This window comes from Helianthus annuus, chromosome 13, assembly GCF_002127325.2.
Source record: "Helianthus annuus cultivar XRQ/B chromosome 13, HanXRQr2.0-SUNRISE, whole genome shotgun sequence".
In the NCBI taxonomy this organism is placed as follows: domain Eukaryota; kingdom Viridiplantae; phylum Streptophyta; class Magnoliopsida; order Asterales; family Asteraceae; genus Helianthus; species Helianthus annuus.
The window spans coordinates 89019090-89091178 of record NC_035445.2 but is presented as its reverse complement, the minus strand read 5'-3'; the positions used below and the strand labels follow the sequence as shown (position 1 = coordinate 89091178).

At 37.3% G+C, this 72089-nt stretch overlaps 3 protein-coding genes across 3 annotated transcripts; 2 read left to right on the top strand and 1 right to left on the bottom strand.

Annotated features, from left to right (window-relative positions):
- Nucleotides 1-1445: 1445 nt before the first annotated feature.
- On the bottom strand, nt 1446-3057 carry LOC110898540 (glutathione S-transferase T3-like). Its single transcript, XM_022145332.2, has 2 exons — nt 2427-3057; nt 1446-2257 (listed from the first exon to the last, which is right to left on the bottom strand). The coding sequence occupies exons 1-2, from the start codon at nt 2827-2829 to the stop codon at nt 1509-1511; spliced, it is 1152 nt and encodes a 383-aa protein (XP_022001024.1). The 5' UTR covers nt 2830-3057; the 3' UTR covers nt 1446-1508.
- A 31127-nt stretch (nt 3058-34184) lies between these two features.
- LOC110901236 (probable polygalacturonase At3g15720) lies at nt 34185-35968 on the top strand. Its single transcript, XM_035982270.1, has 6 exons — nt 34185-34190; nt 34269-34476; nt 34560-34641; nt 35178-35286; nt 35400-35504; nt 35615-35968. The coding sequence occupies exons 1-6, from the start codon at nt 34185-34187 to the stop codon at nt 35831-35833; spliced, it is 729 nt and encodes a 242-aa protein (XP_035838163.1). The 3' UTR covers nt 35834-35968.
- A 21155-nt stretch (nt 35969-57123) lies between these two features.
- LOC110901235 (probable polygalacturonase At3g15720) lies at nt 57124-59235 on the top strand. The gene is made up of 11 exons (XM_022148074.1): nt 57124-57205; nt 57280-57291; nt 57338-57405; nt 57479-57616; nt 57711-57869; nt 57963-57995; nt 58086-58293; nt 58376-58457; nt 58632-58740; nt 58839-58943; nt 59020-59235. The coding sequence occupies exons 1-11, from the start codon at nt 57124-57126 to the stop codon at nt 59233-59235; spliced, it is 1212 nt and encodes a 403-aa protein (XP_022003766.1).
- The last annotated feature ends 12854 nt before the right edge of the window (nt 59236-72089 follow it).

Genomic DNA, 72089 nt, shown 5'->3' with positions numbered 1-72089 from the left:
ATGATAAGAATAACAACAAATTAAAACGTAACAACATTTTATCCTTTTGATATTAAATAATAAATTAAACTGAAAAAATAAGATGTTGGATATACTTAAGTCAAATATTATACCTTGAAAATTAAATAAACAATGCTCGATTTTTTTAACTATCAATATGGATTGTCTAAGTTATCATATCCTTTAAATTTTATCCTTTAAATCTTATTCGGAAAACAATGTATAATTTATTAACTTTCTATAAAGGTAATATATTACATAAAATTATCTTCAAATTATTTAAATAAATTCATTTTATTATCGATATTCGCGATACATCAAAATGGTTAATTTATCTATAACGTTCTATAAATTAGTCTTTTTGTATTTCGATAGATCAAAATGGTTAATTTATATATAACGTTCTAAAAATTAGTCTGTATGTATACTTTTCACCGTAATTAATATTTACATATAAGATTCCTGCATATTTTTGTGTGTTCTTTTAGCTAAGAAACATCTAAATGATCATGTATTTATTTACTTATATGCGTATTAAATTAGATTAGATTATACAGGATAAAGGATTATACAGTTATTATACCAATAAGCTACAATATGTATATTATTAGATGATATATAATATATCCTCATAATAAATATAAATGGATCGTTTTGTCATATAGTAGAATCAATATATATTGTTGATTATAACGGGTTATTTATTAATATCAATTTCTATGATTATTAATATACAATTATTTTCATTTTCCTCTTATCTCTTATTTATTTAATTTTCTTTTCTGAACTATTTTTTTTTTGTTTTTACTTATCAATAACTATTTAGTATTTCATTGATTCGGCTACGTATAACACTCAAGTTTCTAACCTATTAATAAATAAAAAAAAATAATGTAAAATGTTATAACTTATGTAATACACAAGTTTCTAACCTAATAATAAATAAATAAACAAAGTAAAATATAATAAAAATTATATAGCACATCAAAGTTCATTTTCCAAAAACATATATTGACGACTATGTGTGTTAACCGATTACATTATATGTATTCAAGCCGTGTAATACACGCGTTTATTAAATCTGTGCAACGCACGTGTTTTTAAAGATGTAACTTTTTTATTACTTAGTATATAAAATTAACATTTATTTAACCCGTGTAATACATGGGGTTCTAACCTAGTAATATTATAAATGAGAAGGAGATTAAACTAAATAAGACCACCCGTAGTGGTAAACAAGAATAATGCCCCCAACATGGGGCATTATGCGCCACGTGTCAGCCTAGTCACACTTTGGGCATTATAGAAAAATAGGTGTAGTGGGGCATTATCCCAATAATGCCCACTCAATCATTTGACAATTATTTTTTTTTTTAAAATATAAAAGATAAAGTCTTCATTAATTTAAAATATAAATTACAATACTTGAAAAAAAATACAAAAAAAAAAAACAGAAAATTAAAAAAACCGAAAAAAAAACAGAAAAAAAAATAAAAAAACTAGATGATCTAAAGTCCATATTTTTCTCGTATTTTTTGGCGACGCATTTGTGCCAAGATCAACGCGTCGCCTTGGAGGTGGTCGATCGGTTTGGACAAAAACTCAATGTCCTTTTCCATTTGTCGCGCCTCTTGCAACTCGTTGAACTTTTTGGTTTCAACTACTCGGTCTTTCATAATCTCCCAACGTTTGTGGCCGAGGTCGCGAATATCTTGGAGACGACGGTTCATCTCCTCGAAATCATCCTTTAGGTCGAGATCGGAAGACGACTCGACCGTTTTTTTCCCGGTTCCCTTTCTTCTACCGGTGGGTCGGACCAACTCTTCTTGAATTTGCTCGTCAACGTCCAACGTTTCATTTAAATCAACATTACGGGCATCGGATGTCGGAGTTGACGGGTCGGCGGAGGATGATGTTTTTGACCTTTTAGCCCGGCGTCTACTACTTGACGTCATTGGATTAACAAGCGCCCACTTTGGACTTTTTCGTAGTAGCTCCCAACACTTATAGTACGTGAAAGGGCTTTTCGTCCTATCGAACTCCTCCAAAGTCTTTGTTAAAACCCCGACGTCACATTCACCGCTCGGGCGATTATCGTAGTTACGTTGGTAAACTTCTTGAAACGCGTGACATTTGTTGTTGATGTCGGTCCATTTGCTAGAAATTGAATCCTTGTCCCGATGTTCGCCTTGACCCCACGAGCTAAAAAAGAGTGCACGCACCCTATCCCAAAAAACGGGGCCCGTTTGAAAGTTTGCTACAAATTTAAAAACAAAAAATAAAAATATAAGTTGAAATTTAAAATATAAAAAACAGAAAAAAAAAAAACAGAATATAAAAAACAGAAAAAAAAACAGAAAAAAAAACAGAATATAAAAAAACAGAAAAAAAAAGAATAAAAATCTGAAAAAAAAAAAATAACTTACCGGTATCTTCGTCCTCCGAAATATCGAGCCACGCCCGAGTCAACGTGTATTCCTCGTCCTTCGTCCATTTAATGGTTGTTTTTGCACGTCGAGGTTCATCCTTTTCCTTCTTCTTATGCGACCTTCTGCCGCGTTTCGATTTGTCTTGCACCGGTTCGGGTTGCGACTCCGGCACGACCTCGACATCGGGTTCGGATTCGGGTTCGGGTTGTGACGGTTGCGACCCGCCGGCTTGACCAAAGCCGTAGGTGGGAGGAACAAAAGGAGGGGCGCCACTCAAGTAAGCCGCGTAACTTAAAAAGCTCGGGTCCATGTCTTGTAGGTTGTACGGGGTTTGCGGTTGGGTTGTGTTCGGGTTCGTGGGTCTTGCGGGGCCACCAAACGGGGGTCGGTATGGATGCATGCTTGTAAAAAAATAGGAGAAAGTGGATGTTTTTTTATAAAGTAATAGAAGAGAGTGGGTGAGAAAGTAGTAGAAATTTTATAAAAAATTGGAGAAAATGGATTGATATATATATAGTGGGTAAAGTTTAGAATTAAAAAAAAAAATAAATAACTTTTTGACCGTTGCCAACGGTCGAATTTGGCCCTTCTTTCCAATTCACAGCGTTTTTAAAACCACGCCAGCACCAATTTTTTTCAAAAAAAACGCCCGGAAACGCCCCATGTAGTGGGGGTTCCGGCGTTATCCGGCGTTTTTTTGCAATTTTTTTTTAAAAAAAACGCCCCGTTACGGGCAGACTAATAATTATCCATAAGAAATTAAACTAAATAATATTTAGTAGGAGGATTATATATAATTAATTAAAAAAGATTAAACTAAAATAATACTTATCTATAAAAATAGCCTAATATGATGACAAGTGTCTCAAAAATGGTTATTATATTCTTTTCCATGAACGTGATTTTTTAAAAGAAGCAAGATGATTATATTATGATACTTCAATGCACATTCAAATACATTTAGTTTATCAAATATTCAAATTATTTAGGTTACTAAAACTAAAGTAAATGAACATTTTTTATTTATTTACTATATTATTTTCTAAAAAAAATATAGAGTGTTTCATAAATCAAGATAGAGGTACAAGTATATAAATAAAATATTCTGGTTGTTACAACTAACGCGTGGATTAATACATCAAAAGGCGGTTGATATGTAAAAATATATAAAGTTTAAACTTTTTAATATATATATATATATATATATCCCTATATATATATATATATATATATATATATATTAAGCTTGTTAATGGATAAATTTTATTATATTTTTAAAATAAAGGAAACAACCAAACCGACGATGGTTTTTGGAAGGTAATACTAGCAAAAATTCCTTGCGATTATGGAATAAGGTCCGTATCGAGATCTCGATTCTGTCGCTTCCAAGTGGCGAAAGATGCAATCTACTATCAACCGTCTTTGTTGGGTATTATAACAATTTATATACTAATCGTCCAAGTAGGTGGAGTGACGAAAGCGTTTTTAAAGAGGCGATGCGTAGATACGAAGATGAGTCTAGGCAGGTTTTCCCACACGTCCGGGCATGGGAAGTTGTGAAGAACAATAAGAAGTGGGCGTTGGTTCCAAACAAGGTTGCAATCACTAAATGGACTAAAACTCGGAGACTGGAAGTTATAGTGCGGGGGGCTCGGACGCACGATGTCAGATAAGGCGAGCCTGAATTTGATGAGGAAGAGAATGTAGTTCGAGAGGAGGTACGTCCCACTGGAAGAGACAAAGCCAAAAAGGCAGCGGCTGCAAAAAAAAAAAAAAAAAAAAAACAAGCCTCATTAGTGGGCAGTTCGAAAATGGACAAGTTGATGACCCAGTTCAAAGCATACACCCAGGTCACAACTAAAAAGGTAAAACTGAAGCAACGTTAGGTAGACGAACGGGTAAGGTTGAAGCATGAGGTGGCATAAATAGAGGAATGGAAGATAATGACAACCGATATTAACACGTATCCGGAAGAAGACCGTCACATTTTGCGTAAAATGAAAAAAAATGGAATTCTTAGGTTTTTAATTTTTAGCAATCTAGTGGTTTTTTTAGGTTATTTTTTTTTTTAAAGTTATGTAGTGTTTTTTTTTAAGTGATGTAATGTTCTTTTTAAGTTATGTAATGTTTTTATTTTATAAGTTATGTAATGTTTAAAAAAATGTTAAATTTTTATATAAAAAATTAAATAAAGGGTGGAGGGCCATCCTCCACACCCTTGGTTCATTCTTGGAGGACCATCCTTCTTGGGTGGTGATGTGGCGAGTGACGTGGGGGACCATTCTCAAAGGATGGGGCTCCTCCACATTCCATAGCCTAAGAAACGCCTTTCAAAAAAATTGTTGTCTCGGGAATAAGAAATGATTTTATGAGTTTAGGCTACTCGGTACGAGGACGGCCTTGCCCCGTCTAACCCCGGCGCCGGTCCCCAACACCGTTTCCCTTGCCCATCGTCGTCCTCTCTGTCTTGGCCAAGACGTTGCAGCCGACCCTCCACCTCACCACTTTAATGCCGTTCAACGGCTACTTAAAAAAAAATCAATATTAACCTAAAAATAACAAAATCACTACAACCAGAGCTTCGTAAACAGAATTACCTAAAAATTTCGATGAACTACGGCAAACTGAAGATCCTCCGAGCACGATATGAATGAGATCGGTGAAAAACTCCGACGAAATGAAGAGTCGGGAAGTGTGTGTGTGTGAAAAACTCCGGCGAAATGAACGGGATCGGTGAAGAGTCTGGAAAACAACAAAAAGTGTGTGTGTGTGAAACAGAGGATGTGTAGAATAGAGGATGTGTGTGTGTGTGAAACAGAGGATGTGTAGAGAATAGTCTGGAATAGTTAAAATGATTTGAAGGTTTGTGAGGCATCCTCCTTGAATTTTGGCATAACGATGACGTGGAGTAACATCCTTCAAGGACTTGTCTCCTACACACCCGAGTAGTCTTAGCTACTAGAAAGAACAAAGGGTTTTGACTTTCGTAAAACAGAATAAAAAAGACACAATCTAATTGGGCGTTCGTGATTTAAAGATGTGTGGGCCTCATTGGATTAATTCAAAGAATTGGGTTGCTATTCTTAACTGAATAGGTTTACTGTTGTGCTAGTATGTTTAGTGAAGTTATGGGCCAGTCAAGGTTGTTAAACAAAGTGATTGGACCGAAAGTTACAATAATAAATAGTGGGCTTTGAAATCGAAATTTTAAACGATAGTAGGGCCTGTTCTACAAATTCTTTGTGTGCCATAACTACATAAGTGTGTAGCTATTAAATTCGGGCCGGTTCGTAATAGTTTTTAAGTGGGCTGATAAGTTTTAAGAGACAAAGAGGGTCGGGTCTATCAAATCTAGTATTTTCAGCCGATTCTTACTTGATTTCAATCGAGGGTCAAGAATTTTTCTAGTGTGAGACGAAACTTTTTCAAGTTGGCGCATTAAGATTAATTTTCTAGTGTTTTACTTGTAAATACCGGTACCGAAAAACGGGGAAAGTGGATACCGGTACCGAATATACCCGATACCAATGCTCATCCCTATTGAGGATTTAAACAATTTGGATCAAGCAAATCTTAAAGAAGATGAAAACTTTTATAAAGAAAGAATTGAAGCTTTAACAAAAGATGCATCTGAATTAAAAAATTACAGTTTTAGACAAAAAAGATGCAATTAACAATTACTTGGCTGAAATTGATAAAAGTTAAAAAGATTATGCTAACGTTCAGTGTGAATTTTCAAGTTTAAAAAGAAAACTTGAAAGCTACACAAATTTATCTTTTGTTATGGATCTCATCGTTTCCAAAAAATCAACCAAGGGTTCAGTTAAGGGTATAGGATATCACACTGTTCCTCCACCTTGACATCACGAGGATCATAGGATACTTCCACACCACACAACAACTGACATCGTCCAAAAGTGAACCTGTTCCTCAGATAAGAAGATACCGAGTTAGAATCTTCCTCCTACATCTTTTGAAGCACTCGTGATTGAGAGATTGAGAAACGATAAAATTTTGGAAGCATCATCATGGGAGGAGTTCGTTGATACATCTTAGAGGCTGACGTTCCAACATGAAGAAGTGATATCGAGACTAATCAATACCGAAGATAGAAAATCTCCATCTATTAACAACGAGGAGTCTGTTGGTGCATAAATAGTGTCAGTAGCTGGGAGATCTCATTTAGACAATGTTATCAGTATTGAGTCTTGTTTGTATCACGTGTTTGTCATTGGATTAGAGTTTGATTATAGGTTTTGTAAGAGTATGGTCCCATATGCTAAATAGAATTTAGCATATGGAGCTTTTAGCAAATGAGGGCTTTTAGAAAAATGAGAACTTCTAGCAAATGGGAGCTTTTAGCAAATGGGAAGTCAATGAACAAACTTTATAAATAGGTTTTTCCCCATTTGCTAAACACAATAACCTCAGCCATACATTCATTCTCTGATCATCATCTTGTATCTAAACTCTGTTGAACCAAATATTAATAAGTTTATTTAGCTTGTTATGTACATTCGGTAAATCTATTAGTGGATTCCGCACACTCATCGATTTGTAATTGGTTGAATATACTCAGTTGTTCGTGTTCTTGAAGAACAAGATCTAAAATGGGAACTTCATCCATTAATTCATCAGTTAAGCTATCAAATGATTCATAGCTTAAATTCTCACCAGCTATAACATCTTCACTAGCATAACCATCATGGTTACCTACATTTTCATAATTAAGGTTACAACAATCTCTTCATCATTATCAACATAATCATTGAAGTCCCTCATATCAACCTCCATCCCTTCCATAACACTATCCTTGCCAAACAAGTAAGCACTATCATGAGAATAATCACCCTCATCCTCAAACAAGTAATTGGTTGAATAATCACTATCTTTCTCATTATCTTCTAAATCATGCTCATTATCTACTTCATCACTATTCTCAGCCTCATGCCCATTGTTCCCCATACATTCATTGTCCTCATTATCAACCTGATTGGCGTTGACATCTGGTGTGAATACTCTGGAGAATTCAATGTCATCAAAACTAAAACCATCAACAAAATAAGCCTCATTAACAGGCTCATTTAGATTCCAATGGATGGTATTATGAACAACCTTATATTTTACATTGTCACCAACATTTTTATTAACAACAACTTCATTTGCAAAGCCACCCTCATTTGCATTCCCACCCTTATTTGCATTCAAACCATCATCTGCATTCAAACTCTTATTTGAATTCAAACCTGCATTTTTGTTAACACTTAGTTGTAAGTTCACCACATTACGTTCACACCGATTGACTACTTGTCCTAACTCTGTGAGTTTTGTGGTTTGTTGGTTGATTATGTTGTTGTAGATGTGGAAAGTTTGAAAAATCATTTGAAATGAACTTTGACCAATATAACTTCCCGACATGTACGCTACACAAATGCACTTCTTGCCGATCATCCCACACGTGAAATTGGGGAATGACTGAAACCCTCTAAACCATCTAGAATAGCTATGTAAGACAGACAATAGTGTGAGTTTCTGTAAAACTGACTGATTCTTCTCATTGATAGAAACCGGTATAAATAATTACAATGATGTACATACAAAAGGAAACTAAATAAGCTATACAAAAGAAGATATACAGCGGTTAAATGGAGAAGATATGGTGGGTCGAATATATGGTAAACATATATTCGCTAACAGACCCCCGCAATTTGAGCCGTAGCCTGACGAAGGCACAAACTGGATCGAAAACGAGTGAACAATTGCTTGGAGAGGCCTTTGGTGAAGATGTCAGCATACTGGTAATCAACAGGGACATGAAGAACGCGAACATCACCAATACGGACTTTTTCACGAAAAAAATAAATGTCTAACTCCACGTGTTTAGTGCGCTGATGCTGTACCGGATTCTGTGAGAGATAGACAGATGAAATGTTATCGCAATATACGACTGTTGCTTGGGTCACCTGTACGCCCAGCTCCAATAGCAAATTTCGAATCCAACTAGTTTCCGCCACAACATTAGCAACCCCCCTATATTCAGCCTCGGCACTAGAGCGCGCAATGGTCGGCTGGCGCTTCGAACTCCAGGAGATAAGATTGTCCCCCAAATAAACACAAAATCCTGAAGTATACCATCGCGAGTCTGGACAACCATCCCAGTCAGCGTCCGAATAGGCAGTAAGAGTGGTAGGTCGAGACGGAGAAAGTTGTAGACCAAAGTCAAGTGTTCCACGGACATAACGGAGGATGCGTTTCAAGAACTGTAGGTGAGGCTCACGCGGGTCATGCATAAAGAGGCAAACCTGCTGCACCACATAAGCTATGTCCGGACGAGTGATGGTCAAGTACTGGAGCGCACCAGCAATGCTGTGATAGAAGGTACCATCAACTGTAGGGGACGTAGAATCCGCACTGAGCTTTGAACCTGTCTCAACGGGCGTGGAACATGGTTTGCAGGTTGTCATGTTGGCTCGGGCAAGAATGTCAGAGGCATACGATGATTGAGACAAGAAGAGGCCCCCTGCTTTGTTGTCAACCTTTATTCCCAAAAAATGATGTAAAGCCCCAAGGCCCGTCATAGCAAACTCGGCCTTCAAAGATGCAATTATGCGGTTCAGGAGAGAAGGGTCAGATGCTGTAAGAATAATGTCATCCACATACAGCAGTAAGTATGCCCGATGATGTCCCTTCTGATAAACAAATAGAGAAGTGTCACAGATACTGCTCTTGAAACCGCAGTTGGTAATGAAGGTAGAAAACCGTTGATACCATGCCCGAGGAGCCTGTTTTAACCCATACAACGATTTATTCAACTTGCAAATGAAACCCGGTTTTTTCCTGATCCACAAAGCCTGGAGGCTGATGCATATAAACTGTTTCTTTTAGATGGCCATTCAAAAAAGCATTTTTTACATCGAGTTGATGGACAGGCCATTACCGAGAAACTGCCAGGCTCAAAACAGTCCGAATGGTAGTCAGTTTGACTACAGGACTAAAGGTCTCATCACAATCAACCCCAACTGTCTGAATCTTACCATTCACAACCAGACGTGCTTTATAGCGTTCGAATTTACCCGAGGCATGAAACTTATGTTTAAACAACCACATACATCTAATGACTGGAGCGGACGAATGTCTTGGTACAAGTTCCCAAGTCTTATTATCTAATAAAGCTTTGTACTCGTCGGCCATAGCCGCGTTCCAGTTTGGATCTAGACGGGCAACAAGGTGGGATTTGGGTAAAGGGGAGATGTCGGGTGTGACAGTAGATAGGTTGAATGGAACACGAGGTTTAGTAATACCAGCACGGGATCGGGTGGTCATGGGATGAGAGGGTTGTGGGTGGTCAGCTGTCGGGTGAGGATTAGGTTCGACGGGTGGCTGAGCAGTAGTGGACTGGTCTGATGTGGGAGGTGGGTCCGGGGCCGGGTTGTGCTGTGGACGGGCACAACGCTGGTAAGTGATGGGAGAGGCACCAGGAGGTGCATGGGTGGTGACGAGTGGGTGGGCAGGAGTGGCAGGAAAGCTGGGGGGAGGTTGTAAAATGGTCGGTGAAGGTGGTATGGTGGTCGGGGCAGGTGGGATGGTAACCGAGGGGGGTGTTGGAAGGAAAACCCTGGGGGAGGGTCATCGCAAAAGGAGGGGGATAGCTTAGGATCAATGGAGGCGGCCAAAGGGAAGGCAGTCTCGGCGAAGGTGACATGCCGAGAGAAGATGACTTTTCCCGAGGAGAGCTTAAGACACCGATAACCCCTATAATTTGCTGGATATCCCAAAAAGACACAAAGAGAGGAACGGGTGTGAAGTTTATGAGGGCGAGTTGCAGACTCGTTGGGGTAGCAAGCACACCCGAACACACGAAGGTGTTCATATGATGGAATTCGGTGATCAAGGATGGCACATGGAGTATTATTTTGATGGGTTTTGGTAGGGAGGATATTATGTAGATAACAGGCGGTGTGTATTGCCTCTACCCAAAATTTGGATGGTAAGGAGGCATGGATGAGTAAGGACAACATAATATCATTGAGGCGTCGTATCATACGTTCGGATTTACCGTTTTGTTGGGAGGTGTGTGGGCACGAGAAACGGAATTGTATGCCTTGTTGGTTTGCAAAGTTTAAAAAATTGTGATTGTTGAATTCCCCACCCATGTCACATTGAAATTGTTGAATTTTCAGTTTAAATTGGGTTTGGACAAAAGCATAAAAATGAGTAAACTTGGTAAATGTTTCAGATTTATACTTTAATGGGAAGACCCAGGTGAATTGGGAAAAATCATCAATTAGAACCATGTAGTACTTGTAACCTGCGGTGCTAAGGATCGGGGAGGTCTAAAGATCACAATGAACAATAGCAAAAGGCATAGAAGTACTAGTAGTAGAATCAACAAAAGGTGAACGTGAATGTTTAGATAACTACCAAGCATGACAAACAAAAGTAGAGTCTAATTTTTTACATGACAAAACACGATTAGAACTAAGAAAATCCATAACATGACAACCCGGGTGACCGAGATGGTCATGCCAGGACTGAGGTGAAGAGACGGAAACAAAAGCTTTAGCCAGAGACTTCGGGTTGAAGGAGTAAAGGCCGCTGGAACTGTCATGGCGACTCAGCGGCGTGCCATCCTTGTAGTCCTTCACAGAAAAGCTAAAAGGATCAAACTCAACAGACACATTATTGTCAATAGTGAATTGACGAACAGAGATAAGTTTTTTAATAAAGTTAGGGTTGTAAAGGACATTTTTAAGGTGAAAGGTTTTAGCAGGTGTGTTAATGGTGGTGTGTCCAGATCCAATAACTGGTAAACGCTGACCATTACCAACAAGTACTGACTTTATATTAGAATAAGGGGAAAGTGTAGAAAGTATACCTTGGTCTAGAGTGACATGAGAAGTGGCTCCAGTGTCCATGTCCCAGTTGTCGTCAGCAGGAGATTCCATGGAAATTGCTTGAAAAGCTTGAGCAATCTGAGACGGGTCAAGAGCATCAAGGTCCGTAAAATGTGCCTGGGCCTGGGAAGATGATGACTGATCTGTAGTGGGCTGTTGCGGAGGTGGGTTCTGCTGTGAAACGGGCTGCTGAGCAGGGCTGTAATTGGGCCAAGGGTTGGGCCATTGGGCTGTTGTGGGATACGGGCATGGGGGTGGGGCCCAATAAGGAGGCGAAGCCCAGTAGGGACAGGGTGGAGGTGTCGATGGGTTATATGGTTTGTGGGAGGGTGAACATGTTTGCTGACCCCCGTTCCTGTAGCTTTGGTTTCGGCCTCGGCCGCCACGAGTCTGGGTCGGCGTCGACCGAGGGTCACGAGGGTGAGAGGGTGCAGCAGGGGAAGGGTTAGAAGAGGGAGGTGGTGATGGGTTCGATTGGGCAGCAGCAACAATAGAAGACCCATCCAATACATCACGAGCCGCCCGTCTTTTCTGGTCGTTGAGCAGCATTTCACAAGCCTCCTCCCACGGAGGAAGGGAATTATTAATCAGCGAGCCCATGGTATCGAACTCGGTAGGCAGGCCGCGAACCATCTGCAGGACGAGTCTTTGATCAGTAATCGGGGTATCGACGAGGTCATTCAACTGGTCGGCCAATTCTCGAAGTTTCTGAAGGTATGTCTCCAAGGAGGGCTGGGATTTGAGTGTCAAGTTGACGAATTCATGCTCCAAAGCAGCAATCCGAGCCCCTTTATTGCTGTGGAATTGGTTTTGTAGACGAACCCAGGCTTTGTGAGCCGTGGAGTCCCCATAAGGAAGGATCTTAGCCAAGAGATCATCAGAGAGGGTCCCGTAAATCCATTGGAGAACGATGGAATCGATCTCGAACCAGGACGCATAGTTGGGATCGGTTTTGGCGGGTGGCGGCGTGCCGTCAATATGCTCCATGACACGATAACCACGAGCATGGAGCTGAAATAGACGAACCCAGGAGGTATAAGAGACCTTAACACCATCAAGGATCCGGACTTTCTGCTGAATATTAGTCACAGAATAGACAGGATGAAGGTGCCCGGGTTTGGGGGTTTCTGCTGTTTTAGCGGAAGTGTCATCCGGGTTAGCGGAATTAGGGGTTTCAACCATGGTGGATGGACCGGAACAGGAAGTAGGAAAAGGATAGATACACACAGGGTCTGGTCGAGACCAGAAGCTGTGCGGCGACCGAGGTCAGAAGAAGAAGAAAAACGGATTAGGGTATTGAGCGACTGCGCTCTGATACCATGTGAGTTTCTGTAAAACTGATTGATTCTTCTCATTGATAGAAACCGGTATAAATAATTACAATGATGTACATACAAAAGGAAACTAAATAAGTTATACAATGGTTAAATGGAGAAGATATGGTGGGTCGAATATATGGTAAACATATATTCGCTAACAAATAGTTCCTATCCCCGGGCTCACATTAAAAGCAGTTTGAATTTTCGGTCCTTGAACCATGCTTGAGCTGCTATTCTTTAAATACAGACTTGGATCCTGAGCTATGAATTGAGATTGTATCTTTGACTTTTCCTTTGCTCCAATTCCTGTGCCCTAAGCTTACCAATAAAATCAATAATACTCATGGTTCTCCAACTCATTTGCCCTTTCAACATTATGAGAAAACTTTCCCACTCACTGTCTGTAAAGCATCTGCAAGCTTGATATTCTTCTCAAGATTGGATATATCGATTTTGTACTCATCCAGTTCTGCAGGCGAGTGACAATATCTCCCAATTAAGGCATGTAACGACTCATTTTTAAGACTCATAAGTCATAAAGATCTTAAATTCTTTCTTTGATTAGAGCCTTCTTGCTTTAAATCATGTCTTGATTGCCATAGTACTTGTTGTGTAAAGCTGTCCACAAAGACTTGAAAGTTTTATGATTCTTTAGAAGATGTAGCATGTATCCCTATTTTGGCGTAGTGTGATTATACATTTTCTTTTCACGTTCAAAGTTCTTCTTATTGTCACCTTCAGACTTTGAAATTGGTAAAACTTCAACACCCTTGAAATTTCATCCTCGATAGCTATCCACAAATCAGCATCATATCAAAAAATGTAACCCTCAAACCATTCTTTTCAACCAGGAAACTCTTCCATGCTAATTAGCTTCGGAACTTTATTGTTTGTTCCCATGATGTTGTCTAGATTTAGAGTTTGCACAATGTTCCCACATGAACTATCCATAAACGCTCTAAAGTCTTCCACTGTTAACACTTTAGAAATTTTTCAAAACTCTTCAACCCTAGCATATCACACTATGGAGCATATCACACTTCTGAACGTACCACACTTGAAGCGTATAACAAGCTAAGTATCACCCCTTGACGCGTATCACAAAAACTAACATACCACTATCTAGTGATGCGTGCGTATCTTGTGGTGAACACGCATCATTGATGCGTTTTATCTAGCGTAACACACGAGTTGGAAATTTTTGCCGTAATTTCTACTGTTTTGAGCGTTTTTTAGGTGATTTCTTTGGTGATTATGATAAAAGATGAAAAATAGGACTTGTGAGAAGAAATGGGATGAAATTTGATGGTGAAAATGCTCTAAAACACAAAAAGGCTTAAAAAATCAACGAAATAATATTCATGGGACGGTCTCGTAAACATGATTAGACATCGTAGAACGATAAGAAACCTACTTTAACATGATCAATCATGCAGAATACGTAGAAAGTGAGTGAGAATGACACATAGAAGTAATTAAATTTTTTATATAAATTTCGGCAACACTTTGTTACACGCTGACTCCTTTACAAAGCTAGCATCCAAAGTTATGACACTAGTAGCGCAACACTATCCTATATATAGGAAAATTGCCCCAGCGCACCACTCATGTGCATCACTACTAACGTATCATTGATACGCTACGTACCAATGCCGCTCTGCGCATCACTTGATGCGTAGTGTTTACATTTTCAAATTCAAACAATTACAATTCAAAACTATCTAATGAAAGTGCTACCATATATAAATGCCAAATAAAAAAGACACAAGCATTAGACATTATTTACTAACAAGAAATGAAGCATGTTTAATACCGACGTTACATTAAATTGACACTATATTAAGATGTGTATGATCAAACATAGACTAACAATTGTTATAATATTTGTCATATATTTTCATGCTATTACTAGTGTGCTAATTAAATACACCTAGTAAATATACACATTCACTTTTTGTAAGCAGGGTCAAACTCATAGTTTAACGAAACTAGTCTATTTCTCCTACTCTACTAGAAAAGTGCCTACTTTGTGACAACTAATTTTGTAACAAATTTGTAAGAAATTGGTCTTACCTACAGATTTGCTACAAAAAATTTCGTGCAAAACAAGCTTGTCGAAAATCAAGTTAGCTACAAAACTATGACAAAATTTCTCACAAATTTTCAAAATTTCGACAAAAATCTATCGTCACAAGTGTTGCCACAAAATACCTACAAACCGTTTTTTTTATGTTTTTCCTACAATTCTTCGACAATTATGCCTATTTTTATATTTATTTATGATATTTTACTTTTAAAATTAATAACATTAATAAGAAAAATTATCCATAAATATGAATAATTATTTTTATTTTACGACAAAATTCCTACAAAATTATAAAACTTTCTCTTAACAGTTTGCTACAAAGTTCCTACAAATAAAAAAATATATTTTTATGATAATAATAATATTTTTTTAATAATGATAATATTAATGTTATTATATGTTTTTTAATTTCTGACAAATACCGACAAATAAATTCTAATTTTTCCTACAAATTTTCGACAAATAATTTCTTATTTTTCTTACATATTTCTGACAAATAGATTTTAAATTTTCCTACAAATTTCCAACAAATAAATTCCGATTTTTCCTACAAATTGCCCACAAATATTTTTCTTTAAGTATATATTTTCCAACAACTTTTCGACTATACATTAATTTTCGGTTTCCTACGAATTTCCGACAAATAACAAAAAAAAATCTAAAAACAATAAATAAAAAATAGTTTTTTTTTCAGCTAAAAATGCAGAAAATATCTAATACAATCTTGCTTACAAATTAACCACAGATACAATAACATAAACTCAAGTTATTATATATTACAAAACTAACAATTTTTAAGATATTAATCGAAATAGTACACAAAAAACTACCTTTAGGTACCCGGACAATCTAATTTTCTCATAACGCCTTTCAATTGTTTTTGCATTCGCTACTCCCCTTAATCTCTTTCAACCCGCTCACGTAGCTTTCTTTCTTCACATTTGGTTTTCCAAATCTTGTCAAGCCTCCCATTCTTATTAGATATAAAGAACAAAATGCTACAAGTTTTTATATAAAAAAGACAAAAAGTTAATATTTTTGGTACATGGTGCATTTTTACTTCAAATAAGAAAACAAAAGTTTCATTCCAACTGCTAATGCATCTACATGATACCTAGCTAATGCTATGAAGATGTATGCAAGATTATTGCATTTTAACTCAAATATGATAAAATATACCTAAAACTTTTATATGGGTCATTTTGGATCATTTATAAGATAGTATGGTGGGTTTGCATAAAGTAATTTAAGTCAAAAGGGTCAAACTGGGTTAATTAAAAAATAAAGGTTATCGTCAGGTTCAATCTGGGCTGAGAAGGTGAAAGGAGCGGGTTGTGTAGGGTTTATGAAAAACAACATATCAAACCACGGTTAGGAACATATCGATCCGTCGTCGTACATCAAACATCGAGAAAGAATGAATCCCTTTTCCGATTAACCCCTTGCGAAATCTTCGTTCTGATTAAGTGTCGAGCATCTCTCAGTTGACCCGTTTGAATCCAGTTTGACTTCATTGTTTTCCTGTTTTATATTCTTGGCATTCGCTTGCGCCAGCAGGATCTAACCATAGCTCTCGTTAATGGTGACGACTTGATTATAAAAGTTGAAATAACTATGGTGGTGGGGATATTTGTAATTTACAAGTCACATCTTTCACAGTGAAGTTTAAAATTTAAATCTTGAATTGATATTGACTTTAACGAATCCGATAGCCACATGCTGCTCATTGCTTAATTAGTTTATAGTTTAAATTGGCTTTGGATAAGTTGTTTTATCACCTATATTCTGAGTTGTTCTATATCATATAGCTTTAAACCATTTCTTAAACCAACTCGTTCTGACCTAAAACGCGTTCTAACCCGCACCGGTTTCAATCTGAATCAAAACAAACCTTTCTTTAATCAAACAACGCATTAAATACCTCTTCTTGGATACACGAAAAGAAACTTACACAATGTAGACATGTCCTCCCTAACCACTTAAGCAATCACGGTCAACTGATGATATAAGTGCTTGGGAGATGGTTTCAAACAACTCATCATGATCCTACATACACAATAACAAGTAGAAATTACATATTTATAAAACATTTGGTTGTACAGGTGAGAAAATCAAAACACACATTACTTCTAAAAATTTAAAACTACACGTGGTATCGTACAATATGGTATATAGTAATATAGTGTCATGTTGTATGGTATAGGATCGTATGGCATCGTACAGTATAGTATGGTATATATAGTATATATAGTATAGCATGGCATGACATGGTATGGTATGGTATCATATAGTATAGCATTATTTTTGTTTTACGCGCCCGTAACTCTTCCTCAACAGGGGTCAATTGCTACTGACAAATTTAACATTTTATTTTTTAAAACTATATGATTTTTATAATTGATAATTAATAAATAAAATATTGTTTTTGTAGGAAATCTGTAGCAACTAGTGACAATTTGCTACACATTTCCGTCAAATTTAAGATTTTATTTTTTAAAAATATATGTTTTTCTAAATTTGATAAATAGCAAATAAATTAACTTTCTGTTTGTAGGAAATCTATAGAAATTGTTGTCAATTTCCTACAAATTATCGACAAATGTAAAATTTTATTTTCAAAATTATATGTTTTTTATAATTGATCGAGTTAATTACATAGTTAGTTCCTGTGCTTTGCACAAAGTAACATACTTAGGTACTAATAGTTTAAAATCACATTCTAGGGTATTAGCTTTTCATTTTGTAACGTTTGACGGTATTAACGTTATTTGTAGGTTTAAAATCACATTCCATTAGTACCTAAGTATGTTATTTTGTGCAAACCATAGGTGTCACACCCCCAAAATACCACTTAGGGAGTGTCCCTGATAGGCGTGTGACATACCAACAATGAGCCACTAATTACATGGAACCCACACGTGTTTCTAAAATAAAGTTCTTGATTATTAATAAAACACCATCCAAGTTCAAAAGAAAACCCAAGTATTCAGCGGAAGCAAAATCAAACGAAGTTAAATAGTTTAAAAACCAATATATAGTATCAAGAAATCAATAGCATAAATTCCTCCAATCGACCCATGAGACTCCAGCTACTCCAGATAGCAAGTTCCAATGCAAAACAGCTAACGACCTACAAGCATGCAAACAAGTGTGTCAGATAACGCTGGTGAGTTCAAAGTTTTGTTAGCGAGTTTAGTTACCAGTCACATGTATAAAACAGTTCAACAATTTGATTTGATTTGATGTTGTTATTAACTCGATTACCGAAATGGCTACAAGATGTGTTTGCCCAACCCCAATGTCTCTATCAAAACATTGGTCATGCTTTAAGGAAATTAGTTCAGGCCCGACCTCCCTGGGACGGTGTGAGGGTGCCAAACCTAATAGCGCTATCAACTAATAACCTCGTTGCCTTCCCGGCAACTGTCGGTAGATGTAAGGGGTCTTATATGATAGAAACTGAGTAATAACCAACATCCCAATAACCTGCATTCCTCCCTGGAACGTTACCCAATATCCCTTCCCGGGATGCATGCTTGGAAAAGAGCAGTGAACTCACCTTTGGTTTGCTCGGCAGACAATTTACTTGTTAAAACACTTTAGTCAATCACGTCCTATTATAATAGTCATATCTAATAAGGCGTGTACCAAATAATGTCATGTAGACTCGTATTCAATCATGTAGCACATAAATAGTACGTGTCATGAAACAGATCATGATATTACCACTAAATTTCATAATTAATAACATGAGCTTCCTAATGCTAGTTGTGTGTAGTTGACCCACTAAGCCGACTTGAATCCTTTGTTCGTTTGTGAGTGTACAGTAGTACCATTAAATTACTCATGAGTGTGCAATTTTTATTATAACATAGTCATCACGTTCTCTTGAATCAACAGAAAAGGACAACATCATTTAATACACAATTTCAATTCACATATCATTCAGGATGTACGCTATGCATATGTAGTTGTACACTGCCATTAAAACACATCTTCAATTCGTTTTGATTCACAGTTGTTCATAACAAATCACATAGTGTATTAAGACAAACTTCTATATTCGGAAATCTTCATCATCTTTATTGTTTAAAACATAATTGATCATCCTTATTATTTCACAGATAGGTTTACCCATGCTCATATTATACAAATCAAAGTTCTTGTTATAACCTCCAGGCTATTACAGAATCATGTATACACACAACAATTAGTATAACAAGTTATATTTGAAACATCACACGCTCTCGTCGAGGTCCCTCATGGCGAAAGATCCGGTGACGAAACACTATGTTTCGTGGGACTACATGTGTGGCGAATCACTACGTGTTTCGTCGGAAGTACATGTGACGAAACACTACAGGTTTCGTCGCAATTCCAGTCAACATGCACACCCATAAACCCCAACAGTTTAGCGACTAACATCAATGAAAAATACGAGTTAACAAGACTGCGTTGTGGTTATTCATCATCATCATCGCATAACCCTTCGGTTCATACCAATCAGACAGAATTATAACAATCGATCAAGTATTATTCACATGCAATCATCGTAAATTAACATCAGAGTCAGCAAACATATCATCGATTTTACTTACAACAAGCCCAGATCTATTACCCAGTTTATTATGATCACATAATCACAAGGATTTATTCAACCATACTCACAAAATTACTAACACCAAGAATAACTTATACTCCTAGTTATTGATCATCAGATATTCATGTGATATGTATTACCTAAGGGAACTCAATAATCACAGCAAAACTGTAGGTAATTACTAACCACATAAATTGAATAGATGGGATGGTAGGAAGATCTTGTCTTCTGCCGAAGGGGGAAAGGGGTTCGTCGACCTCAGGAAGAGCACTAGGGTTAATTTGTTGAGCTTTTTGTGTAGGAGACATATTGTTACGTAGTATTAATAATATCAATCAGTTGAGGTCGGTTCCTTCTTAGCCGGTTATACTCATGGGCTCAAGCCCAAGTGCCTATTTAAAGAATCTAGTACGTATATAATTGCAATTGTTTAGTGGGCCGGTCATGATTTAATTTACAAAAATCAAGTGGGCCAAACAATACTCACACACACACTGCACAATGTATTGGGCCAAGATCAAGTCAAAGTTAGTAGGCTGGCCGAGATTTAATTGGAACCAGTGGTGTATTTGGCTCGGATGTGAAGGTGCGGCCCAGTGTCAAAACATTAAGTGTTATTGTACCAATTAATCTAACAAGGTTATATGAATAAATCGTTTCAACATATTAGGAGAAGGTAACGAGAAGTAGGGATCAAAAGATGGAACGTTACCGACCTTTAGAGTTCGGGTTGTCACATCATCCCCAACTTGAAAGAAAATTCGTCCCGAAATTTGATAAGTAAGCACAGAAAAGTGAAGTGATAAATCAAGATTGTTGCGGATTTTCCCCAGGTGCCACATCATCCCCAACTTGAAGAGGAATTTCGTCCCGAAATTCACTAGTTGCATCAGTCGTAGGTTCACCAGGCTTGGACTTGTCCTTTGGGAATAAATGTGGATACTTGAGCTCCATCTGATCCTCGAGCTCCCACGTGAACTCCGGTCCACGCCTTCAGTTCCAACGAACTCTTACTATCGGAATACGGCTGTGCTTACGGACCTTGACTTCCCGATCCATAATTTCTATTGGTTCTTCGACAAACTGCAACTTGTCGTCGATCTTCAGCTCTTGAAATGGCACAACCAGTGTTTCATCAGACAAACACTTCTTCAACTGCGAAATGTGAAAGACATCGTGAACATTACCCAATTCAGCAGGTAACTCGAGGTTGTAAGCCACCTTACCAATCCGCTCCAGGATTTTGAATGGCCCCACGTAACGTGGATTAAGCTTGCCGCGTTTCCCAAAACGCACCACCCCCTTCCAGGGTGAGACCTTCAACATGACACGATCATTAACTTCAAATTCCAAAGGCTTTCTACGTTTGTCTGCGTAGCTTTTCTGACGATCACGCGCTGCTACCATACGATTCCTGATTTGAACAATCATTTCGGAAGTTTCAAGTATCAGCTCAGGACCTGTGATCTGGCTATCACCCACTTCAGCCTAACAGAGAGGAGAACGACATTTCTGCCCGTACAATGCTTCGAACGGAGCTGCCTGAATACTAGTGTGGTAGCTGTTGTTATAGGAGAATTCTATCAACGGCAGATGTTTTTCCCAGCTCTTGCCAAAGTCAATAACACATGCCCGCAGCACGTCCTCAAGCGTATGAATGGTGCGCTCACTCTGACCATCCATCTGTGGGTGATAGGCGGTACTCATATCGAGCTGTGAGCCGAACGACTTATGCATTGACTGCCATAACTCGGAAGTAAAGCGCGGATCCCGATCCGAGATGATGGAAGTTGGCACCCCGTGCCTTGAAACTACCTCCTTAAGATAAACTGCTGCAAGCTGCGAGAACTTATCTGTTTCCTTGATTGCCAGAAAATGCGCTGACTTCGTGAGACGGTCAACAATCACCCATATAGTATCGTTTCCAGCCTGAGTCCTTGGTAACCCTGTAACGAAATCCATGGCGATCTGCTCCCACTTCCACGTGGGTATCTTTGGCTGTTGAAGTAGACCCGCGGGCTTCTGATGCTCCGCTTTGACTTTAGCACAAGTCAAACATTTGCTAACGTAAGTTGCTATGTGAGCTTTCATGCTAGGCCACCAATACGTAGTCTTCAGGTCGTGGTACATCTTATCCGAACCAGGATGTACTGAGTAGCATGACTTATGTGCTTCCTCCATTACAAGTTCTCGTAAATTGCCATAGAATGGGACCCAGATGCGTCCGGTTATGTAGTAGGCGCCGTCTCCCTTTTGTTCTAACCGTTGCCGTGAGCCGCGTAGAGCTTCAGCCCTGACGTTTTCTGGTTTCAACGTTTCTACCTGGGCATCTCGTATCTGGGAAGGAAGACTAGATTGAATGGTGAGTTGTAATGCTCGCACACGCTTAGGTGCAGTATCCTTTCGACTGAGGGCGTCGGCCACAAGATTTGCTTTGCCCGGATGGTACTTGATGGCACACTCATAATCGTTCAAAAGCTCTATCCAACGCCGTTGCCGCATATTCAATTCTTTCTGGTCGAAGATATGCTGATGGCTTCTGTGATCGGTGTAGATGGTGCATTTGGTACCGTACAGATAGTGCCTCCAGATCTTCAACGCGAAAACCACAGCTCCTAACTCCAAGTCATGAGTTGTATAATTCTTCTCGTGCACCTTCAACTGTCGAGAAGCATATGCTATCACTTTGTTGCGCTGCATCAACACGCAACCGAGGCCCTGAATAGAAGCATCACAATAAACCACAAAATCTTCGGTACACTCAGGTAGTGATAAAATCGGCGCGCTGCATAGTTTCTGTTTCAAAAGCTGGAAAGCATCCTCCTGCTTCGTTCCCCAAGAATAAACTACGTTCTTCTGCGTCAAGGAGGTAAGAGGTTGAGCGATTTTTGAGAAATTCTGGATAAACCGACGATAGTACCCTGCAAGACCAAGAAATTGCCGCACCTCCGAAGGATTCTTTGGTGCCGCCCAATTCCTAATAACATCGATCTTAGCAGGATCCACGTGTATCCACTTTTCATTAACAATATGCCCCAGAAAGTGTACCTCCCGAATCCAGAAATCACACTTAGAAAACTTCGCGTAAAGCTGCTCCTTCCTCAGGAGCTCCAAGATAAGACGTAGATGTCGCTCATGGTCCTCCTTGCTCTTGGAGTAGATCAAGATGTCGTCGATGAAAACAATAACGAAGTCGTCGAGATACGGTTTGCACACACGATTCTTGAGATCCATGAAGACCGCTGGTGCGTTAGTCATCCCAAAAGGCATAACCAAAAACTCGCAGTGGCCATACCGCGTTCGAAAAGCTGTCTTTAGTACATCCTCCTCCCTGACTCGTACCTGATGATAGCCCGATCTTAAGTCGATCTTAGAATAAAAACTTGACCCTTGTAACTGGTCAAACAAGTCGTCAATGCGCGGTAAAGGGTAGCGATTCTTGATTGTCACCTTGTTAAGCTCACGATAATCTATGCACATACGAAAGGATCCATCCTTCTTCTTCACAAATAATACTGGGGCTCCCCAAGGCGAAGAGCTAGGTCGGATAAAACCCCTATCCAACAGCTCTTGGAGTTGATTCGACAACTCCTGTAACTCTCCTGGCGCAAGACGATAAGGAGCACGAGCAATCGGGGCTGCTCCTGGCGCGAGTTCGATCTGAAATTCCACCTGACGATGTGGAGGTAAACCAGGGAGTTCTTCAGGAAATACATCGGGAAATTCACGAACCACTGGAAGATTCTCGATCCTTCTCTCATCAGACTGCGAGTCGGAAACAAGAGGTAAAAGAGTAGGGTAGCCCTTACGTAAACACTTCTGAGCCTTCATTGCCGAGATAATACCAACCATAGCACTACTATGATGACCCTGAACCGATAAGGATTCTCCGCTAGGGAGAGGAATACGCACGATTTTCTCATTGCAAAGAATTTCCACCTGGTGCTTGGACAACCAATCCATGCCAACGACTACGTCAAAACTTCCAAGAGTAACAGGGAGTAGGTCAATGTCGAACACTTGACCCAGGAGATCGAGTTTACAACCAAACAGAACATGTGAAGCCTCTATCGAATTAGCATCAGCTAATTCTACTACGTGCTTATTTACAAGAGGTGTGGGAGTCAACCCTAACTGACGACTGAACTCCAAGGACACATAACTCCAATCGGCACCAGAGTCGAATAGAACAGAAGCAAATAAATCATTTATAGAAAACGTACCCATCACCACATTGCCATCATTCCTAGCTTCCCCAGCTCCAATAGTGAACACCCTCCCGGGTGCACCATTTCCTCCATTGCCCCCATTGTTGTTGTTCCTGTTGTTATTGTTCCCAGCATTGTTGTTGTTATTGGCATTCTGATTCAGCTGAGGGCAGTCCCGCTTGAAGTGGCCCTCGTCCCCGCACTGGAAACACCCTTTCTTAACACCCTGATTCTGTTGAGGTTGTTGCCTTTGCTGTCACTGGTGCTGCTGATTTTGCTGTTGTTGCTGTTTTGGCTGTGGGGCTCTACAGTCTTTGGCCTCATGGCCCACCTTCTCGCATCTACGACAAGTCCGGACACACTGCCCATAGTGATGATAGCCACACTTGTTGCACTGTGGCTTCTTTCCAACATAGGAACCCTGATTCTGATTGCTGCCCTGGCCTTGATTAACTGAAGAAGACTGACTGAAACTGCGGTTGTGGTTGTTATCGGACCTTTTCTGAGATTGACCTGCACTGGTTGCTTTATCAGTATCTTGCGTTTATTATCACTAGCAGGTGTGGTGGCTGTAGCAGTCGAAGTAGTAGCAGAAACACGTGGCGGCAAATTGCCATGTTCGACCTCTTGGTCAATAATCTTATGTGCTAAACGGACGACACGGGGCAGATTGTCTAGGTTTGCAGCAGTAACGTACCCCTTAACAGCTGGTGCTAAGCCCTTGAGATACAACTCGATTCGCCGGGGTGGGGGTCGAGACAAGTTAGGGCACAGGGTTGCTAAATCATTGGACCTCCTCGTGTATGCTTCAATCTCGGATCCCTCCATTTTCGGATTATAATACTCGTTCTCTAGTTTCTTAACCTCATCACGAGGACAATACTCCTCCCTCATCAACTCCTTAAAGTCATCCCAAGTGGTGGCATTCGCCATTTCGATACCCAACATCTGAACCTGGGCATTCCACCACGTCAGGGCACCATCCTCGAGCGTGCCCGTAGCATACTTCACTCTGTCCCCAGCAGGACAGTTACACATCACGAATACCGATTCTGATTTCTCAAACCATCGCAAGAGTCCTACAGCCCCTTCAGTCCCACTGAAGGTCTGTGGCTTACAATCCATAAACATCTTGAACGTACAAGCAGGTGGAGCAGGTGGATTGTTTTGATTCGCAGGTTGACCTAAAACGAAAGAACGTACAATGCACAGGTAAGATTCGAGTATACGACACAAGGATAGAAAATAATTGGCACATATCGTACCAGCCTGGTAAGCCGCTAAGGCTTCAGACGAGTGTTGATCAAATTGGTTAATTCGGCCTGCGTCATAGCAATGTGGCAACGTCCACCACCTCGGCCTCCTCCACGTCCACTCATGGTTCTAAATAAGAAAAGGGAACTATCTTAAGGGTCGAAACGAGGTAAAAGTCAAGTTTCACATTAAAATCTATAACTATCAAGTTTACACATAATAGGGCAGGATCCTTCTCACGTTCGTTAAGCCTCACTAGGACTTACATGTACCTCACATTATTATTATGTGTGCACCCATAATGATAAGGCAATTTGCATGCTCATCTCAGTGTCTCTTAACTTGCGCTAAAAGTTTCCCCCCCGCATTCAAATAGCCAAGCAGTGGGTGCTACAGAATCATGATTCACAAAAACCGTAGGGTAGTGCTACACTATCAAACCTAGTATGTCGTTTTCATGTAGGTTGTGAGTGTGTGACTACTAATCAAGTAATGCATAAAGTATCAGAAGACGAACCTTGCAATCTGGAGCTAAGTGTCATGGTCGATTCTCGAAGTTGTTCGGTTATAGTCTGGTTTTATAAAAACGTTTTAAAACCAAGTTCACTATAACCAGTGGCTCTGATACCAAACTGTCACACCCCCAAAATACCACTTAGGGAGTGTCCCTGATAGGCGTGTGACATACCAGCAATGAGCCACTAATTACATGGAACCCACACGTGTTTCTAAAATAAAGTTCTTGATTATTAATAAAACACCATCCAAGTTCAAAAGAAAACCCAAGTATTCAGCGGAAGCAAAATCAAACGAAGTTAAATAGTTTAAAAATCAATATATAGTATCAAGAAATCAATAGCATAAATTCCTCCAATCGACCCATGAGACTCCAGCTACTCCAGATAGCAAGTTCCAATGCAAAACAGCTAACGACCTACAAGCATGCAAACAAGTGTGTCACACAACGCTGGTGAGTTCAAAGTTTTGTTAGCGAGTTTAGTTACCACTCACATGTATAAAACAGTTCAACAATTTGATTTGATTTGATGTTGTTATTAACTCGATTACCGAAATGGCTACAAGATGTGTTTGCCCAACCCCAATGTCTCTATCAAAACATTGGTCATGCTTTAAGGAAATTAGTTCACGCCCGACCTCCCTGGGACGGTGTGAGGGTGCCAAACCTAATAGCGCTATCAACTAATAACCTCGTTGCCTTCCCGGCAACTGTCGGTAGATGTAAGGGGTCTTATATGATAGAAACTGAGTAATAACCAACATCCCAATAACCTGCATTCCTCCCTGGAACGTTACCCAATATCCCTTCCCGGGATGCATGCTTGGAAAAGAGCAGTGAACTCACCTTTGGTTTGCTCGGCAGACAATTTACTTGTTAAAACACTTTAGTCAATCACGTCCTATTATAATAGTCATATCTAATAAGGCGTGTACCAAATAATGTCATGTAGACTCGTATTCAATCATGTAGCACATAAATAGTACGTGTCATGAAACAGATCATGATATTACCACTAAATTTCATAATTAATAACATGAGCTTCCTAATGCTAGTTGTGTGTAGTTGACCCACTAAGCCGACTTGAATCCTTTGTTCGTTTGTGAGTGTACAGTAGTACCATTAAATTACTCATGAGTGTGCAATTTTTATTATAACATAGTCATCACGTTCTCTTGAATCAACAGAAAAGGACAACATCATTTAATACACAATTTCAATTCACATATCATTCAGGATGTACGCTATGCATATGTAGTTGTACACTGCCATTAAAACACATCTTCAATTCGTTTTGATTCACAGTTGTTCATAACAAATCACATAGTGTATTAAGACAAACTTCTATATTCGGAAATCTTCATCATCTTTATTGTTTAAAACATAATTGATCATCCTTATTATTTCACAGATAGGTTTACCCATGCTCATATTATACAAATCAAAGTTCTTGTTATAACCTCTAGGCTATTACAGAATCATGCATACACACAACAATTAGTATAACAAGTTATATTTGAAACATCACACGCTCTCGTCAAGGTCCCTCATGGCGAAAGATCCGGTGACGAAATATGTTTCGTCGGACTACATGTGTGGCGAATCACTACGTGTTTCGTCGGAAGTACATGTGACGAAACACTACAGGTTTCGTCGCAATTCCAGTCAACATGCACACCCATAAACCCCAACAGTTTAGCGACTAACATCAATGCAAAATACGAGTTAACAAGACTGCGTTGTGGTTATTCATCATCATCATCATCATCGCATAACCCTTCGGTTCATACCAATCAGACAAAATTATAACAATCGATCAAGTATTATTCACATGCAATCATCGTAAATTAACATCAGAGTCAGCAAACATATCATCGATTTTACTTACAACAAGCCCAGATCTATTACCCAGTTTATTATGATCACATAATCACAAGGATTTATTCAACCACACTCACAAAATTACTAACACCAAGAATAACTTATACTCCTAGTTATTGATCATCAGATATTCATGTCATATGTATTACCTAAGGGAACTCAATAATCACAGCAAAACTGTAGGTAATTACTAACCACATAAATTGAATAGATGGGATGGTAGGAAGATCTTGTCTTCTGCCGAAGGGGGAAAGGGGTTCGTCGATCTCAGGAAGAGCACTAGGGTTAATTTGTTGAGCTTTTTGTGTAGGAGACATATTGTTACGTAGTATTAATAATATCAATCAGTTGAGGTCGGTTCCTTCTTAGCCGGTTATACTCATGGGCTCAAGCCCAAGTGCCTATTTAAAGAATCTAGTACGTATATAATTGCAATTGTTTAGTGGGCCGGTCATGATTTAATTTACAAAAATCAAGTGGGCCAAACAATACTCACACACACACTGCACAATGTATTGGGCCAAGATCAAGTCAAAGTAAGTAGGCTGGCCGAGATTAAATTGGAACCAGTGGTGTATTTGGCTCGGATGTGAAGGTGCGGCCCAGTGTCAAAACATTAAGTGTTATTGTACCAATTAATCTAACAAGGTTTTACGAATAAATCGTTTTAACATATTAGGAGAAGGTAACGAGAAGTAGGGATCAAAAGATGGAACGGTACCGACCTTTAGAGTTCGGGTTGTCACAATAGGGACTAACTATGTTAATACCCTAGAAGTTAATACCTCCAAACGTTACAAAATGAAAAGTTAATACCCTAGAAGGTGATTTTAAACTATTATTACCGTGTAAACCACAGGGACTGACTATGTAATTAACTCTAATTGATAAATAACAAATAAAAGTATATTTTTTGTAGGAAATCTGTAGCAACTGGTGTTAGTTTGCTACAAATTCCCGACAAATTTAACATTTTATTTTCAAAAAATATATGTTTTTTTATAAAGCTAATTGATAAATTGACAAATAAAATAACTTTTTTGTTGGAAATCTGTAGTAACTAGTGCTAATTTGCTACAAATTTAACATTTTATTTTTAAAAATTATTTACTTTTTTAAAATTGATAAGTAACAAATAAATTAACTCTTTTGTCAAAAATCTATAGCAAGTGGTGTCAGTTTTCTATAAATTTTAGACAAATTTAACGTACTATTTTTTTAAATTATTTATTTTTCTAAAATTGATAAATAACAAATAAAATAACTTTTTTTTTGTAGGAAATCTGTAGTAAATGGTGTTAGTTTGCTACAAATTTTCGACAAATTTGACATTTTATTTTTTAAAATTATTTATTTTTCTAAAATTGATAAATAAAAAATAAAATAAATTTTTTAGGAAATATGTAGTAAATGGTGTTAGTTTGCTACAAATTTTGAAAAATTTGACTTTTTATTTTTTTAAAATTATTTATTTTTCTAAAATATAAATAACAAATAAAATACTTTTTTTTTGTAGGGGATCTGTAGTAAAAGGTGTTAGTTTGCTACACAATTTTGTCAAATTTGACATTTTATTTTAAAATTATTTATTTTTCAAAAAATGAATAATTACAAATAAATTAAGTTTTTTTTTTTTTGTAGAAAATCCGTAGCAACTAATGTCAAATTGCTACCAATTTCCTACAATCTTTTTTTATTAAATTATTTACTTTTCAAAAATTAAGAAATGAATAATAGATTAACTTTTTTTGTCGAAAATATGTAGCACACGTATCAATTTGTTACAACTTTCCGAGAAATTTAGAAATTTTATTTTTTTATTATTTATTTTGTTGTGGTTACAAATTATATAAACTTTTAATTTTTTTTTTGTCTAAATTTTGTCGAAAAGCTAATAAATATTGTGACGAAATTGCTACAAATGGTTGTTGCGTGGAAATTTTGTTGGAAAATTGTAAAATAGTTTTGGTTTTTTTTTTGTTTTCTTTTTTGTTAGAAACCTGTAGAAAACTTGCAACAAAATTTGAGTTGTGAGAAATTTGTGGGAAACTTTTATAGAAAAATATGTAGTTTTCTTGTAGTGCTAGGGCTCCCATAAGAGGACTTGGGGTCTGTTTGGTATGGGGTAATGGAACAGACGAAGGAATGGAATGGACGATGTAATGGAATGAACGAGGGACTGTAATGGATCATTATCATTCCATGTCTTGTTTGGTTACCGTGTGTGAATGGAATGAATTATTATTGTGTATTGTTCGGTAGGCAAGAAAAACGAAATAATAAAATCAGCTGTGAGTGGTGGTGGTCGGTGGTAGTGATTGAGGGTGGTTATAGCCTTATAGATGGCGATGGTGGGTGGCGGCGACGATGGGTGGTGGTGGTGGCGGCGAGTGGCGGTGCGGCGGCGACGATGAGTGGTGGTGGCGGCAAGGCGACCGTTGGTGATGGGTGGTGGCGGAGGTGGCGGTGGGTGGCGGCAGCGGTGACAGTTGGTGGTGGCGTCGACGATGGTGGTGGGCGGCGACAACGAGTGACGTTGGCGAGTGGAACAGGTAGTTGGTCGCGGCTGTGGGTGATAACGGTGGCGGGCAGCGACGGCGGCGACAGTGGCCGTCGGGGTGAGGTGGTGGCGGGTGGCGGCGATGGCGTCGGTGGTGGGTGGTGGTGGTGGTGGTAGTGGGTTGTGGCGAATGTGGTGGGTTGTGGTGTTGTTGATGAATGGTGCAAGAGGGGATGGAATGAAAAAAAAACATGGGGGGTGGATGGAATGATTTTGAGGGAACGGAATGCCTTTTGGAATGGGTGATTCCATTCCATTGACCAACCAAACACCTTTTTCTTCATTCCTTCGTAATCATCCACTCCATTCTGCCTCTCATTCTTGCATACCAAACACTACCTTGAGACCTACAAATTCTAACATAAGGGTTTTTTTTTTTTTAACATATAACTCTATATATTGCAATTTTGTTTACAAAAATGGAAGATCAAGTTATTCAGCCCACTCACTTTCTTAATGTGATTTAATTTTCAAGAAATCTTACCATCTTCAAAGGCAAGCCTTTATTATCATCAAAGTTTATAAAAATGATTAATAACTAACTAATTAAAAGAACATGGTGGCATTATAGTTTAGTGGTATTTGGGGGTGGGATAAGGCTTATGACCATTAGGTTATGGGTTCGATTCCCACAAAGGGGGTTTTCCCAGATTTAGATTTATTGAGTTTCCCCCTGAATTGGTGTATAGGCATTATTGCCTAGTGGAGATGGATATGATCGGGTGGTTCTGCTGGTGATACGATGATACTCCAGTGGTCCGTCAGTCATCCAAATTTGCCGTTCAAAAAAAAAAATAATAATAAAAAATAACATCACGGTGTCAATTATGTTCACAAAATAAGGAGATTGAATCCTATGTCTTAAATCTCCGATTAATTTAGTTTAAAAAAGCAATATATGGAGATTGAATCTTAGGTCTTAAATCTCCGATTAGTTTAGTTTAAAAAAATAATAATGAAATGTTGAAAAAGGCCTCGGTTTTTCTTTTCGCCAAAGACCCAAAATGATTGAGCCAACCTTGTTTGTAAGTACATATAATAGTTATAATCATCCCTAAGGGACATGGGTTGGTGATATAAGAACCTAAGGAGCCTCCTCTCTAATCATGAGGTGAGCTCAAATCCTGAAAGGTCAAATATATGAGTATTTAGAAGTAAGTTGGTTTCTCATTCAAAAAGTATGTATTAGTTATAACTATGATGCAAAATTCAAGACAACTATCCTGTGTAAAACAATAGGTACTAAAAAAAGTTGCCCATAGTAACTACTCTAAATAATGTTACATAATAACTAAATAGATATGGTAATATATAAACATATACACATACACATAATCTAACATGTTCACAACATATATATATATATATATATATATATATATATATATATATATATATATATATATAGGGGAGGGTTTAAATGAGAACGCTAAATATTTGTGAGAACCGTGAGAACAAATGAAAAAACCATGAGAACTTGGTCAAAAACAATTCAAATTCAAATTTTTTTTTTCTACACTTATCATTATTATTCGAATACAATGTTAGAAATTCAATGTACACGTTTAAATTTACGTGAATTCGTAAATAAAAAAAATTTACACATGTGTAAGTTTGCCATTTACACATGTGTAAATCTGCTATATTTACACATGTGTAAAAAATCTAAAAAGAGTGATTTTGAAATGATAAATGAATTATTTGATGTTATTAATTCTTGTTTTGATGATGTATCTTAATTACAATGAGGTTTGTATTAAAAAAATTGGTTTTGATTGCTTTTTTCATTTGTTCTCACGGTTCTCGCAATATTTAGCGTTCTCAAGATAACCCTCCCCTATATATATATATATATATATATATATATATATATATATGCTAGTATATAAGATAGAAGTTCAAATATATGAGTATTTAAAAGTAAGTTGATTTCTCGTACAAAAAATATTTATTAGTGATAACTATGATGCAAAAATCAAAAGAACTATGTAAAACAGTAGGTACGAAAAAAAGTTGTGCCCATAATAATTACTCTAGATAATGTTACACAGTAACCAAGTAGATATCGTAATATGTAGACATATACACATAATCTGATATATGTTCACATTGTATATATACTAGAACCTAAGATATAAGTGCACATATATGAGTATTTAGAAGTAAGTTAGTGTTCGGTTTAAAAAATATGTGTTAGTTATAATTATGGTGCAAAAATTAAAACAACTGTCCTATGAAAGACACTAGGTACGAAAAAAAGTTGTGCCCTTATTAGTTATATTTATGGTGCAAAAATTAAAACAACTGTCCTATGTAAGACACTAGGTACGAAAAAAAGTTGTGCCCATAGTAACTACTCTAAATGATGTTACATAGGAACTAAGTAGATATCATAATATGTAGACATATACGCATAATCTAATATGTTCACATCATATATATCTATACTAGAACATAAGATAAAATTAAAGTGCAAATATATGAGTATCTAGAAGTAAGTTTCTAGTTCAAAAAATATGCATTAGTTTTAATTATGATGCAAAAAGACAAAACAACTATCCTATGTAAAACAGTTGGTACAGAAAAAAGTTGTGCTCATAGTAACTACTCTAAATAATGTTACATAGTAACTAAGTAGATATCATAATATGTAGACATATACACATAATCTAATATGTTCACATCATATATATCTATACTAGAACATAAGATAAAAGTGCAAATATATGAGTATCTAGAAGTATGTTAGTTTCTTGTTCAAAAAATATGCATTAGTTTTAATTATGATGCAAAAAAACAAAACAACTATCCTATGTAAAACAGTAGGTAGGAAAAAAAAGTTGTGCTCATAGTAACTACTCTAAATAATGTTACATAGTAACTAAGTAGATATCATAATATGTAGACATATACACATAATCTAATATGTTCACATCATATATATATCTATACTAGAACATAAGATAAAAGTGCAAATATATGAGTATCTAGAAGTATGTTAGTTTCTTGTTCAAAAAATATGCATTAGTTTTAATTATGATGCAAAAAAACAAAACAATTATCCTATGTAAAACAGTAGGTACGAAAAAAAGTTGTGCTCATAGTAACTACTCTAAATAATGTTACATAGTAACTAAGTAGATATCACACATAATCTGATACGTTCACATCATATATATACTAGAACATAAGATATAAGTGCAAATATATGAGTATTTAGAAGTAAGTTAGTTTCTTGTTTAAAAATATGTTTTAGTTAAACATACGATGCAAAAATCAAACCAACTATCTTATGTAAAACAGTAGGTACAAAAAAAAAGTTGTGCCCATAGTAACTACACTAAATTGTGTTACATAGTAACTAAATAGATATCGTAATACGTAGACATATACACATAATCTAATATGTTCACATCATATATATCTATATATACATACTAGACCATAAGTTACACATAATCTGATATGTTCACATCATATATACACATAATCTGATATGTTCACATCTTATATATATACTAGACCATAAGATAGAAGTGGTAGTACAGATAACTTTGATAGCTTAAAGCTATGGTAAGATATGCTTCCAGCATCAACATATCCATCCAAATTCACTACACTTACAGTATTTCTTCTCCTCTTTGCAGGGTTTCTTGATGGTAATCCTATTGAGTTTTTTTTACATTTTGTTTGAACCAAAAACAGCAAGTGCAGCCACTTTTGATGTAACATCATATGGTGCGATAGGAGATGGGAATACATATGACACTGAGGTACATAAATCATGTCTACAGTTTCAAATCAAAAGAGCAATTTATTTTTTCTAATTATGTTCATAATATACAGGCTTTTGTTAAGGCATGGGGGGATTTATGTGGAGATACTTCAGCAGATCCAACACTGGTCGTACCATCAGGCAAGACGTTTCTAATACAATGTGTGTCTTTCGTCGGTCCATGCAAATCTTCTAGCGTTCACTTTCAGGTACTATCAGACTCAAACCAATGATCATTTGTGATTTTGTGTTCTCTAGTGTGTTATTCTGAACCTTTATTATAGAGTATCAGTAAGGTTATAATTTACTTTAATATGATTTATTACAATCGATACCATATTTTAAATATGTTTTGTGTGTGTAGCTTTTGGGCGACATTACTGCACCAAAGAGTCGAGATGGATGGAAAGGTTGCGATACCAATTATCTTATGTTTTTCGAATCAGTTCAGGGACTCATCATGGATGGACCTGGCCAAATAGATGGCCAGGGCTCCATCTGGTGGCCACAGAGTATTGTTACGGTATTCAGTTTTAACCATGATTTCATTTTATTTCTTTGAATTTAATATATATATACACACACTTATATATGCTATTATTTTACTCGTTTTGTTATTTTTGCAGCCCAACGGTGTAAAATGCGATGATTGCCCAATGGTATGATGGTCTTTGCTTTATAACTTACACCAAATGGTAATTATATTAAACAAAAAAATATCTCACGTTTAAATGGTGATTTTTAGTTGTTACGTTTTCAAAAATGTGACGGGCTACAACTAGAAGGTTCAAGATATACAAACAGTCCAAAGAGCCATGTCCGGATTGAGGGTTGTCAAGGCGTAGATGTCGGAAATCTTCATATTTCAGCACCTGAACACAGCCCCAATACTGATGGAATCGACATCAGTTGGTCGTCACATATTAACATCCATGACTCTGTGATTGAAAGCGGTATGACATCTAGAACTTCCTAGTTTCTCATATGGTAAAACATTTCAATGTATATGTTCTTCCTAAAATTACCTTAAAAACAGGTGACGATTGTGTGGCTATCAATAGTGGCATATCTGACATGAATGTAACCGGTATCACGTGTGGACCTGGTCATGGTATAAGGTAACATCTCATCCTGACGTCAGACTCATAAATTCTTTTGGATGGTGTTAAAAATATAATTATAATATATATAATCTCGAGTTCGGCTCGTTTCAAACTCTATTTAAAATGCGGAGCTGGGATCATTTATTATTTAATAATTAATTTATATGTCATTATAATTAAATTTACATATAATTATAACTCTAACATATAACATTATATCTTATTTAGTTATAAATTATAATTATAATTTTGATAACATAATATATATAATCTTCTCATTTTATCATAATTATATATATATATATATATATAAACTTTTACTCTGTAATACATGTAATAAAATTAAAACGTATAAAATAAATCATGGGATCGTCTAGCTCGAGCTCGAGGTTGTTTTAGCTTGGCTCGATTCAAGATTTTAGCGAATAGATCTTAAGTAGCTCAAGAGCAGCGTGACTTGTTTAGGCCCCCAATAAACTTATAAGGAGTAAAGTCTTGGAGAACCTGTTAGTCCCATGATTTCCATTTGCTCAATTGACTTGTTTTGGCAGCATTGGAAGCCTTGGGGACAATGGTGAAAATTCTACTGTGGAACAAGTACAAGTCCGAAACTGTAACCTCACTGGAACGACAAACGGAGTTCGAATCAAAACTGAACCGGTAAAATTGAATATACATCAAACTTCACTATGGTGATTAAGTTGTTAAACTTTTTAAACAATTACTTATCTTATTTTTATTTGTTTTTTTTTTTTTTTTTTTTTGTGATGTAGAATGGAAAGGGGTACGCTAGATCGATTTTATTTGAGGACATTAATCTCATTAATGTTAAAAATCCAATTATAATTAATCAACACTACTCCAATGAAGTAAGTCTTGTTAATAAAGATCTTAACGTTATTGTATACTAATTTCTGTTAATAAAGATCTTAACATTAGTGTATCCGGGACTAATTTCATATATATATGTACACTTTTTTTGGATTAGGCAACCACATCGGCAGTAAAAGTGAGCGATGTAACGTATAGAAATATACATGGGTCTTCAGCATCAAAGATAGCAATTACCTTCGATTGTGCTGAGGAGGTTAAATGTACCGGAATCATAATGGATGACGTCGGAATCACCGGAGATAATGTTTATGCTGATTGCAAAAATGTTGAGGGAGAGTTTACCGATACTAGCCCTCAGATAACCTGCAGTTAGGTTGTCCGCCCCTCCCTTAACGGAATGGTGTTTGGATAATTGTATTGCAATAAGTGTCTACGTTGCTTTGGATTGGAAACGATGTCTAAGGATTGTTATAGATTCTTGATATAATAAATAAAACCAGTTTACGCATCTAATGATATTATCTCATCTATCATTACTTTCATTCTTCTGGATAAAAAAACAGAGAGAAAATGAGAAAATGAACCTACAAAATGGAAATCATGGAGCGAATTTTAAGAAAGTGGTTCATTTTTATTTGTATTAATATTAATAATAGTTCGTGCAATATCGCATATAAAACGAACATTAAAGAATATAGAACTTAGAAATATGTATGAACATAATGATTCGAACCGTAGTTTTCCATGAGTACTTCAACAATGTTCTGGATTGCAAAATGAGTAAACTAATTGTTGAACGGTTGTCTATGAGGATTGGTGTTCAACATGGCCCCCTTAAAACATATTTCGTGCATTCTCTTGGACGAACACGTCTATCTCTCAATGTACAACAATCGAAGGTGTTTGTAGAGCCGGCAATGGCTCACATGCCCGAGGTTACACCGGGTTAATGTGTTTAAAATTTGTTAAAAAAGAAATGAGGAGGACGTGGCACAAATCAGAGAGTACACATCTCAAATTTTGTTTGGAATAAAGTTCTCTCAGTTGTGTAATCTCCCTATGTATCTTTCAAAATAAACTCTCAAGTTCATTATATAACTAGACCAAGAAAAAACTGATTTTCCAATTTTATTTAGGTCATAAGAGTGACTTTAATTGCAATAAAATGAATTTAAGTGGTCAAATAAAACTATCATTACTCATGACTTCATTTGTAATTCGTAACTGACGGATGCATAGGTTGGCAATTAGTGGTGGATCCAGAAAAAAATTCAGTGGGTTCGGTCTGATATATTCTCACTAATTTTTTTATATCATACATGGTTTTCACTAATTTTTTTTTTCATTTTTTTTCAAACCGAGTGGGTTCATAAGAACCCACAAAATAGGGCTAGATCCGCCACTGTTGGCAATAGGTAACCTGTGTAAGACACATTTGACATGTTTACTGAAAAGTAGATCATATGATTTTCACCTTTGTAAAAATAATTAAATTTAGAAGCTTAGGATCCATCATTTCTCCTTCTTGTTATATAAAACATACAACTGTGTTATAGACATTGAATTTAAAGTAGTTAAACAAGTCGTATTCATGTTTAGAACTTGTGTTGTTCGCGTCGTTAGAGACCTGTTAAACACACTAAGACATGATTTGCTAGTCATGAACTAGGCTCACTAGGTCGCGCTAGTCATGCAAAGGCTTGCCACGTAGCCCATCTGCATGTGTTAGTCAAAGCTGTGCTAGACAACATTTTGTGCCTACACCACGCTTTTTGAGATAGTCACACGCCTATATGACTCGTGCCGACTAGCTCCCACCATACTGAACCTGTTAGTCTGCGAGCATCTGTATAACCCCCGCCACTTGAGTGTGGACTGAACCAATCTTGACATTGACGCGTTTCGACCTCTCATCTGTGATGCTGCCCATGTACCTGATTACATGCATGAGTTCTAAAAATACAATATAAACTCTCAAGCGATTCCCGGTGATGCGAGCGTGCGAGTTAGGATGCTTCGCACCCTTTGGGGTCCTACAAGTGGATAACAAATTAAACTTCACGAAAAAGACCAATAAAGATTATTGAGTTTCAAGAAAGAAAACTAAGAAAGAAGATAATTCCCCTAATGCTGGTCTAGTGGGAAGGTCAGAAAGGACCCGAGAAAACTTGGGAGTTAGAAGAAAAAAAATGAAAGTCAAATTGTAAGGCCTCCTAATCCAAGATCTCACTCAGCTAAAGCCACCAACAGGTGTGCGGAATCCACCTGATGATTAACCACTGCAGATGAAACACTAGAATGCAAAGATTTGTGAGAGAAATCAAGAATACACTGAGTATTCTTGATGAGGAAGATGAATGACGTCACTCACACAAAGTAGCCGCCAGAGAAAACACACACAATGATTAGGGTTAGGTGCACAGAATTTCACACAGAATTGCAGCCTTGTCTATTCCACATAAAGGTATAAATACAAGGCAAACCCCGGACTTTCAAGACAAACTAGAAAGCCCGGACAAACAAACTACACAAAGCAAAACTCGGACTTTTGTCCTAAACAAAACTCAGACAAAAGTCTATCCTAAAACTTGGACAAAATATCCAAGGATAAAGCTAGGACTATCTTTCAATATATGTACAATAAAGACCCTATAAAATGGGAGACATGCACTTATCACCTAAAGTGCATTAACAAACTCCCCCTTGATCAGTGTATGGTCTTCATTGGTCTTGAGATCTTCATACTCTCTTCGAGAAGCTGCTTCCTGCCCAGACCTTGTTCTTCACACAAAACTGGACCACCTTGATGAACTGGTCAGCTAGAACACGATCTTCTTCATTGTATTTCAGAGGCAAGCGCCGAAGCTTCTTCAGATGTGCTTCCCTTAGGTTGGCAAGCCAAATCGGATCCAGAACTTTAGCAATCTCAACCAACACTTTCTTCTCGGAAAACACTGCTTCCCCAGTCTTGAGATGCACGATCCAGACGCACACAGCTTCTCCAAATCTTCCATCTTGAGATGAACGATTCAGACGCACACAACTTCTCCAAATCTTCCATCTTGTGATGAACGATCCAGACCTGAAACACTTAACACCGGATTAAGAATCTTAACCCCGGAGACATCGGCCCAAACCTGGATCCCAAAAATAAATTCCAATACCCCAGAGTAAACAATTGAAATATTAAACAACCAACATTTAATAACTTATTTAAATAATTTTCACAACCCTAGAGTATACTTAATAAAGATAACTCGCACATAGAAACTAGAGAGCAAAATCTTTTTGTGTTTTTTTTTCAATTTTTGACTGAAATGGAGATTAAACCTACGAACGTATTTACACTAATTATCTTTTTGCGAAATCGGAGCAAAGGAATCATATCGGTTTTACTGTCAGTATCCGACACAAGAACTATAGCATTTTAGTTTAATCTTTTAGAATGATATTGACAGTTCAAGACGTTCAACGGTATTGTGGTCCACTTAAGTTTTAGCACGCTTTCGAACACTGTTTTCGAGATATGAAATTAAGTGTATTAATAGCTGACAGTAACTAAGTTTACCCACCTCAGAATATACTCCCGTATCAAGGTATGCACGAGAGATCATCTTACTGGTGAATATACCATTTATCATCTGTTTTTTTTTTTTTACGTATAAGCTGATGTGAGATACTCACTTATTTGGATTGAAAACAAGTCCTTTGTGATAGAATCACTTATTGAGGAGGAACTTTTATTTCAGATGCAAAGGGCACAGGAGCAAGTCCGTGAACAGGTTAGTACCATCGTACAGATAAAGAGACGAACTTGACTCCCGCATAATTTTGTGGGACATGTGATTGTTTATCACTTATTTGGGTCGAATACATCATGTATTAAGGATATTTACACGTATGTATGGTATCATGGAAGATCTAGACTTGCGTCCCCGTTATTTTCGGTAAAAGAAACAACCATGATACCCAGATGATAAACAGCATAAAGACCACGTATCTTAGAACCTCGGCAATCTATCAAACGAAATTACGGTACCAAGACCATATATCCGAGAGATGTGCCACACAAGTTACGTAGTTCATTATGTTTATATACCAAAGATAGGTTCTTATTTACGCGTAAAACCTACCGAAGCAACGTATAATGAAGCTGTCACAGTTAACGGTTAATTGATTATATAACCATAGTCCTGCATTAGATACGACTAACCGATGTACTATCATTTCCCTTATATCTCAACACGACTTCATTTTAAATTTTTCATATGTTTTTGTATTTTTCTGAAATTTATCCTACAACTAAGTAAAATGTTTTTGGAGTTTTTCAATTTTTTCGAAAGCGGTAAGAACTGTACAGAAAAGATAAAATAAAGTTTCTATGCGAGTTTAGAAAGCATTTTACTCTGGGTTGATTATGCCAATCATTCGGACCAGATTTTCAAATCTAGCCCGATCGAATGTTTTTGTAAACAGGTCGGCAAGATTATCCAAGGTGTCTACCCTAACCACTTCTATTAAACCCTTCTCAGCACAGTCGCGAATAAAATGATGCCTAACATCTACGTGCTTAGTGCGTGAGTGATTAACTGGATTGTTTGTTATGGAAATGGCAAAGTTGTTATCGACAAGGATAGGAGTTCGAGTAAAATTCAAAGCGTAGTCCCTCATTTGTTGCTGAATCCATAAAACCTGAGCACAACAGCTTGATGCAGCAATGTACTCGGCCTCGCACGTGGAAAGAGAAACGGCTACCTGCTTTTTGCATTGCCAAGAGACAAGACGATTCCCAAGAAGTTGTGCGCCGCCAGAGGTTGACTTTCTGTTCATCGGGCACCCTCCGAAATCTGCGTCAGCATACGCCATCAAATCCAGACCACCTTCAGCTGGATACCACAATCCAAGCTTAGGCGTCCCTTTCAGATATCTGAAGATACGCTTGACTGCTTTCAAGTGAGACTCCTTCGGAGTTAATTGATACCTAGCACACAAACAAACAGAGAACATAATATCTGGTCGTGAAGCAGTAAGATACATCAGTGAACCTATCATTACTCAATATAAAGTCAGATCCACTTCAGGATCTTTCTCCTTATCGGGTGAGAGCTTGAGATTTGTCGGGAGAGGCGTGTCATAGGGTAAGCTATCTTCCAATCCAAATCTTTTGAGAATCTCGTGGACATACTTTGTCTGATGCACGTACGTCCCGGTTTTTCCTTGACTCACTTGGAGACCTAAAAAGAAGGATAACTCGCCCATCGCGCTCATTTCAAATTTAGACTTCATCATCGCTTCGAACTCATGGCACAATTCTTCATTTGAAGAACCAAAAATTATGTCATCAACGTAAATTTGCACGATCAGAAAATCTCCCCCTTTCTTCAAAATGAACAGTGTGGAGTCAATCGCACCACGCGAGAACCCATGCTCCAATAGATGTTTTGACAACGTCTCGTACCAAGCTCGAGGGGCCTGATGGAGACCGTAGAGAGCCTTGTCCAACAGATAGACTTTGTTGTCTAACCCTGGAGCTTCGAACCCGGTGGTTGGGATACATACGCAGTTTCATGCAATTTCTCGTAAAGGAACACGCTTTTCATATCCAACTGATAGACTTTGAAACACATGTGTGCAACAAAGGCTAGAAACAAACGAATAGCTTCCAGTCTCGCCACTGGTGCATAAACTTCTGTGTAATGAATCCCTTCCTCTTGATTGAAGCCTTGAACAACCAACCGTGCTTTGTTTCTGACAACGACACCCTTATCGTCTTTCTTGCACTTGAAAACCCATTTCGTATTGATTGCATGTTGGCCCTTTGGAAGATCGACCAAATTCCACACCTTTAGCTTGTCGAACTGAGCTAACTCTTCTTGCATCGCCTCACACCAAGAATTATCCATCAGAGCCATTTGATAGTTCTTCGGCTCTATTTGAGAGATAAAACATTCATGCAGGCTAAGATTGTAGATTTCTTCTTTCTTGATAGCAGAGAACAAACATTGCATCTCTGAAATACTCCTTCGTATTTGCACTCCCGCATTTGGATTCCCAATAATATTATCAACAGGATGATGAATATTTGTTCTTGGAACTGGGATTACCGGAGCTTGAAGATTGTTTCCCAAATTCGATTGAATCTCCCCCTCAGCATTTGCATTACTACTAGAAGCTTGATCATTACCAGAAGACGCATTAACATTTGGATATGCTGAAAAGTCAACGTAGAGATCTCCACTTTTAGTTTGAGCAGCTGCATTGGGGATCTGCTCAGCAACAACATCATTTACGGTCGAAGAATCAGCGAGTGGAACATTCGAAGACACATTAGTAGGAATACTTGCTCTCCAGCTCGCATCCACTTCATCTTTGTTCACAAGATGTGTGTATACAACCTCTGAATCTTCTTCTGAAACATCAGGAAGATCAAATGAATCAAATAATTTATCATAATCATAACCGCTTTTGGGACCGAATTCGGACGGTGGAGGATCGAAACTCAAAGGAGTTATATCAAACACGATCTCCACTGTTCTCTTCTTGATGTTATAAATGCGTTTGTTTGGAGTTCCATTGGCATATCCCAAAAGAACCCAACTTCACCAACTTCCCCCATTTTAGGAGTATCTTTGGTGCATTTGATAACACACTTAATCCTAAAAGGTTGAAAACTAGATAAGTTCAGTTTCCTGTTTTCAAGCAATTCATAACACGTTTTATCTTCTCTTTTGACAGTAAGCACATGATTTAACACATAACATGCAGTGTTTACCGCCTCGGCCCAGAAGAAAATTGGCAATTTTGATTCAGAAAGCATAGTGCGGGCCGCCTCAATCAGGGTATGATTCTTCCGTTCTGCAACTCCATTCTGTTGAGGAACATATGGAGCGCTGAACTGATGAACTATTCCCATTTCCCGACATAACTCATCCATATAATGATTTTTAAACTCAGTGCCGTTGTCACTTCGGATTTTCTTAATTGGAAGTGAATAATTTTTCTCAAGTTGTTTGAATAAGTCTCTTAAAATACCAGCAGTTTGATCCTTTGTTTTTAAGAAAAATACCCATGAGTAACGTGAGAAATCGTCAGTGACAACTAAGCAATAAGACATCCCACCAATGCTAGCAACATGGATTGGGCCGAAAAGATCCATGTGAAGCAATTCAAGTGGTTTTTGGATTGAGTTAACTGTTTTCGGTTTATGAGGCTTTCGTTTGATTTTTCCTTTTTCACATGATTCACATTTGTTGTGCATATTGAAACTACGTAAAGGAACCCCCAACACTAATTTTTTTTTCACTAAGTGATTCATTTTTCGCAGATGCACGTGGCCCATTCTCCTATGCCATAGATACGATTGATCTTCAGTCTCCTTTGAAAGTAGACAAGTCACTGGAGCAGACGAGTTGACCAATGGGCGCATGTCCATGACATATGTGTTATTCACCCTTGGAGCCCTCATAACGATCCAATCTTCAGGAACAACAAATCCAGGACGCAAGACGAAGCAAGCTTTATCAGTGAACAACATCGTGTACTTGTTATCACAGATTTGAGAAACCGACATCAAGTTATGCTTCAATTCTTCAACGTAGTTCACTTTATGCAGTGTGATTTTTCCATTTGACACAGAGCCTTCACCGGTGATGTATCCACCCTTTTCACCGGCAAAGTTCACATAACCACCACGAATTTGTTTAAAGTTGTTCAATAACTCTTTATTTCCTGTCATGTGTCTGGAACAGCCACTATCGATATACCAAATATAGATAGCCCTCTTCAGCTGCTCCTACACTCCCCAACAAAAATTTAGTTAGAGTGTGGGACCCAACCCATGATGGTCTTGGGTCGTCCCGATTCGTTAACATAAGAAAACTCTTTGAAATAACCATCATCGCCTCTGTGTCCACCACTTCCATTTCGGAAATTGTTGGAATGAGTCCCCGCAAATCGTGGATTATACGGAGTTGACGATCTGTTGGTATAACCAGAGTTTCCATACCCTCGGCTTCCATTGTTTTGGTAACTGTAATTTTGATTCCTGGGTGGCTCAAAATTCCTACCAAATCTAGGGCATCTTCGTGTCTTGAGAATGATCGTGGATGATTATCCGAATGCGGTCTTTGATTTGGAAATCGGGGGGGGGGGGGTGACGCATTTCGATCATTCACAAATCTGTTCTGTGCATGAGGTATAACATAGTTGTTGTTCGAACCTCCAGAACGTTGGTCATTCTCAACTGCTTGGAATGTAACATGATTTTGTCGTCTGTGAGGGGTTTTCTCACGAGTATCATGTCTTTGAGATGTACTTTCCGATCTGTCCCCACGGTTAATAACAACGGGTTTCTCCTCCTGATCCTAATTTTGTTGTAATTTAACATTTGGTTTGACAACTGGTTTTACTTCTTGTTTAATCACTTTGTTTTTCTCAACCTTCTGATTTTTACCATTTTTCTTTTCAACATTAACTGCTTCATTTTGTGGTTTTTCAACAAAAGGTTTCTTTTGATCAGGATCAACAAGAGATTTACCCCTATCATCTGGACAGTCTGCTGCTAAGTGTCCTTTCCCACGACACTTATAGCATTTGCAAATTTTTGCAGCATTCTTTGGACGTTCCTCATGATTGGTCGAAGATGATGAGGCGTTTGTGGAATTTTTCAAAATTTGGTTCACAAACTGAGAGTTGGAACCTGTTTCGATCTTTACTTCTTCTTTGACAAAATCCTCCCCTTTAACAAACTCAGTTTTAGGGATATTTTTCAAAGCCTTTTTAGTTTTCCCACGTGACTTTGGTTTTGACTTCACATTTTGAACTTGATTAAAAATTTCCAAAATCTTATTGCTTATCAAATTTTCAATGTCTTCAAGATTTACCTCATTTTTCTTTGAAACTCCACTCATCTTCGACTGTTCTGAGTCAGAAGCTTCATTTGGCTCAGATTCTGACTCATTTTGCGGTTAACCGTCAGAGGAGTCTTTGGCACAAAATTTGCCAATTCAGGATCAATGCTTGGCATCGATGTATAGTTATGGTTTACCGGTGGAGGCACCTTACTATAACCAATGCCGAACATTTCTTCCTCAGATTCTTTGAGACGTTGGCTGTTAATACAGAAATTCATCACTTCGGATGAATCCCCGAAGTTTTCAATCTTTCGTTGCAAATCTAAAATCAGATTATCTTTTTCCAAAATGTTTTTGTTCTTTTCCAAAACACAATTTTGATTCATTTCAAGTTCAGATTTTAATTCCTGATTTTTAAGATTTCACTGAGCAACAAGTCTCTCAAATTCAGAGATATCATTTTTCAGCGATTTTATCTTAATTCGGTGTTCTTTATCCGAATTAGACAGAACAGTAATGAGTTCTCTGGATTTTTCTAAATCTGCAATTAAGTTTGTGTAATGAAGTGCATATCTATCAATCTTGGTGACAAACTCAACACATCTAGCACATCGCTTATCTACAGAAGATGATTTTACCTCAATCCCAACCATGAATGCACAAGTTCCATTTTCTACGGAGTTTTCTTCCAATCTTTTAGCTTCTGCATCCGCAAATTGCTGCATTTCAGCTGTGGAGATGTTGAATTCAAAGCGTTCTCCCTGTTCTCCATCTTCTGTCTTGTTAGACTTTTCAACAGTCTCTTCAATCGAGGGATCTTCATTCCCAGCAACATTCCCCGAATCCAACTCTTCCCCAAAAACCTCAGCTACAACCGCAAGCTCCTCAATACTAGTCTCTTCAACAACCTCTTCATACACTTCTTCGTTCACAATTTCAGCTATAAATGCTTGTGACACAATTGCTCCTGAGATGTCTTCCAAAGCATAACCCCAGTCATAAGGCTCAGTCACACTCTGTAGAGGTTGAGCCACCATAGCATTGTTTGTCGAAGGTGTAAGATTTTAAGACCCACTTGAACGAGCACTTGAATTAGAGGTAGCAGCTGATGCATTGTTGTGAGGTCTTGAATTATTTCCTCGAGAGTTGTTGTCTCTATCAGATCTTTCCATTTTCGGCTTTCGACAATCACGTGCGAAATGCCCGTAGATACCGCAGTTGTAACATTTTACTTTTGACATGTCGACTCCCATTCGAGTCTTTGTCTGACCTACTATGAACTTCCTACCCGTTCTCAACAGAAACTTCTTCGCTCTACGGACTAAGAGTGCCATGTTGAGTTGTAGATCAAGTTCTTCCATTTCGTCTTGATCTATCTGATCAAAGTCCTCATCGAGACTTGATGGTTCAACGAGTTTTCCAAGACAAAAGTTCTCGTAGGCTGTCATGAAGGACGCCAAAAGACTCATGTTTTCTTCAGTCAACTTAAAACAGCTTGCATCTATCTTAGGAATGTTCAAGCTTGTTCCTTGAGATTTCTGAGCTCCACTAGAAGAATACATCCCTTGATTGGAATTGGTTGTTCCACTTGAACTGTCATTGTTGCTTATAAAGGCGTGTTCACTTGCAGAACCTTCATTCTCCGAATACAAGGCAACACCGACTCCACCATTACTACCCTTATCCGTTGGTTTCGAAGCCTTATATAACTGAGGATCTTGGATCTTCTCGAAATCTGATGCTTGATCTTCCATATTCCAAGCATAACCCCTCAGTTTTTGAACTTCTTCTTCCAATGAGAGCTCCTCATAGAGAACACCCTCTCTAATCAAAGCAGTGTACATATTCCATTCTCTGGAAAGACAATTCAGAAACTTTTCAACCTTCTCAAATTCGGTGTAGATACCCTCTTGACTTCTATCAAGTTCGCTCAACAGATGATAAAATCGGTTCACTGTGTCATCAAATGATTCATTTCTTAAAGCCTTGAACACAACAAATTGAGTTTTCAAACGTTCGAGACGTCGCTTCTTGTACATTTCATTTCCTTCATATCGCTGGATCATACTATCCCACAATTCCTTTGAGCTACTTCTCTTACGGAACGTATGAAGTATAGATTGTGTCATAGCCATCGTTATCATTGACATAGCTTTCTCTTCACAGTCATAAAATTTCTTCTGGTCGTCAGTGAGTGCCAAATACGTATCAATTGTCAACGTACGTACTGGAGTAGCTCCACATCCTTTAACGATACACAACCAGATTTTGATGTCTTTTGCTCGTACATATCTTTCGAAACGCTCCTTCCACTCAGGAAAATCAAGCCCGTTTATCAACAAAGGAGGTTTGTCGTTACTTCCTACCTCAGCATTGTGGTTGAGGTTTTGCACCATTGCAGTCAGATTGTTTGTTTGCCATTTCAGAAAACAACAGTAGGTTTCCAAGTAAGAACTGCGTTACTGACAAGATTTTCTAAGTCCAAACTTGGAGAGAAAACACGGAGTGAAATGTCTGAGCTTTAATCAGAGTGTGAAACCCGGATCACAAAAACCTGAAATAAAACACAAACAGAAAAACTCGGACACTACACTGTTGGAATTTAAACTCAGACCACCTAATAAAAGAAGAAAAATTCGGACTCCCTAACAAAAGAAAAACTCGGACTTCCTAATGAAACACAAAGTTCGGACTGGGTTTAAACTTCGGACTCCCTAAGAACTATGAAGCTCAGACTCTAATAACAAGTGAAAATTCGGACTCTAAGAAGACATAAAGTTCGGACAAGAATAAAAGTCAAAAGTCGGACTCTAATAAATAGATAAAAGTTAAAAATCGGACTCTAATGAGGTTAAAATTCGGACACAGAGAACTTTGGACTAAAATTCGGACTTAACTAAAAAATACTATAAAATTCGGACTCCTAATAATAATAAATAAAAGGTTGAAATTCGGAGCTAGCAGAGCCTAAAACTCAGACCCAAATATCAGTTAAAAGTCGGACTCCCTAGTTAAAATTCGGACCTAAATAAAGTAGGGTAAAAATTCGGACTTAACTAAAGAGGAAACAAAAACTCGGATCTAAATAAACTAGGGTAAAATTCGGACAATATGAGAAGTTTAAAAAAATCGGACAAGAGTTGGAGATTTGAAACTCAGAACAAGTAAGAGTTTCTCAAAACTCAGACCCAGTAACCAATCTCCGGACTATCTCCCCAATGTGACTTCACACTGGTTCAACAATACCCCGGAGACACAAACACAGAATTTAAACCACGGACAAATCTTCCAAAGATCAAACTCAGGAATCTTTTTCAACTTTCAACACTGTATGAACAAGAACCAAAACCCCTGTAAAACCCAGATGAAGAACAACACTAAAAATCACCAAACTACTCAAAATCCATCATCAAATCACTAGAGATGAATGAAGAATCATGAATAAAACACAAAAACTCACTAAACAATCACTAAACCCTATCAAAGTTTGAACTTTTCTCACAAAAACCTTCAAACTAAGAAACACCTACAGTAGTATGAGCACACTGCTCTGATACCACTGTTAAAGAACCGGATCGATGAGGAACATCAAACATTGCACTTGATTCAAGACATGAAGAACAAAATATGAACAAAATAGAAATATGTAGAAGATGAATCTCTTTATTAACGAATCAGTCATCACAGATTACATACCAAAAGAGTATACATCATCTACAAGCTGGTTTAGATCACTGAGATCTAAACCAAGCTTTCTCTCACTAACACATAGTCTCTCTCTCTAGAAATGTGTACACCAGGAGAATGAACATAAAGTTAGGAGAGGTGCACAAAGCTTCTCTAGTGTTCTTGTTATTGTTGTCTATCTATGCCCTAATCCTATACAACACATATATATAGACTAGGGACTAAAGCTCGGACAAATCAATCTACACTAAACCAAACCCCTGACCCAAAATTCTTAGACAGAAACTTGGACAAATTGTCCAAGGATAAACCTTGGACTAAGTTTCAAGACATGTACAATAAAGACCCTAACAATTTGAAGGAATGCACTTTTCACCCAAAGTGCATTAACAAACTCCCCCTTGATCAGTGCATGGTCTTCATGTGGTCTTGAATTCTTCATTATCGTTGACTTTAACTTGGACTTCTGCTTTGGTTGACCAGAACTGATGCATCAGTTCTGTGTGGCATCGCTAATCTTCAATCACCGGATACTGCACTTACAGACTCCCCCTTGACTGATGATATCATGCATGCTTTCAACTTTAGCTGAGGCTTGATCTTTTAGGTAGAGCACAACGATCTTCAACCCTTCTAATTAAAGACTTGTTGACGATCACTTAAGGCCGCTTTGAGAAACCCGAAGAATCCAACATCAAACACTGTTGATCCTCCCCCTCAAACTACTCCCGAATCAAGTTAACGCGAACCGACCTACAACCACATGTAGGAATATCGCTCGATAAATTAATCTTCAAACCTAACCAGTAGCAGAAAGAAACATTGGATTTCCAATGCCCAACCTTGAAAACTTCAAACTTCACAAAGACATGAAGCTCAGTTCGATAAGTTAATAACAAACTGAACTTTGTAAAAGTACATCCACCGTCTTGATCAGAGTTTTCAACCGAGTGTCTGAAATCATTTCATCTCGAATCTTCAAGATCCAATCTCTTATCTTCACAAATCCAACAATTACCCGATGACTTTCGTCTCTGATCTCCCCCTCAATGTAAGAACCCCTATTTCGAGAATCTGATCAGTCACCAACTTGGAAGAGGTACCAAGAAGACTAATCTTCTCTACTCTAACCGGCATACGATAAAGGCATGACCTTCAACTACTTGCCAAACGAACAATTTGCTTCATCACGTTAACACTTGATTGAACCTCAAACAAACTTGACAAAACTCAATCATACACGAGCTCTAACTTGCTTCATGTTTTAAACATTTCGCCACCGGTAAGATTAACACTAAGTTAATCTAAAAGATAGTAAACATGAACTTGTTTCGATGTAGCACCACGAGCTTTTGGTTTACAAAGAAAATAGGAATTCCAAATTTTTACTCCCCCTTTTTCTTTGTAAACAATACAAAAAAATCCAAGCAGGTCTTATTCTCTTCACCTCCTCACTTGATCCGGACAACATAAGTACCATAAAACTTTTCGATAATTCGAAACCGACTTCAAGTTTCCAAACTACGCATAATTCTGACTCTTAGTTAGTTATCCGGTACCCCCGGTAACCCGGAATAACTAGAAAAACTCGGAAGATGCACAAGTCGAAACTTCCGAACTACACAAGCTTCTAAACTTAGTTAAAAATCTAGTACCCCAGGTAAGCCGGAATTCTAGAAAATTCGGAACTCGTAAAACCCAGAAGCTTTTGAAACCTCGGATCAAATCATTGAGCAGTACTTAGAGTACAAGGAATTCGAAACAAGCAAGGAAATAAAGGAAACTCTGAAGAAACCCGGAAGCACGAAACCAGATTTAAAGGTCGGACCTCAAAAGCTGACTGTGAAATCAGACTGTGTTAAAAACTCGGACATCACACACTGAGTTCAATCCTCGGAATGTTGAAAACTCGGAACTGATAAAAACTCAGAACAGTTTACGGCATTAAAGGTCGGATAAAACCTCAGAACATTAAAAGTCGGATAAAAACTCAGAACAATGAACAATGCACAAATTTGCAAAACTCGGACTATGGAGTTGGAATCATGAACGTTGAAAAACTCAGACAAGTTAAGAGAATTAACCTCGGAACTTTGTAACCAGTCAGACATGCAAAACTCAGAACAAGAATTAAACTCGGAACTTTGTAACCAGTCAGACATGCAAAACAAGAGAATTAAACTCAGACATGTTAAAGATAATTAAACTCGGAACATCACAGAACACATAAGCAAAGCTCGGAACCCAGAACTCATGAACAAAACTCAGAACTCGGAACCTATTCAAAACTCGGACGTACAGACTTGATCTGTTTAATAACCCGGAACAAACTATCTAGTCGTTAAACATCGGAACATCAAGAAAACATAACTGTAAAACTCGGAGACACAGAATGATTCTTATGTTATCAAAACTCGGAACAACTATTTTGTTGTTAAACTTCGGAACATCAGAAAAACAACTGTAAAACTCAGAGACACATAATGAGTTTATTCCTCGGAACAAGAAACTCGGAAACATCATCAAACCACGTGGACATAAACAGATGGTTAAAACTCGGACCAGTCAAACTTCAATACTCGGACTACAATAGAGTATAGAAACTCGGACTAAACAGAAGCTCAGAATTTTTTACCTTCAATACTCGGAACAAAGTACCAGGTAAGGAAGTTGAACAAAACTCGGACATTGAAAAAATAGGCTTAAAACTCGGACTCAAAGGAAGCTCGGACCAATTAAATTGAAACTAAAACTCAGACATAGTGGAACAAATGGAAAACTCATACCAAGTTTAGAGGATGTAAAAACTCGGACACGCTCAAAGGCAAGATTCAGTAACTAGTCTCCGGACTATCTCCCCAGTGTGACTTCACACTGGTTCACCAAAACCTCGGAAACATAAACACAGAATGGAAACTCGGTCGGGCTTAACACTAAGAAAAACTCGGACAGAGCAATTTTGGATCAAACCTCATATCTGCAATAACTTGGAGAACAAAACAACCACGAACAACTTCATTTTCTTCAACTTTTCTGCAAAATCTTCAAGTCTTCAAGATGTTTGGCGGAAACAAACATCAAATCAAGAGCAATGGTGATTCAGAAGGCGGTTAGACCATTCCGAATCGGTAACCATGCTCTGATACCACTTGTAAGGCCTCCTAATCCAAGATCTCACTCAGCTAAAGCCACCAACAGGTGTGCGGAATCCACCTGATGATTAACCACTGCAGATGAAACACTAGAATGCAAAGATTTGTGAGAGAAATCAAGAATACACTGAGTATTCTTGATGAGGAAGATGAATGACGTCACTCACACAAAGTAGCCGCCAGACAAAACACACACAATGATTAGGGTTAGGTGCACAGAATTTCACACAGAATCGCCGCCTTGTCTATTCCACATAAAGATATAAATACAAGCAAACCCCGGACTTTCAAGACAAACTAGAAAGCCCGGACAAACAAACTACACAAAGCAAAACTCAGACTTTTGTCCTAAACAAAACTCAGACAAAAGTCTATCCTAAAACTTGGACAAAATGTCCAAGGATAAAGCTAGGACTATCTTTCAGGATATGTACAATAAAGACCCTATAAAATGGGAGACATGCACTTATCACCTAAAGTGCATTAACAAACTCCCCCTTGATCAGTGCATGGTCTTCATTGGTCTTGAGATCTTCATACTCTCTTCGAGAAGCTGCTTCCTGCCCAGACCTTGTTCTTCACACAGAACTGGACCACCTTGATGAACTGGTCAGCTAGAACACGATCTTCTTCATTGTATTTTAGAGGCAAGCGCCGAAGCTTCTTCAGATGTGCTTCCCTTAGGTTGGCAAGCCAAATCGGATCCAGAACTTTAGCAATCTCAACCGACACTTTCTTCTCGGAAAACACTGCTTCCCCAGTCTTGAGATGCACGATCCAGACGCACACAGCTTCTCCAAATCTTCCATCTTGAGATGAACGATCCAGACGCACACAGCTTCTCCAAATCTTCCATCTTGTGATGAACGATTGAATAACCTTCGGATTTTCGAGGGCGAGATTCATTTTAAGGCGGGGAGAATGTAACATCCCGAGTCTTCTTGTCAATAAAATCCAAATGTTCAGAATAAATCGTAATCAAAACCCCAAGTGCGTGCGACGAAACTTGCGATCGGTGAACCAACCCTCATAAAAATACCCTTACTAAACTCACAATCAAAAACCGAACCAATTGGGATCAAGACCCGAACATACGCGATAAGTATTGGCACGAAAATCGAGAAAAAACGCATGATTGGATTAAACAGGCGGCGGAGGACACGTGTCACGCCCATGCGCCACGTGTCAGACCTATGCTGGACACGTGGCAGGTCTAGGCCAGACTAACCTCCCTGACGCCATGCGGGAGATACCCTATCTCCTCCCGTGACGTGCGGGAGAGGTCCTCTTGGCCTATATAAGGGCCAGGTCTAGGACAAATCCAGTGCACATTTTCGACTTCTGAAATCGATCTCTGATCTCTCGTAACCCTGTTTCTCTGTATCCTCGTGTATTAAACCCTAATCTCTGAAACGATACCCTGTCCAATTGATCTGAAACCAATCAAAGAATGCCAAAGCGCTGTGTAAGGCTATACTTTGTTAACTACGTTGACGTTTTGATCTCGTGATTATCATTAAAGTTTGAGTTGGGTTTATACACTAATATGGATTACATTCGTGAAATTAGGTGTTTGAATTAGAAGGCTTAAAACTATAAATTCATGGATGAAGTAGATACTTAACTATCAGAAGGCTTAGAACTAGGACTATAGGCTTACAAGAAACTTAATTGTCTGAAGACTCAAGAACTAAAAGCTAGCAAGGTGAGTTCCTCTAAACCATTTTCTAAAACAGGATGTGTTGTTCTATCTGACTGGTAATAACTATGGAATCAATTATTTATAGCATCTGTGATATTTGACAATGATTGATAGAATGATTGAGGACTGATTGTATGTATCTGATTTAGCCAAGAGAGTTTGTATACATAGTCTGGTTATGTGAACATACAGTGCTTACTCTGTTCTTATCCGTTTGCCATGATTCTATCTGATTGATGTTATAGTCGATAAGAATATGTTTTTTAATAAGATCATTTATGTTCGTGAACTCACCAGTTTATTCTGAGTCCCAAATATTTTTCGGGCACACATCCTAGGTGCCATGTGATTGCAGAAATCGAGGATGAGGATAATGAGATATCAAGAGATAGAGGTCTAAAGGGTTGCTGAATATTTAGATCTCTAGTATAGTTTAACTCATGAAAATGTTGTTGTATAATAGTACATATATATAATACTCTTTAATGTTTAATTAAATTTTGAAACTTTCAATTCTCTGGTTACTATGTGTTCTGTATATCCGATGCGTAACACTCCCTAGAGCTTATCCTGGGATGCGAGTGTTACATAAATTAATTAATATTTTTTTATTTACAAAAACTTGAATTCAAAAAGATATTTTTATTGTAACCATATGTTTAACTACAAAATTTTATTACTTAAACTAACAAGTCAAAAATTATATGAACTGTAATGAAGGGTTAGGATATAATTGGAAGTTTATTTGGCTAAGAAGGTTAGGAAGTGATCTTGACCATCTGATTAGTTAATCAAGGGCTAAGAATAAGAATAAATGAGGGAAATTGAAGGGAAGAAAAGAGACGCGCGAGTTTGTTTAGGGACATTCTAGTCAATCAAAACCAATAGTTTCTCTCTCCTCCAAATCCCCCCCATTTTTTAAATGTTAATAACTCTTTCATACAACATTATTTTTTTTTATAAAAATTGCACCAAAAAAACGAGCGTTTTTTTTTATCTTTAAAACGATTATACTATTGCTATATTTTCGAAATTTTTTCCTAAAACTCAGTTGCGTAAAACGCAATCGAAAAAACCCAGTTGCGTAAAACACAATGGAAAAAAAACCTAAAAAATGACATTTGTCTAAAACGCAATGCACAAAAAACACAAAGAAATGTCTTATTTGTAAAACGCAATGGCCAGAAAACACAAAGAAATGTGTTATTTCTAAAACGCAATAGCCTAAAAATACAAAAGAAACGTACTTTCTAAAACACAATAGACTGAAAACACATAAAAATGTGTTTTACCTAAAACGCAATGCACCAAAAACACAAAGAAATGTCTTATTTGTAAAACGCAATGGCCAGAAAACACTTAAAATGTCTGTTTTCTAAAACGCAATGAACTGAAAACACATAAAAATGTGTTTTACCTAAAACGAAATGCACAAAAAACACAAAGAGATGTCTTTTTATAAAACGCAATGGCCAGAAAACAGTTAAAAATTTCTCATTTCTAAAACGCAATGGCCTTAAAAAACAAAAAAAAAATGTTCTTTCTAAAACGCAATGGACTGAAAACACCTAAAAATGTGTTTTACCTAAAACGCAATGACTAAAAACACTTCAAAAATCTGTTTTTCTAAAACACAATGACTAAAAACACTTCAAAAATGTGTTTTTCTAAAACGCAATGGCCAGAAAACACATAAAAATGTCTTAGTTCTAAAATGCAATGGCCTAAAAATGTTTGTGAATTGTCTGAACCAGGAAGTAGGAGATCAAAAGGCTGTCTACGAATGCAGTTTTCCAGAGGCAATTTACAGAAAATTAAATTTTCTGATGCATTTTTATTAAAGCAACTTAATCGAAATATTTTCCAGAGGCAGTTTTCCAGCTCAACCCTAGCCATGGGCTCTGCCCCTTGAACCCCGCCCGAGGCTGCTGCCCCTGGGACCCTACTACCAGGGGCGCTGCCCCCGGACCCCGACAAAATCGTAAAACGCAATGACAAAATCAAAAACCCAGATCGTAAAAATGAAATTAAAGAATCTTTTACATGGATCGAAGTCGATTTCTTCAACGAATGACGAAATTTGAATGATTGAAACACTTATCAGCGATCGAATCGAACGGATCGAGTGATTATCTTCAAAATCACCGGAAAAACGAGATTTTGTATGAAATTAAACTGGGTTTTCTTCAAAAAAAGCTGAAGAACACGTTGATCGGGTGTTTGAATCATTGATTGGTCACCAAAATCGCACTATAATGTAGTGATTATTGAGATAGAAAGTGAAGAAATGGTTGAAGATGGTGGGTTTTGAAAATGTTGGGTTTTGAAGTTACTGGAGAGAAGAAGGAATAAGAAATGATAATATTAACTAAAATACCCTTACTCTTTATTTTAAATTTTGCCACATGTTCTAATCATATTGTTTTCTAACCTTTCTGGCCAATATAAATTTTCTATTTATACTCACCCCTATAATCAATGATATCATTGGTCACCAAATTTTCTCGTTTCTCTCTAATCTAAAATGACTTACGAATGTATTTTTCTTAATTCAATATACATAAGACGAATTGAAAAAAAATCCTTTAAGTTTATGCATAGGTTATGATTTATGTAGATTAACATGTTCATACGTTTCTATATCTGTGTAGGTATATAACTTAAGTGCAGGTTTTTTATATGTATAGTTTAACCGTATATGTTCTTAATTTATGCATAGTGTTAAAATATTAACTCTATATGCATGTTTGCAATTTCTATGTGGGTAGAGAAAATATGTATAGATCAACTGATTATCATAGATTTAAAAACTACAACTTATTGATCATTCTAGTTTGAATCAAGATTTGTCTATTTGTGAAATATGACTAGACGGTTGGCCCGCATGATATGGCGGGTATCATCGATTCTCTTCTAGAGAGCACAATTTAATCCGACTTGCTAAAACACTATTATATTTAGGTATTATTATTATTATTATTATTATTATTATTATTATTATTATTATTATTATTATTATTATTATTATTATTATTATTATTATTATTATTATTATTATTATTGTAACGATGTAATATTTAGTAACTATATACTTACGTATAAATATATAAAGTGTAGTCTAGTATTATCAACATTTTCTGTATAACGCGTTATTGAGATTTTGTTTACAAAAATAAAAGATCAAGCTATCCAGCTCGCTCACTTCCTTAATATGATTTAATTTTTAAGAAATCTTGCTATTTTAAAAAGCAGGGCTTCACGTGATATTTATTTGACACTAAATTAAGATGTATATGGCCATACATAGACTAAAGATTGTTATAAAATTCATCATATATTTTCATGCTATTTATAGTGTGATAATAAAATACACGTAGTAATTACATATGTTTACTTTTTGTAGCTAGTGTCAGACCCATAGTTTAACGAAACTTGGTCTAAAAAGTGTAGTAGGGGTGAAGGGTGCCCCGTGGAGGAGATTTGGCAACACGTTGAAAGGCGTGAAATACCACCGCCGCTACCATTCACCACGCATGGATGTGGCAACGGGTGGTGGCAATGCGTGGTGGTCTTCACGCGTGGAAACTTGATTGATGCAATGATGTTTGTGTTGTAGATGTTTGGTGAGTGATGAGCATTTCCACTAAAATCTATCACTAGTTATCAACATTTTCTATAGAACTCTATTTTGTTTGCAAAATAGAAGATGAAGTTATCTAGCGCACTCACTTCCTTAATTAATGTGATTTAATTTTGAAGAACTATTGCTATTTTGAAAAGCAGAGCTTTATTATCATCAACAACATTTACGAAAAAGATTAATAACTAATCAATTAGGAGAAAAATGATGGTGTCAATTAACTTCACAAGGAATACTGAGATGGAATTCTATATCTTAAAAGTCCGGTTATTCTATTTTAAAAAATAATAATGACATGTGGGCCATTTTTTTCCCCTAGGGCTCCTAAAATGATTTAATCAGCCTTGTTTGTAAGTACATGTAACAGTTATGATTATCCCTAAAAGACATGGTATGGCGGTAACGACCTAAGGTCTTGCTTGCTCTCTGATAATGAGGTGAGCGTTTAAGTCCTATAAAGTACAGATGTATTACTATATAGAAGTAAGTTTCCAGTTAAAAAAATTGTAATAGTTATAATTATGATGCAAAAATCCAAACAACTGTCCTATTCAAAACAATAGGTATGAAAAAATGTTGTGCCCATGGTAACTAAGCAAATATCGTAATATGTAGACATATATACGTAATATGATATGTTCACATTATGTATATATACTAGAACTGAAGATAGAAGTGGCATTACAGATAACTTTGATTGCTTCAAGAAATGGTAAGATATGCTTCTAGCATCAACATATCCATCCAAATTCACTACATTTACAATATTTCTCCTTGTCTTTGCAGGGTTTCTTGATGGTAATCCTGTTGAGTTTTGTTTACATTTTGTTTGAACCAAAAACAGCAAGTGCAGCCACTTTTGATGTAACATCATATGGTGCAATAGGAGATGGAAATACATATGACACTGAGGTGCATAAATCATGTCTACAATTTCAAATCAAAAGAGCAATATCTTTTTTCTAATTATGTCTATAATATACAGGCTTTTGTTAAGGCATGGGGGGATTTGTGTGGAGATGACTCAGAAGATCCAACACTGGTCGTACCATCTGACAAGACATTTCTAATACAATGTGTGTCATTCGTCGGTCCCTGTAAAGCTTCTAGCGTTCACTTTCAGGTACAATCAGACTCAAACCAATGATCATTTGTGATTTTGTGTTCTCTAGTGTCTAATTTTGAACGTTTATTATAAATATGTTTTGTCTGTGTAGCTTTTGGGCGACATTACTGCACCAAAGAGTCGAGATGGATGGAAAGGTTGCGATACCAATTATCTTATGTTTTTCCAATCTGTTCAGGGACTCATCATGGATGGACCTGGCCAAATAGATGGCCAGGGCTCCATCTGGTGGCCACGTAGCATTGTTAAGGTATTCGGTTTTAACCATGATTTCATTTTATTTCTTTGAATTTAATATATATATATATATGTTATAAATTTACTCATTTTGTTATTTCTGCAGCCCATGGGTGTAAAATGCGATGATTGCCCAATGGTATGATGGTCTTTGCTTTATAATTTACACCAAATGGTAATTATTATATTAAACAAAAAAATATCTCACGTTTAAATGGTGATATTTTAGTTGTTACGTTTTGAAAAATGTAACGGGCTACAACTGGAAGGTTCAAGATATACAAATAGTCCACAGAGCCATGTCAGGATCGAGGGTTGTGAAGGTGTAGATGTCGGAAATCTTCATATTTCAGCACCTGAACACACCCCAAATACTGATGGAATCGATATCAGTTGGTCGTCACATATTAACATCCATGACTCTGTCATTGAAAGCGGTATGACATCAAGAAATTCCCAGTTTCTCATATGGAAAAACAATTTGACGTACGTGTTCTCCCTAAAATTTCCTTAAAACAGGCGACGATTGTTTGGCTATTAATAGTGGCATATTCGACATCAATGTAACCGGTATCACATGTGGACCTGGTCATGGTATAAGGTATCATCTCATCCTCTTTACCACCCACTCATTGACGTTAGACTCAGAATTGAAAATCTTTCGGATGGTGTTAAATAGATATAATTATATTATAATATTTAATATATAACACAACTCTTGGAGAACCTGTTAGTCCCATGATTTCCATTTGCTTTAATTGGCTTTTTTTAACAGCATTGGAAGCCTTGGGAAGAATGGAGTTGAATCTACTGTGGAACAAGTACAAGTTCGAAACTGTAACCTCACTGGAACGTCAAACGGAGTTCGAATCAAAACTGTACCGGTAAGATTTTATATACATCAAACTTCACTAAGGTGAATGAGTTGTTAAACTTTTTGAACACATACTCAAGTTTTTTTCTTTTTTTCTTTGTGATGCAGAATGGAAAGGGGTACGCTAGATCAATTTTATTTGAGGACATTAATTTCGTTAATGTTAAAAATCCAATTATTATTGATCAGCATTACTCCGATGCAGTAAGTCTTGTCACTCAATAAAGATCTCAACATTACTGTATCTGGGACTAATTTCATTTTATTTTTTTCTCTTTTTTTGGATCAGCCAAACACAGCAGTAAAAGTGAGCGATGTAACGTATAGAAATATACATGGGTCTTCAGCATCAAAGATAGCAATTAACTTCGATTGTGATGAGGAGGTTAAATGTACTGGAATCGTAACGAATGAAGTTGGAATCACCGGAGATGATGTATATGCTGAATGCAAAAATGTTGATGGAGAGTTTACTGATACTACCCCTCAGATAACCTGCAATTAGGTTGTCCACCCCTCCTCCCAACCAAATGATATATCGATCATTGTATTGCAATAACTGTTTTGGATTGGGGATTACATTCTTGATATAATAAATAAAACTAGTTTATGCATTTAAATGATATTCGCTCATCTTTCTTTATTATTTGTTTGCCCTGAAACAATTATGGTTACCAAAGGTTTTCATAACATTCGATAGTAAGCGTCTACATTATTTAAAAATAATCCAACGATGTCAAATGTATATTACTTGAAAATATGTTTACAAAACCATGGTATTTGGTTTGCATACATGAACCATAAACTTCAAGTTTCACAAAATATATTTAAACAAAATATAAGACTTGATAACTAGGCGTTGGCCAATATATCATCGCACGAAGGCAAGAAATACAAGACAAACCCCCCAAAATGACATCGTTTATGCAATCCTAGTCCTTGAGTTCCAAACCATGCAACGCCGTATATTTCCCTAAAATACATGTTAAGTAAAATGTCAACATAATGTCGGTGAATTCACAGGTTTTGCATGACACAATTGAATCTTTATAGCATTTGATAAACTTTGAATAAAACCGGTATGCATAGTCTCAATAAAATTTGTTTATCAATTAATGTTTAGCCAGGACATTAACGAATGTATCGACATAAGCTAGTAACCAAACCTTGACAATATTCCGTCGTACCGAGCCACTAAGTCCTAGTGACGCACCACTTGTTGGACACAAAAGCACTCCCACAGAGTCTTAAGAACAAGGAGTGGAGCTTGCCCACAGTCAATAGATCTATCCAATTGTTCCCCCGTCTGTAATGTGAATAATGGCTACTAAATGCACTATCACTTAAGCACACATAATGATCTAGTTGATTCCACTTCATAACTATCATACCATATGTGTAACATGTATCTCCCCCCTAATTTTGAAAATAAAATATTTAAAAGAGGGCTCATGAAACTTACAATTTGCATTCTGTGGACAATGCTAGCAATACACAATATTCCATGTGTTGGAAATTTAGTGAAAATGAGTTTTTTACTAAATATTTGGACATCAATAATATTTATATATGTGTTGTATAAATAATTATTTATGGGTTTGTGTTCAAACTATGTCCAAATAGAGCTAAGATGAATGAGATTTCGAAGCTTGATGTTGTATGTTTTGTTGGTGCACTACATCTGTCGACTTCGTCTTGGATCGAGTCTTAGCATTAGATTGTTAGATCAGGGCACGTTATACGAGAAAACTTGAAAATGTATGTATCTTGAGAGATAGTTTCGCTTATAAGGACATAGGAGGTTTCGCTTATATGTCATCATATAGTTCCGCTTGTATGTCAGCTAGAGGTTTCGCTTGTATGACATGTATACTGGAGCGAAACCTCAGCACCTATATATAGCCTCATAAGCGTAACATTTGGAATGGACCTTGTAACTCGTACCGAAGTGCTGCCGGATCGAGATTTGGTTGTAAACTGTCATTATTCAATACAGAAAGATGTTTAAAGTGATTTACAAGCTGTTTCTACGTTGATTACTTGTTTTCCGCACCTGTAATTGACGAAAACTCCTCTGAACGACTCGTTCGGGTCGAGACACGATCCTACAAGTGGTATCAGAGCTTCAGGAGGAGGAGTTCTGCAGAGAATAGCTGGAATTCGTCCAAATTTCTCACTTCTACACCTTCTTTCTTCAGATCAGAAAGTTTCACCAGTCAAAATCAACTCAAAATTTCAAGGATTGTGTGTAATAGGATATAGTAAAATCCTGGAAAGTTTGGTGTTAAAATTCACATTAAAAGTGGAATAAACTTACATCCGAATAGGTTCCGCTTATATGGACTTCCTATAGTTTCGCTTTTATGACCGTAATAGTTTCGCTCATAGTTACAAAATTTCAGAGGTTCTGCTTCAGTGACTCAGTGGTTTCGCTTGAAAGGTTCCGCTTCAAATGTCATTCTTGGAGGTTTCGCTCCTAAGGTTTCGCTTTTAGAGTCACTTTTGGTTTCGCTCATAAGGTTCCGCTTCAAAGATCAAGTGGTTTCGCTTGTTTGAACATCAAGTAGTTCCGCTCATTTGTACTTAGTGGTTTCGCTTATTCAGACATTCCAGTTCCGCTTTTGTGAACATTATTGTTTTGCTTTTACGGTTTGTTGAGGAAAATTTATATAATTTGAACATAGACGAGGAATTTTACAACGCATTCGCTACTCCGAGTACCCCAATCACTGTTGCTCAAACCACAATGCTCGAGAACGAAACGGGAACAATGCAAAAACCACCCAAACTATTGAACATTGAAGAATATAAAGGATGGGAGGGTCGTTTCGAAAACTGGGTTCAAGCTAATTATCTTGATGCATGGGAGTGTGTGGAAACAAAGTATGTGAGACCGCTAAATGATGATGAAGAGGAAGTGGCGATTAAAGACATGAGTGCTGATGACAAGAAGAAGTACAAAAATGAGAAAATGATGTTAAGCCTATTACAACAAGCTGTGAAAGAGGATATAATGGTTTTGTTACAACACAACGGGAGTTCATACTCAATATGGAAAGCGTTGCGATCAAAGTTTGTTGGAAGTCAAGAAATGGTGAAAAATAAGAAGTCGCTTTTGAAAAAGGAGTTTGATTTGTTTAGAGGTCTGAAAAATGAAAGTACAAAGCAAATCATTGAAAGATATTGCAACTTGTTGGTGAACATGAAAAGGTTAAGTATCAACAAAGACAATGAAGAGTTAATTGAAAAGCTTGCTGATGCTTTACCACATGAAACATGGGGAACTTATCTGATGATGCTCAGGAACAAAAAGGGTTTTAGCACGTTAACCTTGAGCAAATTTATTGAAAAACTGGAAGCTCAGGAAATGGAACAAAGAAAGATTGTAAGAATGAAAGATTTTGATGGAGAACAGGATATTGGGTTGTATTACAAAGCAGGGGTGAATGAGAAGTCTACAAATTTATCTCCAAAAATAGAAACTGCTTACAATGCCAAGAATTCGCCTGGTAGTTCATCATCAGGATCAAACAGCAAAACCAGTTTCACATCATTTTCGTCGTTTGATCCAAACATTTCAGCAACAAAGAATGGGAGAAAACTTCAGTGCAACATTGTTTTAAATCTTGAAAATGATCAAGATTATTCTGAGGAAGTTGCTAAAAGTCAAATGTATTTGTTAGGAATGGTCTTAGAGTCTTACAGTTGTTTTGTTGCAGGTCGTATCGGGAATCCAATGCTAACCAAGGAAGATTACGACCAGATAGATGCTGAAGAGATGGAGCTGATGGACATAAAGTGGTGTTTGGCTAGCGTGTTACGAAGAGCTGAGAAATTCAAGCAGATCACGGGGAGAGATGAACTTCGTGAGGCTAATGTATCTACTTTAGGTTTTGACAAATCTAAAGTCACTTGTTTTCGATGTAGGGAGAAAGGTCACTTCAAGAGAGAGTGCACTAATCGCGAAGCAAGTGGGGCTCAGAATCCGTTCAACAACAATAATGATTACTATCGAAAAGCCATCTACCATCAAGTTGCTTAACAATCATCTCAACAGAATCAACATCAAGCACAAACCGCACATGGAAGACCCATAATTGAAGATTCTGGAAAGAGAGCATGTGTGGTTAATCAAGAAGAAAAGAAATCATTCAACTGGGACAAATATGTTTCAGCTGATGGAAAAGCTTGTTTGATTGATCAAGATGATGAGAAATTACCTGAGGGTTTTAGCTGGGAAAATTTTACTTGGGATAACTACATTCCTGATCAAGCTACAGCTCACACAGCTTTTGTTGCCAAAGTTGAAGATGAAAGTGATGATGATAATGAATATTATGCCAGACAAATGGAGAAACATCTGAAGATGATGGAAGAAAGTGACAGTGAGGATGAGAAAGTAAAGAAGCAAAAGAAGAAGGTGAAAACACCGGAGAGTAGTGATGATGAAACAACTCCGGTGATTCGAAAGAAAGTGAAAGTTCCAGAGTTCAAGATTGATGAAGAAGCTGTTGCTAAGAAGAGTCCAATAATTTGTGAAAATTGTGAAGTTGTAAAGAAACAAAATAGTTCTTTGATTCACAATATGAACAGATTAAAGGAATCTTATGATGTGCTCAACAAGGCGATGAACATGTACAATAACACAAGTGAAGAGCAAGCAACTGCAATGAAAACACTTCAGGAAGCTTTCATGGTCAAACAAAAAGTTGTAAACAACTATATTGAAAAGTGTGCTGATCTCGAACAGAAACTTGAACTTCAACGAATTGAAACTGAAAGAGTTAATCGTTTATTAAAAAGTTACTCATGTTCATCTTATGTCATTGCCATGATTTATCCGATGGCTGAAAGTTTGAAGGCATTTGAAGAAAATGAAGTAACTGAAGAAAAGAAAGTTTCTGAAGAGAAGGTTGAAGAAAAGACTCTAGTGAAAAAGACCAAAAAGAAGAAAGACACTGAAAAGACACCATCTGGTAAGAAACAAGGTGTTAGTTACAACAGATGTCCACCCCCGCTGGAAAACGGATATCTGGCTAGAAATCCAAATGATGAAAAAGTCAAAAAGGCAACAAATTTACAGTGGGAGTCGGAGTCGTCAGTAAACTTGCCAGATAGTATTGATGTCGTGTTTACATCGTCTGACACTGATCAACAGTCTCAATTGATGAAGATAGTCGTGGATCACGTGTTAGAAAACGACGAGATAGAGGAGTCAAAGTCGGATTCATGTCAGAGTCAAAATCTGGGTCAAGCACTCCGTGTCAAACAGAAAAACAGGACAAAATAGTTTATGATAGAAAATTTTTGTTATCAAAATCTAATTAGGATGATGGATTGTTTAAAGTTTCTTATACTTTGAATGATTCTGACAAATTATATTCTGATGAGGAATTTCCAATAAGAGGTGTCAAAACAGAATTGATAAACAAGGTTTTCAAACTCACAGAAATTAATATTTCTGAAATAAAAGACTTATGTCTTAATGAAAAACCTAAGAAATACACCTCAAGAGTTCAACAAAGATTAAACAAGAAAAAGAATTACGGTTCTGGTTCAGATTTCCAAAAGAAATCAAACCATAACGGTAATTTCAAAAAGAAAGGGTTAGGTTTTACTCCTACAGAAAAACAGAAAAATGAAAAATATGTTCGTGATTTTAAATCCAAAATGACATTTGTTTCAGGAACGTCATCTGAGGAAGAAGAAAAGAAAGATTTCTGGAGGCAGTCAAACAATGAGTTCCTTGCAAAGAAGCAAAATGAATTGAAGAAGATGGCTGAGGAGAATATGAGAACCTGTTTCCGATGCAACATTGTTGGACATATTGCCCGAGATTGTTCTAAGGCAATACAATCAAAACAGGGAGTATTTCGTAAACTCAAAGAGAAAGTAGTTGAGTTCGAACCACCAATTGATAGAACAAAATTGTTTAAAGATTCTACATTTGAAATTGGTGAGAGTTCAAACAAGTTTTACAAGAAGAGAGCTAAATTTGACAACCAGAAATGGGTTGTTAAGAAAGTTGGTGAAAGCCCTAGCGATGATTCTGATAGGTAAAAATCAGAGGAGCTATCTTCTGGCGATGAAACTGATTCCATAAAATCAGTTGAGCCACAAGTTGTTTCAAAATGTGAAGCTGTTTTAAAAGAAAAAAAATCAGTTCCGATTGTGAATGATGAGGAGTTTCCATCACTTCGGGCTGAGAATTATAAAAAGAAAATTGGTAAGTTTGAAATTTCTAACCAATTTTATAATGACAAACAGGAATTTGATGTTGAAAAGGTCTTTAATCCCAAAGTTCAACATATCTTTGGTAAGATGATTGATCGAAAAGTCAAGGGGGTTAAAGAATTTTATGAAAAGAAGAGGAAAGGTAAGAAACCGAATGCTGGTGACTCGGTGAAACCCAAGGCTGGTCAGGCTTGGGTGGATATTTTCTTCGACTAAAAACCTGACTTGCCGGAGCTCCCAGGTTGGTAAGCGTGGAGCATGAATCGGCATCTTTCTTGAGTTTTATTCGGTAACGTCAATCATACAAACGGTAAAGAGGTTTGTTTATGTTTGTTGCACAAGTGGTTAGGCGATTTGATTGCGCATTCTTGTATATGGTAAATCAAGGACATTAAGTTGTACTTGTATTTTCCTACAAATTGTTGAGAGACAATATGATGAACCACATCCCCGAATCTATTATTGATAATCCTTATTAATAATCCTACAAGTGGTAAAATCAATCAAACTTATTTTCCGGAAAAATCATTTTGATTAAAACAAACTTAAGTGTTTTGAAATCTAAATGGGAAAATAGTTTGTTGATAGGGGGAGTTCTGATTGTTTATGCCAAATGAATGGCGATTTGATGTGTTTTGATATCAGTTGTCATATTTTTGTATAGTTTGGTTTACTTTTATGTGTCTAGTGGGTCAAGAGCTTAGATAGTTTTCAAATTTCTTTAATGTGTTTGCATTTTAGGGGGAGTAAAAAAATTTCAGAAAATCCAAAAACATTAGAAAATTTAAAAAATTCAAAAACATGATAAAATCAAAAATGAGTTGTGGTGCGAAAAAGAGGAAATGATAGTACATCAGTGGACTATCACAACACGCTAAAGAAATGTAAAAGTAAAAAATGTGATAAACAATCTTACTGCGGATGTGTCAGTAGGTTTTCGCACATTCAGTAAATTGAAACGAGATATAAACCTAAATTCAAACTTGCTTAATTTGTGGGTAACTATTCTTGGATATATGGGTAACCCCTGAAATCTTGTTTGAAAGGTCCCTCTTTCTGAGATACTAGGTCTTTATACTCAGTGATATCTGGGGTATTATCCCGGGACTTCTGCTGTATGGAAGTACTGACCTAGTCCCCGGATAATGCTTTCCGCAAAATGCTTGGAACATAGCATCGCCCTTAGTAAGTTGATGAAACAATAAAATTGATAGTCGCTGCTGTTGTAATCAAAAGATCCTCTAAAGGGGACCCACCTAAAGTCGAAGCCGTCATCTCTCTGTGTATACGGAAGTATCGACCTGAGCTCTCACGGCCCTCGCACATAACCCCTTTACAGATATCATCTGTGGTATACTCACCTGTAAGACTGAACATTGGGATCTGGATACAGGAGTATATTCGAGTGGAGTGATACACAATTAAGTTTAAGTTTCTAAAACATTAATATCGTATCTCGAATCGATTGAAATTTGTGTGAAAATTTAAAGTGGATCAATATACTGACAATCTAGGTAAATTGTTTTGAACTGAGAATGTTCAAAGCTTAACGGTGTTAGTGATTTGTCTTAAAACTGATATGATCCTCTTGCACAAATTCACAAAAATATTGTCTGTAAACATTTTATTTCTGCATTTTTTTTGTTTTACAAGTGGTGTTAGTTATTATTTTTCAGAAAATACAAAAAGATTTTAGTGTGTTTTAGCATATATTTTGAAAAAGTAAAAAAAGGGGGTTTTTCGACAACTGATATTGAAAAACAGATTTTCAAAATTCTAAGTGCTAAACATGATGAACATATTGTTTGGGAGAGTGTGTTGCTTAGATAAAAAGGATACAGTTTCAAGTGGTTCATCAGTATTTGATTGATTGATTTGTTTGTGATAAGTTTCAAATGTTGACTAAATGCTTAAATGTTTTTCATAAAACTTATGTTTGTGGTAGAGTTTTATACAGGAAAAGTCACTATTTGAGGGGGAGTGAATGTTGGAGATGAGAAACTTAAAAGATGTCAACATCCAAGAGAAGAAGTTTGTTGGTGATTTAAGAGTTAGAGATGTAGATAGAGAGAAGCCCAGAGACTGATCAAGACTGAAGGTGCGAAGACTCGACATTGTCAAAGACTCGATGAACGACTCCGTCAACATCTGAGGGGGAGTTTGTTGGTGCACTACATCTGTCGACTTCGTCTTGGATCGAGTCTTAGCATTAGATTGTTAGATCAGGGCACGTTATACGAGAACACTTGAAAATGTATGTATCTTGAGAGATAGTTTTGCTTATAAGGACATAGGAGGTTTCGCTTATATGTCATCATATAGTTCCGCTTGTATGTCAGCTAGAGGTTTCGCTTGTATGACATGTATACTGGAGCGAAACCTCAGCACCTATATATAGCCTCATAAGCGAAAGATTTGGAACGGACCTTGTAACTCGTACCGAAGTGCTGCCGGATCGAGATTTGGTTGTAAACTGTCATTATTCAATACAGAAAGATGTTTAAAGTGATTTACAAACTGTTTCTACGTTGATTACTTGTTTTCCGCATTGTAATTGATGAAAACTCCTCTGAACGACTCGTTCGGGTCGAGACACGATCCTACATGTTTGGAACAAACAAAGATGAGAAAAATGGATTGAGATTTGTCACCTTGTCCCACATAGGTGGAATGACAAAACTTAAAATGGTATATAAGGAGGAGCACTCCTTGAAGGCAAACACTAGTGGGGACCCAAAGGGTGCATCGCACCTGCACACATGCGCGCGTGACATGGGCTATAAGCCCAGTGTGGTGCGTTTTGAACTTTGCACACCGCCTTTGTATTTTTGTCCATGTGCGCGTGGTCAGATACATGGCGGGTCCGCGTATGGCGCACCTTTGGGTCGCGTAGGCGGATGACATAGCCATGGCGCATGACGATGCGGCGCAAGCTTCTTAGGCGCATGGCGCACGTCATTGGCTATGGTGAAGACTGCAAATGGCGGGCGAGTATGGATGGCGCATGACCAGGTGGCGTCCTGGTATGCGTAGTGGCGTCCGTGTGGCGTGCGACTCCGTATTATGCGGCGTGAGATCTTTGAAGCGTAGCGCACGGACTGACATGCCAGTTTAAGCGTGCGCAGGTTTGCTATAGTAATTAGGCGCACCGGTCTGCATACCGTGCACATACGTGGGTTCCATACAGTGTGGCGCACAGACTAAAGATGTCACAACCCCCGATCCCAAATCCCCGGGAACGGGCGGCCGCGAGCCAGTTTCGGTGGTATCACGTTATTGTCTAATTTGGCAGCGGAAATTTTCATCAGGATCATAGTTAGGAAATATTTTATCAGAGTAAACCACCACATTTTATAATATTAAACACATGGGTAAAGCCCAAGTTTTCAGTACACATAATTTCATAAGGATACACCCTATTTTATTTAAGAAAAACATCTATTTCTTTTTAGGTAACTTTATTGCCACTTTTCCAAGCCTTCAGTGCTGTCCAGCTGGCTTCTATTTGGCTTTCACATTTTGTTACCTGAAATGCGTTTTAAAAACATTTTGTCAGTGGGAAATACTTGTGAGTGAATCCCAGTTTAATCAAGTTGAAATACTAATCATTTTACAGTATTGAGGGCGCATCCGCAATTACATTTGTTTCTAAGATATAACAATTAACATCAGTGGTACTGTCATACTCAACTTGTGGAATGTTACAACGCCAGTAACAAATTTTATATACAAAATGCCAACATACCCACTATAATTGTATTCTTACAAATACTCAATAACTGCTTCGTATATATTAAATTAAATGAGGTTTTGTAAAAACGTTTAACAGAAAGAGGATTACTCACATTGCTGTTTTAGGGTTTTCAGTAAGGATTTCCTGGGAATAATCTATAAATTACACAAACGCACGTGTGTTAGTATAATAACCCATTTTAACATTAGTAATACCCTTCCCGAGACGGCATTCCAACGACTACGTCGTGCAGAACCACGACAGCCGTTACGGAACCCTAGATCAATCGGGCAGAGTATCTAATACGTCTCCAGGGGTAAAGCCCAAGTTTTCAGTACACATAATTTATCAGAGTAAACCACCACATTTTATAATATTAAACACATGGGTAAAGCCCAAGTTTTCAGTACACATAATTTCATAGGGATACACCCTATTTTATTTAAGAAAAACATCTATTTCTTTTTAGGTAACTTTATTGCCACTTTTCCAAGCCTTCAGTGCTGTCCAGCTGACTTCTATTTGGCTTTCACATTTTGTTACCTGAAATGCGTTTTAAAAACATTTTGTCAGTGGGAAATACTGGTGAGTGAATCCCAGTTTAATCAAGTTGAAATACTAATCATTTTACAGTATTGAGGGCGCATCCGCAATTACATTTGTTTCTAAGATATAAAAATTAACATCAGTGGTACTGTCATACTCAACTTGTGGAATGTTACTACGCCAGTAACAAATTTTGTATACAAAACGCCAACATACCCACTATAATTGTATTCTTACAAATACTCAATAACTACTTCGTATATATTAAATTAAATGAGGTTTTGTAAAAACGTTTAATAAAAAGAGGATTACTCACATTGCTGTTTTAGGGTTTTCAGTAAGGATTTCCTGGGAATAATCTATAAATTACACAAATTCACGTGTGTTAGTATAATAACCCATTTTAACATTAGTAATACCCTTCCCGAGACGGCATTCCAACGACTACGTCGGGCAGAACCACGACAGCCGTTACGGAACCCTAGATCAATCGGGCAGAGTATCTAATACGTCTCCAGGGGTTATAATACTTACATCGTAGCAGAACCTCGCTATTTAGGGGGGTATTAGACCCGAGTATAATTTCTATTATTCAGAAATTGAGATTGAGAAACGAATTTTGAACGATCGAAACTGAAATCCCGAGGCCTCCTTATATTGGGCCTGAAACTGGGTCTCTCGCAGCCCGCGTAAAACAAGCACAAGGCTTACACGGCCCGTGTCAAAGCTAGGTCAACGCGTAGCCCATCCAGATCACCAACTAGACTTGACATGTGTTGGGCCAAAGGTTAAGTGAGACCTTACGCGGCCCGCCTGAACCCTATTTTCTTTTTTTTTATTTATTTTTAATGTTATTTTATATTTCGGGCTCGGTTTTCACATATGGAGTGTATTTAACGACATTTTGGGATATTTTAAATATTTTTTAGGGTGTCGGAAACATAATCGAGGGTGTCGGTTTTCTTGAGGAATGTTACATCCTCCCCACCTTTTTTTAGAGCTCGTCCTCGAGATCTACTGGAACAAGTGCGGATATTTCTTTTGTATTTCTGATTCCAGCTCCCATGTGTATTCAGGTCCTCTTTTGGAGTCCCACTTCACTTTGACCAGAACTAATCTCTTATGCTTGAGATTCTTAACCTTCCTGTCTTCAATCTGTAGAGGCCTCTCTACAAACTTGAGTTGTTCATTTACCTCTATATCCTTAAGAGGTACTACAAGTGATTCATCAGCTAAGCATTTCTTGAGATTAGATACATGAAATATATCATGTATACCTACCATTTCCTCTGGCAGTTGTAGCTGATAGGCTACAGGTCCTATTCTTCTAATAATCTCAAAAGGTCCAACATACCTGGGACTTAGCTTTCATCTTTTGATGAATCTTACCACTCCTTTCCAAGGAGAGACTTTTAACAATACCTTATCACCTACTTGGAATTCTAACGGCTTACATCTGTTATCAGCGTAGCTATTCTGTCGATCAGATGCTGCTTTCAGTCGTTCCTTGACTTGAATGATCTTATCTGTTCTTTCCTGTACTATCTCAGGTCCAGATAGTTGCTTTTCCCCAATTTCTGCCCAACAGACTGGGGTTCTGCACTTTCATCCATAAAGTGCTTCGTATGGTGCAGCATTGATACTTGTGTGATAACTATTATTATAAGGAAATTCTATTAAAGGTAAGTTATCGTCCCAATTACCTCCACAATCAATTACACAAGCTCTAAGCATGTTTTCCATTGTCTGAATTGTCCTTTCACTCTGCCCGTCCGTTTGAGGATGGTAAGCTGTGCTTAGATTCAACTTAGTTCCCATTACCTTTTGGAAACTTGACCAAAAATGAGAGGTAAAACGGCTATCCCTATCAGAAACAATTGACAAAGGAATTCCATGTAATGAAACAATTTCATTTACATACATTTTAGCTAATTGTTCCATACTGAAAGTTTCCTTCATTGGTAAGAAATGAGCTGACTTGGTTAGCCTATCTACAATCACCCAGATTGTATCATTACCTTTTCTTGTTTTGGGTAACTTGGTAACAAAATCCATTGTTATCAATTCCCATTTCCACACTGGCATTTCTAACGGTTGCAACAATCCTGAGGGTTTCTGGTGTTCAGCTTTAACTTGTGAACAAGTTAAACACTTAGAAACATAAGCTGCTATATCCTTTTTCATTCCTATCCACCAGAAATTTTTTCTTAAATCTGGATACATTTTATCACTTCCTGGATGCATCATATATTTAGACTTGTGGGCTTCTTCTAATATACGGTGGCGTAGGTTTCCTAATTTAGGTATCCACATTCTCTTTTTATGGAATCTCCAAATTCCATCAGTTCCTTGTTCTAATTCTTTAATCATTCCTTTTAATTTTTCAGTATCATCCTTGATTACTGATTCTTGTGCTTTTCTTATTTGATTGTTTAAATCTAATTGTAGATTTAATTTAAGAGAACGTACCCTTTTTGGCTTTTCATGATACTTTCGACTTAAAGCATCAGCCACTACATTTGCTTTCCCTGCATGATACTGGATATCACAATCATAATCACTAAGCATTTCCATCCAGCGTCTTTGTCTCATAATCACTAAATGCTTCTTCTTGTTTTGGTCCCCATTCAAACTTAATGGATTTACAGGTTAACTTGGTTAAGGGAATGACTATTCTAGAAAAATCTCGAATAAATCTTCTATAATAACCGGCCAATCCTAAGAAACTTCTAACCTCAGTTGGCGACTCAGGGGTTTTCCATTTGGTAATCGCCTCGATCTTTGTTGGATCCACATGGATTCCTTCATGGTTAACTAAATGTCCAAGAAATTGTACCTGTTTTAAC

Coding starts and splice junctions, on each gene's coding strand:
- LOC110898540 (XM_022145332.2), bottom strand. CDS start 2,829: ATGCATCCATACCGACCCCCGTTTGGTGGCCCCGCAAGACCCACGAAC. Junction 2,258..2,426: donor TTCGGAGGACGAAGATACCG/GTAAGTTATTTT, acceptor TTAAATTTGTAG/CAAACTTTCAAACGGGCCCC.
- LOC110901235 (XM_022148074.1), top strand. CDS start 57,124: ATGATATGTTCACATTATGTATATATACTAGAACTGAAGATAGAAGTG. Junction 57,406..57,478: donor GAAATACATATGACACTGAG/GTGCATAAATCA, acceptor TATAATATACAG/GCTTTTGTTAAGGCATGGGG. Junction 58,458..58,631: donor GGACCTGGTCATGGTATAAG/GTATCATCTCAT, acceptor TTTTTTTAACAG/CATTGGAAGCCTTGGGAAGA.
- LOC110901236 (XM_035982270.1), top strand. Junction 34,642..35,177: donor GGACCTGGTCATGGTATAAG/GTAACATCTCAT, acceptor TTGTTTTGGCAG/CATTGGAAGCCTTGGGGACA. Junction 35,505..35,614: donor ACTCCAATGAAGTAAGTCTT/GTTAATAAAGAT, acceptor TTTTTGGATTAG/GCAACCACATCGGCAGTAAA.